Source organism: Triticum urartu, chromosome 7 (assembly GCF_003073215.2).
Source record: "Triticum urartu cultivar G1812 chromosome 7, Tu2.1, whole genome shotgun sequence".
NCBI classification, from domain to species: domain Eukaryota; kingdom Viridiplantae; phylum Streptophyta; class Magnoliopsida; order Poales; family Poaceae; genus Triticum; species Triticum urartu.
The window spans coordinates 212,090,010-212,160,001 of record NC_053028.1 but is presented as its reverse complement, the minus strand read 5'-3'; the positions used below and the strand labels follow the sequence as shown (position 1 = coordinate 212,160,001).

The 69,992-nt window shown below is 44.2% G+C and overlaps 1 protein-coding gene, 1 non-coding gene and 1 pseudogene across 2 annotated transcripts; 1 reads left to right on the top strand and 2 right to left on the bottom strand.

The window, feature by feature from the left end:
- Positions 1-23,753: 23,753 nt before the first annotated feature.
- On the bottom strand, positions 23,754-23,827 carry TRNAI-AAU. The gene has a single exon. It is a non-coding gene; the product is annotated as a tRNA-Ile (tRNA).
- Positions 23,828-24,038: 211 nt separating this feature from the next.
- On the bottom strand, positions 24,039-27,270 carry LOC125522185 (BTB/POZ domain-containing protein At1g55760-like). Its single transcript, XM_048687274.1, has 4 exons — positions 26,798-27,270; positions 25,919-26,076; positions 25,471-25,586; positions 24,039-24,921 (listed from the first exon to the last, which is right to left on the bottom strand). Exons 1-4 carry the CDS (start codon positions 26,914-26,916, stop codon positions 24,319-24,321), a joined length of 996 nt encoding a protein of 331 aa, XP_048543231.1. The 5' UTR covers positions 26,917-27,270; the 3' UTR covers positions 24,039-24,318.
- A 39,417-nt stretch (positions 27,271-66,687) lies between these two features.
- The window catches only part of LOC125525784, a 6,781-nt pseudogene continuing 3,476 nt past the window's right edge, over positions 66,688-69,992 (top strand).

Genomic DNA, 69,992 nt, shown 5'->3' with positions numbered 1-69,992 from the left:
TCCTAACTCACCAACCATGCATCACATCTAAAAACATTATATATGTAACTTGCTTAGATTTTCGTCTAGTTTCATAATATGCCACTTTCATGCATGTTAAAAATGTTTAAAAGGCTGTTTGTGTAATTTTGCTCATATGCCATGTGAAAATGCTTTATTTCATAACTAAATAACCGTAGGTCCAAATTTAATAAACTTTATATGGAAATGGGGTAGAAAAATGCATAGATTAACATGGTAGCACTACTTTGCATGTTTAACAACTCTAAAATATGGTTTAGGGCATAATAGTACCAAATCTAAAATTTGCATGTGGGGGTTTGCATGTGGGGGTTTACCGGAATTGTTGTTTGATGTTTCCGGCCTCATTTAAACTTGCCTAGATAGGTAGTTTTATTATGCTTCACCTCTTGCCATGTTTACCAACATTTAATATTGTTGAGTACATAAACGGGGGAGAACTAAATAAGTCATGTGGTGTTTCATCAATATGCAACTCATTGCATATTGAGCTCCACTTAACTTGTAGTATTGCTTGTGCACTTTGCATGCCTCTTTAAACCGGACATGCATCATACTTGGTTGTGCATAATGCCATGTTTATGTGATGGTTGTTTACTATGTTGCTTGCTTCTTTCCGGGTTGCTTCTCTCGTTAGCTTCGGTTTCATTCCGGAGTTGTGAGGATCCGTTCGACTACGTTGGTTCGTCTTCTTCTTGGACTCGTTCTTCTTCCTTGCGGGTCTCAGGCAAGATGACCATACCCTCGAAATCACTTCTATCTTTTCTTGCTATTTGTTCGCTCTATCGCTATGTCGCGCTACCCACCACTTTTTTATCATGCCTCCCATATTGCCATGTCAAGCCTCTAACCCACCTTCCTAGCAAACCGTTGTTTGGCTATGTTACCGCTTTGCTCAACCCCTCTTATAGCATTGCTAGTTGCAGGTGAAGCTGAAGTTTGTTCCATGTTGGAACATGGTTATGTTGGGACATCACAATATCTCTTATTTTAATTAATGCATCTATATACTTGGTAAAGGGTGGAAGCTCGGCCTTATGCCTGGTATTTTGTTCCTCTCTTGCCGCCCTAATTTCCGTCATACCGGTGTTATGTTCCTTGATTTTGCGTTCCTTACACGGTTGGGTGTTATAGGAACCCCTTGATAGTTCGCTTTGAATAAAACTCCTCCAGCAAGGCCCAACCTTGGTTTTACATTTGCCTAACAACCTAAGCCTTTTTTCCTTGGGTTTCCGGAGCCCGAGGGTCATCTTTATTTTAACCCCCCCCCCCCAGGCCAGTGCTCCTTTGAGTGTTGGTCCAACCTGTCAACCGCCGGTGGCCACCAGGGGCAACTCTGGGCTGGCCTACATGAAGTTTGGACAATCCGGTGTGCCCTGAGAACGAGATATGTGCAGCTCCTATCGGGATTTGTCGGCACATTCGGGCGGCTTTGCTGGTCTTGTTTTACCATTGTCAAAATGTCTTGTAACCGGGATTCTGAGACAGATCCGGTCTTTTTGGGAGAAGGAATATCCTTCGTTGACCGTGAGAGCTTGTGATGGGCTAAGTTGGGACTCCCTTGCAGGGTATAAACTTTCGAAAGCCGTTCCCGCGGTTATGTGGTAGATGGGAATTTGTTAATGTCTGGTTGTAGAGAACTTGACACTTGACTTAATCTAAAATGCATCAACCGCGTGTGTAGCCGCGATGGTCTCTTTCCGGCGGAGTCCGGGAAGTGAACACGGTTCTTGTGTTATGCTTGAACGTAAGTAGTTTCAGGATCACTTCTTGATCACTTCTAGTTTCACGACCGTGCGTTGCTTCTCTTCTCGTTCTTATTTGCGTATGTTAGCCACCATATATACTTAGTGCTTGCTGCATCTCCACCTCATTACCTTATCCTACCCATAAGCTTAAATAGTCTTGATCTCGTGGGTGTGAGATTGCCGAGTCCTCGTGACTCACGGATACTTCCAAACAGTTGCAGGTGCCGATGATACCAGTGCAGGTGACGCAACCGAGCTCAAGTGGGAGCTCGATGAAGATCTTGATCATTGTTTTTTGTGTTTTCCGGTTGATCAGTAGTGGAGCCCAGTTGGGACGATCGGGGATCTAGCATTTGGGTTGTTTTCCTTTATTTTGGTTCCATAGTCGGACCTTTGAGTGTATTTGGATGATGTATGAATTATTTATGTATTGTGTGAAGTGATGATTGTAAGCCAACTCTTTATCCCTTTTTTATTCAGTACATGGGATTGTGTGAAGATTACCCCACTTGCGACTAAACCACCATGCAATTATGCCTCTAAGTCATGCCTCGACACGTGGGAGATATAGCCGCTTCGTGGGTGTTACAGAACATGTGTGCCCCCATGTTTGGTTTTGATAATTGATGACAATCTCAATTGACTAATAGTTGCCATGAGTTATATTCGTAGGATTTGTCCATAAGAATTTCTTGAAATCCATTTGTTGGTTTCAAGGAGTTTTTGTGTTGACCAAGATGTTGTTCAAGGAATTATCCAAAGATTGGTCATAGAGAAGACATGATACAGGGTTTATCAAGACTAAGTCAAAGTGTGATTCAAGTTGATCAACACATAAAGCGTACAAGATGTACCGAGAGGGATCAAGTGATCTCATGGTATGGTAAGCATTGTCCATTACGCTCTGTGTACTAACCCATGGTCTACGTGAGAGTTCTATGTGGGGTTAGGTATGTTTCCATGGGTTTGCATCAAGAGCAAGATCTCATACAACCCATGGAGGATGACATCAAGTGGTGATCATCATCAAGGTTGCGATGTGCAAGTTCAAGTAGTGTATCGCGAAGAGATCACGTTCTTGAAGCTTGCCGTCAATTGTGGTGACAATGGACTTGTGAAGATGCGCCGAAGAGTGGATCGTCCATAGTGGAGTATGGGGAGCAATCAAGTAGTCTTCATTGAGCCAACGCAATCAAGAAAGGTGGTCCAACTTGAGGAAGTCAAGATCTTCACCATCTAGTTGAAGTGGGCTTTGTGCAAAGCAAATGAGTGCCCTTGATAGGTTTTCTATGTTACCGCTCGCATGGTGGTAGTTGGGAGATCAGGTTATAGGATCGATCGTCGTACTATCAAGGGGGGCTCTCAAGTTATTAGCTTGTCCGTGTTGTTCGTAGAGAGCTCAAACCATTGCATTCTTGCATCATCTTTCTTGGTTCTTGTTTGGTGTTTCTCTTTGTGAGTTTTAGAGCTTATGGTCATCTTCATGACAAGCTCGAATTCATCGAAAACGGAGTTTGTATGCATCTTCTGTGATGTTTTTGATGTTGGAGTTTTTGACGATTCTTCATTCATAGAGGTTTCACATCTCTATATCTTAGGCATACTCCATATGCCTCTTCTTACTATAACCGTGATTCCTGAAGGCGAGCAGTATTGCCGCTTGTAAGCGGCAGTACCGCGGCCCAGTGCCGCGCGTAGTACCGCTGCTTTTAGGGATGTGATTTTTCGTGTCGGGTTGCGCGGCAGTGGAACGGTAGTACTGCTTGAAAGCGGTAGTACTGCCCGTGCACTACCGGCCCACTTCCGCTCCCCTCCAGGACCCTGCGTGCTCCCAGCGGTTGTAGAGCGATAGTGGGTGTGCGGCACTACCGCCTGTAAGTGGTAATATGCTCTGCCTCACCCCACCTGTCCTGCTCTGCCTCATTCGTGCCTGAGCTGCAACCCCAGCGGCAGTACCATTGGGGGAGTAGTAGTACCGCTCCGGCAGTACTACTGGCTAATGGTCTCGCACCATTGCACTACCGCTCCCCTGAATCTCATCTCTTGAGCTCGTGTTCTTTCCCCATTGTTGACCTTTTTCGAGCTTGCTATCTCTCAATTCCTCCAATGATTCTTGCTAATTCTTGAGGAAAAAGAGAGAGGATATCTAGATCTATGTTTTCACCAATCACTTTCTCCTATATGCGAGGGGAACCCCTTGCATCTAGATCTTGGAGTTCTTGATGTTCTCCTTCTTGTTCTTCCTCTCATTTTTCTTCATAGCTTTCGTTGCTTTGGTGGGATTTGAGAGTGAGGGACTTGGGCACTCTGTGTGCTCTTGTCATTGCATTAGTTTGAGTTCTCCACGGTGATATGTGAAAGTGAAGTTTGAGAAGCTTTTTACTCTTGGGTGCTTGGTACCCTAGAGCTTGTTCCTCTTGGGTGCTTGGGCGCCCTAGACGGTTGGTGGTGCTTCAGAGCTCAAGCATTGTGGTGTAAAGCTTCAGGCAAGCATCGGATCTCCAATTAGGTTGTGGAGATCGCCCCAAGCAATTTGTACGGGTTCCGGTGACCGCCCCCAAGGGTTGCCAAAGTGTATGGCTTCGGTGACCACCCCCAATGGTTGCCATTTGTACGGGTTCGGTGATCGCCCTCAAGGGTCCCTTAGTGGAATCACGACGTCTTGCATTGTGCGAGGGCACAAGGGGATTACGGCGGCCCTAGTGGCTTCTTGGGGAGCATTGTGCCTCCACACTGCCCCAAATAGAGATTAGCATCCGCAAGGGTGTGAACTTCAGGATACATCGTCGTCTCTGTGTGCCTCGGTTATCTCTTACCCGAGCCCTTTACTTATGCACTTTACTTTGTGATAGCCATAGTGTTTTATGTTATATATCTTGCTATCACATAGTTGTTTATCTTGCTTAGCATAAATTGTTGGTGCACATAGGTGAGCCTAGTTGTTTTAGGTTTTATGTTTGACAAATCAAACACTAGTTTTATTCCGCATTTGTCAAGGCTAAATCATAATTATTTTAAAGCGCCTACTCACACCCTTCTTCTAGGCGACTTCCACGATCTTTCACTGAGTTCACAGTATAGTTCTTTCATGTAACCTTGAACGTGGTATAATTCATGGCACCCACACTTTCCACCTTTTTACCATGACTTCTCTAGTTGAAAATATACCACGGTTAGTTGAAACAGTACTAGGAGCATGTCTGCTTCAAACTCCGACATCTACCAGACTTTTCATTATAAATTGTGGCAGGCATAAAACATGACAAAGAAATTGGTCGCAACGGGTTTAGCGGAGCTTAGGAAACTTTTCGATAATAGTGAGTCAATGGCTTATTTGGTCCAAAGGTAGGAGATAACTCTGGTTTTTTTACTCCGCATATAAGATTTGTCTAAAGTTTGATTAACTTCATAGAAAAAATATACCCTATCCATTTCAAAATATAGTGATTCCTCTATTCTCATGCTTCAACTTTGACTATAAATTTAACCAACGAGACCGACTGTGGCGGGAGCAAAAGTTATACCAGTGAATTCGTATTCAAAAGAAGTTTTTAATTATATAATCTATTCTCCCGCCGCAGTCGGTCTCGTTGGTTAAATTTATGGTCAAAGTTGGACCTCGGGAAGCGCGGGCTAAATTTTGGAATGGAGGGAGTATCAACATTCACAATATAAAATCATCATCGTTAGATGCATCATGAATTTAATTTTTATATTGTATAACTTTAAAACTGTAGATGTTGATATTTTTTACTATAAATATGGTTAAAATTTATAGAACTCTGACTCCAGACAAATCTTATATGCGGAGTGAAAAGGACTAGAGAGATTACTAGAAACCATATCAAATATACTTTTTTGTAAATCATTAAGTCCAATCACATGGTTTTTTCCTTAATTTTATCTCACGACAACTATGGCATGCACTGTTTTGACAGTTGTTTTTCCCACAAAAAACTATAGCATGCACCCAGTATTTTGGAAAAAAATACTTGAGTTTTGTAGTGGCGCAATCCAGAATCTTCAATTATGCATTCATTAGATTTTACTTAACAAAGGATTCGGCATGTTCATGATATTCAATTCCTACTCTCTTTATTCTAATCCCGCGTGTTTTTACATCATGTAAATCATACATCACAAGAACGTCAAAAGTGGGAGAGTGGACTGCCATGACCGTTGTAAAATTAGCAGGAGGTAGCTATGAACCAAATATGACTAAAATGATGCTAATTGATTGTTCTTGTGAATGGAATTACCCATTGGGTCTAGAGTCCCATTGCACCTGAACTGGATTTCTATTAAAGAGTTGAAAATTTCCGAAACTTTTTTTGACGAACATGACTTAGACTAATACTTGTGTGAAAAATTTGATGAAGAAATGATTTATGTGGCATTTTGGGCGATGAAAAAGAAAATCGGTACTACCTCCGTCCCAATATATAAGATGTTTTTGCAATTCAAATTTGAGCTCTTTTTTTGAGCAAAAATTGCATGCCCTCCTTCAAGCTGGGTTTGGCTTTTTTAATGATCATTGCGAAGTGTTACTTCAAACTATCTATGCAGTGTCCCAAATTTTTGTGCTGCTGATCAAATATGATCCCATTATTGTGTGTCCATATACTCCAACATCTAGCTAGGAGACATTCCTTGAAGCATGACAAATTCAGTCTCTGTTTTGCCTCCATTAGCATATCTATGCAACTCATATCAGTGTTCCATTCTATCCCCATGGATATCCAAAAATCCTGACTAAAATCACAAGAGAAAAACAGATGGATTTAATCCTCATTGGGCTCTTGTTCACAGAGAACACATCTGGAATTCTCACTAAAAAAATCTTCCTGGTCAGAAGATCTCTGGTGTTTAATCTGTCTTGGATTAAAAGTCAGAAGAAGAATTTTATGCTGATTTCCAAATCCATTTGAAGGACTTGCGTGCATATGGTAGATTCCTACAAATTTCAAGATAAATTCGTTTGGTGGAATACTTGTTGTTAGGCCAATAGAAGTTCCATGTATCATTTGTTATGTTCCTGGTTATTAACTGCTGAGAGTTTCTAGCAGTTGAATGCTTTGCTGGACATCAATTGAGGACATAGGCAGGTGAAACATCTCATATATATCATTATCAGCATGTTGTATTGCTTGTGCCACAGAAATGTTTTGATCTTTGGCAAAAGAGAATAAACTGAGGATATTTGGTGATAAGTGGCACATCTTGCCTTTTTTGAAAAGAAAGATAACCCCCGGCATCTGCATCAATTGATGCATGTAGCCATATATTAAATAAAAACATAACAGGTCTTAAGGTCCAAAGAGACTCATAAACTGAGCAGTAGTAGAAAGAAAAAGGCACATCTTGCCATTTATCCTGCCACACTAGTATATAAAAACGTCTAATATTTTGAGACTATAAAAACATCTAGCCATTTGAACTATAAAAAACATTTTATATTTTGAGTTGAATTTAAGAAAAATACTATGAGAGTCATTCCTTCACTAAACTGTCACACAGGTATTACACTAGGTCATGTTTTGTTACACAAAAGTTTTTAAGAAAAATGACTCTTAATTAAAAAAATTAGAAAAATGATTTTACAAATCGGGTGCATTGACCATGTTCCAAAGATCCGCGTCGAATTACTTTTTTTTCCTTCCAATTACTAATTAACTAGATTGTACAGCATAGAGCAACGGCTTCAAACCCTAAGAGGGATAATCGGAATTGAATTTGGCATGAGCGATGTGATGCTGAAAGTAACAAAGTGCGGCGACGGTCATGATTAATTTAGGTTATCTCCGATGCTAAAAATCAGATGATGTGAGAGCAAGGAAAGAACTTCCATGCCTGCCCAAGCGTGAAAACTCACTCGCACGCGGTTGCTGACACGGGTGAGTAAACGTCACTCGGGTTTTTCCTTTCTGACCGCGGTTAATCGTCACTCTATGACGAGCTGAGCTTCAGAGCTCGCAAAGTCTCACGCAAAAATCAAAGACAGGGTTGTATGGCGGATCACGCAAAGGGATCCGGGTGATGGACCGACGGCGCGTGAGATCAAAACGGACACCGCAAGGTCAATCATGGGCGTGATCTGGGCGAGAGCGACGCGCGCCGCACGGACGGAGCACGGAGCCACAGAGGGCACAAGTGGTCGGCCCGGGGGAGATGAACCGTGAACGGGCGGCGGCGTCCTCCATGCGTGCACTTGCATAGCTGGACGGTGCGGTCGCCAAACCCCTGCGGCCTCGTTCGGCGTGAACTGAAGGCCGACTCGCGCAGGCCAGCCGCCCGAGAAAACGTCCGGCACGCATCATAAGGGCAGCTTGGACGTGGGTTACCAAATTGCCCTTAAATGTTTGGATCAAACAGTTTAAACACTTTTTGTCATTCAAACGGGAGTCATCAAATGTCCACAGACTCAACCTTGGACCCCTCACCACAAACTTATATTTTACTCTCCCTCCTTTTTGCAAAACCATGCTTCAGCTCCTCTAAGCATATTAATTTTTTCTTAAATCAAATTCATAAACTTTGACTAAGTATATACTCCCTCCGTTCCAAATTACTTGTCGAGTAATTTGGAACGGAGGGAATAGAAAAATAGTACTCACCAAGACTTGTGGCTAGTCATTTTGTTTTGTGTTTGGGGATTCATCTGATCATTCTATCTGCGTGCCAAATCATCGATAACTCTCAATCTCCTGTTTTCTTCCCGTTGACAAAAATACATGCACAAGCACATTTTACTAGGAACTTTTTTCCTTGTTCTTGTAATCGGGAAAGGCAGACAGTGAGTTCCAGCATCATCTCCGCACTGAGCCGTGAAACTCGGCCGTGGCCCGATGCCGCCACCCCCTTCACGCAACTGTGGTGTCCAGATCGGATGTTGGGTGCATCCGTCCCCTCACGCCTCGCCGCCCTGATGAAGCAAGAGCGGGCTCGGTCCCTGCCAAAGCCGCACACTTGCCTCAAGTACTATCTCGGTGGCGACAGATCACGTGATGTGTCGTCCTCGTCATCAACGGGCTCGAAATGCCTTACCGAGGCAGAAGTGCGCCAGGCGGAGTGTTTGGCGTTGTTCACCAAGACACGGGTGCCGCTGCCCTGGATCCTTGCGGAGGCTTGGCCCCTTGATTGGTCCAAGACCACCATGGGGAAGGACGCCCGCCACCGGCGCCAGTTGAACGATCATCTCCTCCGTGCCAGGTTGGCCAAGTCCCAGCGCGAGATTCACCTCCAAGCCGACGAGAGGCGGTACAAGGTAGAGGAGACAGTCGAGTATATGCACCACGAGTGTGACACAATGGCCGGGGACGGATGTCGAGGCCGTTGGAGCGCCTTCCTTCACTGGCGCGGCGTTGACGACGCTGTCGTTGGCCTCAAAGGCCATGCCTAGGAGATGATCGTGACTTAGGTTTAGGTTAATTTGAAGTACTTCGGTTGAAACTTGTTAAGTGTCATTAAATTTGCATGTAATATTTAAACTATTTTAAATTTTGTTTGTAATTCACATTTGAACTATTTCAAATGTGGGGGCATTTGAGGGAGATGGTTGGATGTGAAGGAAATATGCCCTAGAGGCAATAATAAAGTTGTTATTTATATTTCCTTATATCATGATAAATGTTTATTATTCATGCTAGAATTGTATTAACCGGAAATTTAGTACATGTGTGAATACATAGACAAACAGAGTGTCCCTAGTATGTCTCTACTTGACTAGCTCGTTAATCAAAGATGGTTAAGTTTCCTAGCCATGGACATGTGTTGTCATTTGATGAACGGGATCACATCATTAGCCGAATGTGTGCAGATCACAGAGGTGCCGTACTTTCGGTAGTAGGATCGGTCGGATCGTGAAGACGTACGACTACATCAACCGTGTTGTCATAACGCTTCCGCTTACGGTCTACGAGGGTACGTGGACAACACTCTTCCCCTCTCGTTGCTATGCATCACCATGATAGATCTTGCGTGTGCGTAGAAAATTTTTGAAATTACAGCGTTCCCCAACAGTGGCATCCGAGCCAAGTTTATGCGTAGATGTTGTATGCACGAGTAGAACACAAAGGAGTTGTGGGCGTGGGTATATACATATTGTTTGCCGTCACTAGTTGATTCTTGATTCGGCGGTATTGTTGGATGAAGCGGTCCAGACCGACATTACGCGTACGCTTACGCGAGACTGGTTCTACCGACGTGCTTCGCACGCAGGTGGCTGGTGGGTGTCAGTTGCTTCAACTTTAGTTGAATTTTTTCTGAAGATCAAAAAGCAATCACTATACCGCATTGTGGTTTTTGATGCGTAGGTAAGAACGGTTCTTGCTCAGGCCATAGCAGCCACATAAAACTTGCAACTACAAAGTAGAGGGCGTCTAACTTGTTTTTGCAGGGCATATTGTGATGTGATATGGTCAAGACATGATGAGATATAAATTGTTGCATGAGATGATCATGTTTTGTTAAAATTATCGGCAACTAGCAAGAGCCTTATGGTTATCTTTTTATTGCATAAGATGCAAACACAATATAATTACTTTACTTTATCGCTATGCGATAGCAATAGTTGCAAAAGCAATAGATGGTGAGACGACCATGTGACGACACGTTGATAAAGATCAAGATGATGGAGATCATGATGTCAAGCCGATGACAATGGTGATCATGACGGTGCTTTGGAGATGGAGATCAAAGGCACAAGATGATGATGGCCATATCATATCACTTATATTTAATTGCATGTGATGTTTATCCTTTATGCATCTTATTTTGCTTAGTTCGGCAGTAGCATTATAAGATGATCTCTCACTAAATTTCAAGGTACAAGTGTTCTCCCTGAGTATGCACCGTTGCGACAGTTCTTCGTGTTGAGACACCACGTGATGATCGGGTGTGATAAGCTCTACGTTCACATACAACGGGTGCAAGCCAGTTTTGCACATGTAGAATACTCGGGTTAAACTTGACGAGCCTAGCATATGCAGATATGGCCTCAGAACACTGAGACCGAAAGGTCGAGCGTGAATTATATAGTAGATATGATCAACATAGTGATGTTCACCATTGAAAACTACTCCATCTCACGTGATGATCGGACATGGTTTAGTTGATATGGATCACGTGATCACTTAGATGATTAGAGGGATGTCTATCTAAGTGGGAGTTCTTAAGTAATATGATTAATTGAACTAAAATTTATTATGAACTTAGTCCTAATTGTATTTGCATATCTATGTTGTAAATCAATTGCTCGCGTATAGCTTCCCCGTTTTATTTATGATATGTTCCTAGAGAAAACTATGTTGAAAGATGTTAGTAGCAATGATGCGGACTAGATTCGTGATCTGAGAATTATTCTCATTGCTGCACAGAAGAATTATATCCTTGATGCACCGCTAGGGGACGGACCTATTGCAGGAGCAGATGCATACGCTATGAACGTTTGGCAAGCTCGGTATGATGACTACTTGATAGTTTAGTGCATCATGTTTTACGGCCTAGAATCGGGACTTCAAAAACATTTTGAACGCCACGGAGCATATAAGATGTTCCAATAGCTAAAATTGGTATTTTAGACTCGTGCCCGAATCGAGAGGTATGAGACCTCTGACAAGTACTCCCTCCGTCTGGAAATACTTGTCATTAAAATGAATAAAGGGGGGTGTATCTAGATGTATTTTAGTTCTATATACATCCCTTTTGTCCATTTTGATTACAAGTATTTTCGGACGGAGGGAGTACTTTGCCTACAAGATGGAGGAGAATAGCTCAGCTAGTGAGCATGTGCTCAGAATGTCTGAGTACTACAATCACTTGAATCAAGTGGGAGTTAATCTTTCAGATAAGATAGTGATTGACATAGTTCTCTAGTCACTATCACCAAGTTACTAGAACTTCGAGATGAACTATAATATGCAAGGGATAACGGAAACGATTCCCAAGCTCTTCGCGATGCTGAAATCGGTGAAGGTAGAAATCAAGAAAAGTATCAAGTGTTGATGGTTGACAAGACCACTAGTTTCAAGTAAAAGGGCAAGGAAAAGAAAGGGAACTTCAAGAATAATGGCAAGCAAGTTTCCACTCCCATGAAGAAGCCCAAGCCTGAAACCGAGTGCTTCTACTACAAAGGAAATGGTCACTAGAAGTGGAACTGCCCTAAATACTTGGCGGATAAGAAGGATGGCAAAGTGAACAAAGGTATATTTGATATACATGTTATTGATGTGTACTTTACTAATGTTTATAACAACCCCTCAGTATTTGATACTGGTTCAGTTGCTAAGAGTAGTAGCTTGAAACGGGAGTTGCAAAATAAACAAAGACTAGTTAAGGGCCAAGTGATTATGTGAGTTGGAAGTGATTCCAACGTTGATAAGATCACCATCGCACACTCCCTTTACCTTCGGGATTAGTGTTGAACCTAAAATAAATGTTATTTGGTGTTTGTGTTGAGCATAAATATGATTGGATCATGTTTATTACAATACGGTTATTCATTTAAGTCAAAGAATAATTGTTATTCTATTTACATGAATAAAACCTTCTATGGTCATACACTCAATATAAATGGTTTATTGAATCTCGATCGTAGTGATACACATATTCATAATATTGAAGCCAAAAAATGCAAAAGTTAATAATGATAGTGCAACTTATATGTGACACTGCCGTTTAGGTCATATTGGTGTAAATCACATGAAAAAACTCCATGCTGATGGACTTTTGGAATCACTTGATTCTTGCGAACCATGCCTCATGGGCAAGATGACTAAGACTCCGTTCTCCGGAACAATGGAGCGAGCGACTGACTTATTGGAAATAATACATACTGATGTATGCGATCCGATAAGTGTTGAGACTCGTGATGGGCATCGTTATTTTCTGACCTTCATAGATGATTTGAGCAGATATGGGTATACCTACTTAATGAAACATAAATCTGAAACATTTGAAAAGTTTAAAGAATTTTAGTGCGAAGTGGAAAATCATCGTAACAAGAAAATAAAGTTTCTACGATCTGATCGCGGAGGCGAATATTTGAGTTACGAGTTTGGTCTTCATTTGAAACAATGTGGAATAGTTTCGCAACTCACGCCACCTAGAACACCACAGCATAATGGTGTGTCCGAACATTGTAATCGTACTTTATTGGATATGGTGCGATCTATGATGTCTCTTACCGATTTACCACTATCGTTTTGGGGTTATGCATTAGAGACAGCTGCATTCACGTTAAGTAGGACACCATCTAAATCCGTTGAGATGACACCGTATGAACTATGGTTTGGCAAGAAACCAAAGCTGTCGTTTCTTAAAGTTTGAGGTTGCGACACTTATGTGAAAAAATTTCAAAGTGATAAGCTCGAACCCAAATCGGAGTAGTGCGTCTTCATAGGATACCCAAAAGAAACTGTTGGGTACACCTTCTGTCACAGATCCGAAGGCAAGATATTTTGTTGCTAAGAATGGATCCTTTCTAAAGGAGTTTATCTCGAAAGAAGTGAGTGGGAGGAAAGTAGAACTTGATGAGGTAATTGTACCTTCTCCCGAATTGGAAAGTAGTTCATCACAGAAATCAGTTCCAGTGATTCCTACACCAATTAGTGAGGAAGCTAATGATGATGATCATGAAACTTCAGATCAAGTTACTACCGAACCTCGTAGGTCAACCAAAGTACGGTCCGCACCAAAGTGGTACGGTAATCCTGTTCTAGAAGTCATGTTACTAGACCATGATGAACCTACGAACTATGAGGAAGCGATGATGAGCCCAGATTCCGCAAAATGGCTTGAGGCCATGAAATCTGAGATGGGATCCATGTATGAGAACAAAGTATTGACTTTGATTGACTTGCCCGATGATCGGCGAGTCATTGAGAATAAATGAATCTTCAAGAGGAAGACGGACGCTGATAGTAGTGTTACTATCTACAAAGCTCGAATTGTCGCAAAAGGTTTTCGACAAGTTTAAGGTGTCGACTACGATGAGATTTTCTCACTCGTATCGATGCTTAAAAGTATGTCTGAATCATGTTAGCCATTGTCGCATTTTATGAAATCTGGAAAATGGATATCAAAACTACATTCCTTAATGGATTTATTAAAGAAGAGTTGTATATGATGCAAGCAGAAGGGTTTGTCAATCCTAAAGGTGCTAACAAAGTGTGCAAGCTCCAGCAATTCATTTATGGACTGGTGCAAGCATCTCGAAGTTGGAATATACGCTTTCATGAGTTGATCAAAGCATATAGTTTTATACAGACTTTTGGAGAAGCCTGTATTTACAAAAAAAGTGAGTGGGAGCTCTATAGCATTTCTGATATTATATGTGGATGACATATTGTTGATCGGAAATAATACTAAATTTCTGGATTGCATAAAAGGATAATTGAATAAGAATTTTTCAATGAAAGACCTCGGTGAAGCTACTTACATATTGAGCATTGAGATCTATAGAGATAGATCAAGACGCTTGATATATTTTCAATGAGTACATACCTTGATAAGATTTTGAAGTAGTTCAAAATGGAACAGTCAAAGAAGGAGTTCTTGCATGTGTTGCAAGGTGTGAAGTTGAGTAAAAACTCAAAACTCGACCACGGCAGAAAATAGAAAGAGAATGAAAAGTCATTCCCTATGCCTCGGTCATAGGTTCTATAAAGTATGCTATGCTGTGTACCAGACCTATTGTGTATCTCACCATAAGTTTGGCAAGAGGGTACAATAATGATCCAGGAGTGGATCACTAGACAGCGGTCAAAGATATCCTTAGTGGAATAAGCAAATGTTTCTCGGTTATGGAGGTGACAAAGAGTTCGACGTAAACAGTTACGTCGATCCAAGCTTTGACACCGATCTGGATGACTCTAAGTCTCGATCTAGATACATATTGAAAGTGGGAGCAATTAGCTAGAGTAGCTCCGTGCAAAGCATTGTAGATATAGAAAATTTGCAAAATACATACGGCTCTGAATGTGGCAGACCCGTTGACTAAATTTCTCTCACAAGCAAAACATGATCACTCTTTGGGTGTTAATCACATAGCGATGTGAACTAGATTATTGACTCTAGTAAACCCTTTGGGTTTTAGTCACATGGAGATGTGAACTAATCACATAAAGATGTGAACTATTGGTGTTAAATCACATGACGATGTGAACTAGATTATTGACTCTAGTGCAAGTGGGAGACTGAAGGAAATATGCCCTAGAGGCAATAATAAAGTTGTTATTTATATTTCCTTATATCATGATAAATGTTTATTATTCATGCTAGAATTGTATTAACCGGAAACTTAGTACATGTGTGAATACATAGACAAATAGAGTGTCCCAAGTATGCCTCTACTTGACTAGCTCGTTAATCAAAGATGGTTAAGTTTATTAGCCATGGACATGTGTTGTCATTTGATGAATGGGATCACATCATTAGAGAATGATGTGATGGACAAGACCCATCCATTAGCTTAGCATAATGATCCTTTAGTTTTATTGCTACTGCTTTCTTCATGACTTATACATGTTCCTCTGATTATGAGATTATGCAACTCCTGAATACCGGAGGAACACCTTGTGTGCTATCAAACGTCACAACATAACTGGGTGATTATAAAGATGCTTTACAGGTGTCTCCGATGATGTTTGTTGAGTTGGCATAGATCGAGATTAGTATTTGTCACTCCGTCTATCGGAGAGGTATCTCTGGGCCCTCTCGGTAATGTACATCAATATGATCCTTGTAAGCAATGTGACTAATGAGTTAGTTGTGGGATGATACATTATGGAACGAGTAAAGAGACTTGCCGGTAACGAGATTGAACTAGGTATGATGATACCGACGATCGAATCTCGGGCAAGTAACATACCTATAACAAAGGGAACTACGTATATTGTTATGCGGTTTCACCGATAAAGATCTTCGTAGAATATGTAGGAACCAATATGAGCATCCAGGTTCCGTTGTTGGTTATTGACCGGAGATGAGTCCCGTTCATGTTTACATAATTCTCGAACCCTTAGGGTCCGCACGCTTAACGTTCGATGACGCTTGGTATTATAAATTATGTGATTTGATGTACCGAAGGTTGTTCGGAGTCCCGGATGAGATCACGGACATGACTAGGAGTCTCGAAATGGTCGAGACGTAAAGATCGATATATTGAAAGGTTATATTCGGACATCGGAAAGGTTCCGAGTGATTCGGGTATTTTTTGAAGTACCGGGGAGTTACGGAAATTCACTGGGAGAAGTAATGGGCCTTATTGGGCTTTAGTGGAGAGAGGGGAGAAGGGCCAAGAGGTGGCGCACGCCTCCCCCCTGCGCAAACCGAATTGGAAAAGGGTTGGGGGCACAACCCCCCCTTTCCTTCTCTCTCCCCCTCTCTTTCCTTCTCTCATACTCCGAATAGGAAAGATGAGGGGAATCCTACTTGGACTAGGCAGTCCTAGTAGGATTCCCCACACCTGGCGCGCCCCTTAGGGCCGGCCACCTCTTCCCTCCCCTCCTTTATATATGTGTCCAGGGGGCACTCCATAGACACACAAGTTGATCATTGATCCCTTAGCCGTGTGCGGTGCCCCCCTCCACCATAATCCACCTCGGTCACATCGTCGTAGTGCTTAGGCAAAGCCCTGCGCCGGTAGCTTCATCATCACCGTCATCACGCTGTCGTGCTAACGAAGCTCTCCGACGTACGACTACATCAACCGCCTTGTCATAACGCTTCCGCTTACGGTCTACGAGGGTACGTGGCAACACTCTTCCCCTCTCGTTACTATGCATCACCATGATAGATCTTGCATGTGCGTAGGAAAATTTTAAAATTAATGTGTTCCCCAACAGGATGACCCATGCCAAATATTCACAAACACATATGGACGTATGCGTAAATATTTGGGGTCGTCAAAAGAGATTTACACAAGACCGATTTTTTTACATGAGGTGAAAATTTGAACATATAGCTCTACCAGCATACTCAATTTGAATTTCAATCCAGAGGCATCTATGTGGCTGATTATGACCTCAAGTAGTGTTGAAAGGAATATTATATACCTAAGGCCTTGTTTGGTACTAGGGTTTTTAAGGGGATTGGTGAGGATAATCCCCATAGGGATTGGGTGAAACCCCAACCTTCACCCAATCCCTTCAAATCCCCTTTTATCCCTAATAGACTAGAAACGTGTCGAATACACTAGAACCAAATGATGTTCTCAGATATGTGGGAATTTAGGGGTTTGACCGGGATAATCCACACCAATTCCTAAAATACACTAGTACCAAACAAGGCCTGAGAAAGTTATTCGCACTATCTTATTTATCTCAACATGCAAGCATACCACCCCACCATACAATTATGAATGAGATATGAACAACCTCAAAATACAATCATGCATGAAAAAAAATCACCGCAACATTCAATCATGCATGGGAAAATATTTTCCATCAATAAATATTTTACAACTGTACACAATCAAATAGTACAAGTCATATATATGTTTAATTTTGCTTCTCATGTTGTCTACCTAAATTTTCATCAACCAACTCTCCCAGCAACGCATGGGTGATCGAAAGGCAAGAATGTGAAAAGAAAGGGTGGACAATCGAGTGGGCTATTTCACCATGACCGATGGACCAAACTTTACTCTTACACCCCTCCTACTTGTCCAACACATACGGGTTTTCGGGCGAGGATATGTTAGCTTCTAGCGAGGTTGTAGCGACATGGTAATGGCTAATGGTCCGGCCCAGTAGTGTTGTTCGTTCAATTTGTTTTTCGTATGTACACTCGTTTTGTTTTCCTTTTTGTACTTTTTCGTATTTTCAAAATATAACCTAAAATACATATATTTTTGAAAAAAATTGACTTGAGTTTTGAAAAAATTGTTTTTGCAATGTTAAAAAAAGTTGGTGCTAAAATGTTGATAGCATTTGATAAAAAAGGTTTCAACATGTATTCATTTTTTCCTTCAAAAACATGTGTTCAAAGAAGTGATAATTGTGAACTAACTTGTGATTGGATGGTTAGGACAGTGGTATCCACTGCCCACCAAAGTTCAAGTCCAAGACTTGACATTGATGCTCGCGTTTTCTTGGATTATTCTAGGCCTTCTGGCGATGTGCATTCAGTGGGAGGAGACGTCCCTGTCGACTACGAAGGCGTCTATGATGACTTCGTCAATCTCAAGATGATCTGCCGGCTCAGTACCTCGGAGGTGCTCATAAAGATAGGGGTGTGTGTGTGTTCATAGGAATAAGTGTGTGTGCGTGTATGAGCATATGTACTGTGTAAAAAAACAAGTATCAATCATATATTTAAAAATGTTAGATGTATATAAAATAGTTTTTTCAGATTTATACAAAAGAATACAGTGTGTAAGAAAAAATTGCACATCAAAAATGTATTTGATAAAAATGTTGATCATAGTATTTGAAAAAATGTTATTCGTTTGTTTGAAAATTGTTAAACGCCTACGAATAAATATTTTTGACGTATTTGAAAAAGTAGACATGAAAATATATATTTGAGAATAACATTAATCATGTACTACCTCCGTTCTGGTTTATTGGGGCACAGCATATTTTAGGTCATTGAGCAGCTATAAACTAACAAAATATAAATTATATGACACAAAAAGTTTATTCCTGAATTTGTGTTTGAAAGGGTTTTTGCATAGTATATATTGTGTGACATATACTTTATATTTTATTATCTAAATATTGGATAAACTTTATCCCAAAATAGGAGGGGGTTAACAAACCAAGACGGATGTAGTATTTAACCCAGTGTAAATAGCCTAGAAATATTAACACAGTGTAAAAAATGTTAGTGTATTTTAAAATAGGGGGCTGTCTTCTGGATCAAAATAAATGTTTCAACTTTTATTTGAAAAATATTTAACACGTATTCAAAAAATATTCAAAAACATGTGTTTGGAAAAATGTTAATCATGTATTTGAAATCTTTAACATGCATCAAAAAAAAAGTTTCAGGTGCATATGAAAAATGTACAATGTGTATGAAAAAGCAGACATCAGAACATATAATTGGAAACTTTTTAATCACGTATTTGAAGAATACGTTAAACATATATAAAAATATATTAACATGTATACAAAAAATGTACAATATGATAAAAATGTAAATATAAAAATAATATTTGAAATAATGTTAACATGTGTTTGAAAAATATTTTACGCTGATAAAAATGTTACTTATGTATAAAAAAATATACAATGTGTAAGAAAAAGTAGACATCAAAACATACATTTGAAGAAAAATAAACTAAATGATACGAAAAAGGAAAATTAAAATGAAATGGAAAAAATAAAATCAAAAATCAAAAACCAAAAAACCAAAGGAACCAAATCTGACGAGAAGCGAAAAGAAGGTATACAGAAAGATATTCAAAAGAAAAAGTCCATGAAAGCCGATGAAAATCATAAAAGAAGAACACACACACACAAAACCCGGACTAGTCCAACCAGTGTGCAACAATGGGGGCGATCTCGGTTGTTCTTCGAGATGGATGGGGAAATTTCATCGCCTGCCAACGCAAATTTATTCCTTTCGCTACTAATGCAATCACCACTGAAGCTCTGGCAATGAGAGATGGTCTTTTATTTCTTAATTCTTTTGGCTTTAATCAGATAGAGGCGGAGTCCGACTCTCTACAAGTTATTAACTTCTGCATTGGTCATACATAGACCTGGCCATGGGCAGCCCGACCCAACCTTGTCCACGGGCCGGGCTCGGGCCGATTTCAAGCCCGGCGGCCTGGCCGGGCATGGCATGGGCCGTCGTATTCGCGCATTAACAAAGAGGCCCGGCCAGGGACCGAGGCCCGACGGGATTTTTGCGTGATAGATCGGGCTCGGGGCCAATGTTTAGGCCCAATGGCCGGGTTGGACTGGGCTCGGGCCTGGGTTTTTTGCATCGGGCTTTGGTAGGCCCGGCCTGGCCCGACAAATGGCCTAGTATAGTCATACATGATGGTGGGACAAAGCAGCAAGAGTGTCTGCGGAGTGTGTGAATATAGTCTCTTTAATTGGAAAAGTTGTCTTTAAACATTGCTTACGTTCTTATAATGTGCTAGCAAATTTTAGTTTATTTAATAATTATGTCTTAAATTGGTTAGACGAGCCTCGTAAGGAGCTCGTGGACAATATAAACATTATTTATAATCAATAAAGCTAGCCATGATGACTTTTAAAAAAATAAAATAGAAAACCAATCTACAACGACGAGGCAAATTTGACAAATTTAACCTGTGGACGAAATCAAATCACAGAATGAACTGCTCGTGAAACTATTTCACGCGGCTGACCTTTTTGTGTGACGCCCGACACGAAGGCGTCACACTACATTGTGCAACGTCTCACATACAGGCGCTATAAGCCCGGCCAACGTTGCACCCCAAACTGCCTAAAAATTGCTAAGTCATTGTGCAGAGCCTACGAGCTAGGCGTTGCACTGTATAGTGTGGCGCCTAGCTCTCAGGCGCTGCACTAGTGGTTGCACTATAAAATGAAGCAACCACTAGTGCAACGCCTAGAAGCATGCAGTGTGGCGCCAAGCTCTCAGGCGCTGCACACTGACTTCTCGGATCACATGGGTGCGACGCTGGTCAAGCGTGTAGCGCTTATCTGCGAGGCGTTGCATAGTGTAGTGTGACGCCTTCGTGTCGGGCATTACACAAAAAGATCAACCGCGTGAAATAGTTTTACGGACAGTTTATTCTGTGATTTGATTTCGTTCATAGGTTAAATTTGTCAATTTTGCCCAACGACGACACCGCGAGCGAACGAGCGCAACGACTTACCAACCGATCGAGAGAGCTAAACGCACTAATGGGCTGGCATATACGTGCGGACGTCACAGCTAAGGCGTCATAAGAATCGGTACGAGCGATATATAGGTCTAGTGTGCGAATGCTATGTGTCCCTGAAATCATCAATTAAGGGCGTATTCCTTGTAAATGTCATTCCCATCTCCTAAGTTGCGACAAATAGTGCCCTGTATGTTGATAGGATTTTTATACAAAACATGAATTTTTCACTTGTCGCAACATGGAAGTCTTCACTTTTTCGTAAATTCATTTGTTCAAAATGTTCTATCTCTTAAACCATGTGTCTAATTTCCGAACCGTTTTCACCCTTAGATTTCTCGCGTCGAGTTTTCAAAACATGGCCTCATGTTGATAGGTCTTGACGAACTTTTTTTACACAAAAAAACCATATAAAAACCCAAGCCGAAAGCATGTTTTTTCAGTTTTTTCCTTTTTCGAAGAGGTAAACTATGCCTTTCGCAGGAGCAAATCTGTGCCTCCACGAGAAGTAAATCCACACCTCTCACGGAAGCAAAAAAAAACATATTTTTCTTGCACTTCTCGCTGAAGCAAACCTATGCCTCCACGAGAAGTAAATCCGTGCTTCTCGCGTAAGAAAAAGAAAAGTGTTTCTTCACATAAAAAATCAAATCCTTGGGTCTGAAACCTAGGGAAAACCTAGCAAAACCGAAATGCCAAAACAAATAAAAAAAACAGCTAAATCCTGAAAAAAAACATACAAAAAACTAAACAAGCAAAATCCCGAGAAAGCACCCAGCACGCGACATGTGGCGGCGGCTATGACGCACTCTCAGCGCACCGGAAGTGACCCGTGAGGGGCTCCCGCAAGGGTATCCGCAGGTGTCGCTAAATCTTTCATGCAGAGTGCACGTGTGTGGGCCTGCCCAGTAGCGTGTTACTCGTTTCATTCGTTCTTCGGTCTGATGTGTTCGTTCATATTTTTCCTCTTCCTTTTGTTTTTGTTTGTTTTCTTATTTCTTTGTTGGATATCTTTGGTTTTCTTTTTTTCGTTGTTATACTACGTTTCTTTTCTCTTTGATTTTTTGTTTCTTTCACGATTTTCATTGTTATTTTTATTTTTATTCTTTTTCTCTTCGATTCTTTGTTTCTTTCTTGGTTTTCAACAGGATTTTTTCTATTTCATTTGGCTATTTATCAGTTTTTACTGTTTTCCATTCCTTTTTTAACTTGCTTCTATGGTTTCTTTTTTGGTTTAATTTGTTTCTTTTTCAGTTTTCATTGTTTTTTTCGTTTTGCTTTGTTTCTTTTGGTTTTGTCATTCTACATTTTTCGCCTACGTCAAGAACATGTTTCTAATAGATGTTTAACAATTTTCTAATATAAGTTTAACATTTTCAATAATTGGTCAACATTTTATCTATACACATTATCAACATTTTTCAAATGCTTGATTAAAACTTTTCGGATAGAAGATTGATTAAATACATGGTCAAAAAATTTATATACACATTTTAATATTTTCAAATTCTTGATTAAAAAAATTCCAATACAATATTTCATTTTATTAATGCATGGTCATCCTTTTCTATGTAAACATTTAACATTTTTTTCAAATGCTTGTTTAACATTTTTCACATACTTGTTTAACATTTTTCTCAAATGCTTGTTTAACATTTTTTGCATACTTGTTTAACTTTTTTTCAAATACTTGATTAATATTTACTAAATACATGATGCACTTAATTCACACACATTGTATATATTTATTATACATGAGAAAAATTTTCTTTATACACATTTAATCCTTGGTTAGCATTTTTAATGCATGGAAAAAAATTGGAATGGACATTTTTAAAAAGTTTCAAATGCTTGAATAACTTTTTTTAAATAAAAGATTAACATTTTTTAATACATGGTCAACATTTTTTGTGCACATTTTAACATTTTTAAATGCTTAATTAACATTTTTTATATAAGTTTGACATTTTTTGAATGCAAAGTCAACATTTTTTCTATACACATTTAACATTTTTCGAATACTTGATTAATTTTTTTTAAATGATTGATTAACATTTTTAAATACATGATCAACTTGTTTCACACACATGTTTAACATTTTTAATAATAGATGTTTAACAATTTTCTAATATAAGTTTAACATTTTTAATAATTGGTCAACATTTTATCTATACACATTTTTCAACATTTTTCAAATGCTTGATTAAAACTTTTCAAATGCTTGTATTTTTTTATGCATGATAAACATTTTTTATACACATCTATCATTATTTAAATGTCTGTTTATTTTTTTAAATATTATATATAAAGTGTTTTTTGTAATATATTTATTTAGTATATAAGGAAGTATAAATGAAAGTAGAAAAAAGAAACAAAAAACAAAAGCAAAAGCAAAAAAGCTGAAAAAATGAAAAAATGAAAATGAAACAAAACGAGGTCGTGGTGTCCCGCGCGCCTATGCCGACCCATTTAGGAAAGCACCTAATGCGAGAGCACGCGCGGCCCGCTCTAGTGAGGGTTTTCTTTGTATCAAACTATAAATAAGAACGGGGAGGCATGTATCTCTCGGATAGCCAAGTCTCGGCATGCTAGAAATCTTTTGTTGTAGCATCCTGTAGGTGCAGCCGAAGTGCCTCAAGATGTAGGAGTAGTTTTTTTTTTTCATGATGCATATGTTAGGCATTGAAAAAAACTGAAGTCTGTATGAAACTTGGTTTGTATGTTGTGACTACATTTTCGTAATGAAAATGGGAGCCGTGTGGCCCTTCTGATCGAAAAAAAGGATCCCAAAGGTTTGTATTACACAAGATGATAAGGTACATGCCTCCATAAAACTAGATCCAAAGGAAAACATAAATACAGTCTAATCCCCAAAATAAGCAAGGAACCCAATTTGTAAAAGAGAATTACAGTCAGCCCGACGAGATCCCCACACATAAACAGAGCTGCTTCCCATGAGGCGCCAAACCATCAGTAAGTCTTAATCTCCTGTTTTCTCGCCGTCGACAAAAATACATGTGTAAGAGACATTTTACCAACAAGTTTTTGCCTCGTTCATGTAACTGGGAAAGGAAGTAGTAGCATACATGCCCAAAATAAATGCGTAACAACGAAGAACAATCATGCACCTATTGCCTGAAATGATTTGAAAAAAATAGTGGCCCATACAGGTCTCGAACCTGTGACCTTCGCGTTATTAGCACGACGCTCTAACCAGCTGAGCTAATAGGCCTTTGATGTACGTTTGCTATTTAGGTCTTACATATTCAAGTCTTCAGAGCACCTGTTTTCAAATAAAAAAAAATCTTCACAACACTTCAAATCAGGTACAGAACTCTGTTGTGAGTTATTATGCCATCATGCTGGACCCTTACCACTTACCATCAAAAGATTTACGTGCTAACTCGCGTTAGTCTCAACTGAACCAAAGAAGCACGAAGAGGGAGGCAGCTCACATTCGGCTTCACAAAATAACTGTCATTTTGCAGACTTACAGTGAGTGTACAGGATCACCAAGACGCGCTACATCTACATGAATTGGATTACCATATGATATATGAACAAAATCCAATCGAGGTGTACACGTTAAATTTTACTATATCGCCAGCAAACAATGGCTTGCACGCGCTATTTACAAGCTGCACCAGCAAGAATCCAGCAAACAATGCACCACCAATGGAACACCACCACCACCACCCAGAGACGCAGAGGCGCCCCATACGCTCACCGGCCGCTCCACGCCGCAAGAACGCCCTGAAACACCTCAGCCACCAGGTCCCTGTCCGCCGTCTGAAGGAACGCGCTGAACTCCTCCTGCATCTCGTACACCTTCCTGAAGTCGACCAGGAACCTGAGGCAGCTGTCCTTGAGCCTCTGCAGCCGGTACAGGTGGCCCGTCTGTAGCCGTTCGATCACGTTCCGGGCGTCGATGTCCTCCAGCAGGCTCTCGACGCACGCCTCCTTGAGGTCGGCGATGTCGTACTTGTCGGCGGCGCCGAGGAGGGCCAGCCGGTGCGCGAGGAACTCCTCGCTGCGCAGGTTGCCGTAGATGTAGTTGAGGAAGCCCCGGCACGCGTCGAGGGACATGTCGGAGATGTCCACCGTGGAGAGCTCCTTCTCCCTGAGGTCGTGCGAGAACATGCTCCGAAAGACGGGCGAGCGGGCGGCCAGGATCGCCCGGTGCGCCCTGATGCTGCCATCGTCGGCGTTGATCGTGATGTCGCAGAGGATGCCTTCTTGCAGCATCCTTGCAAGGGATGACAGCGCGGTGTTGTCTGAAGACTGCTTGATTTGGCGTGAGGCCCAGATCGAGGCAGGTTCACCTCCCTGGAATGCAGAATTACATAGCAATAAGTTAACTGTAAGTCTATCTTGCAAATAAAAAAAGTGTTAACTGTAAGTTTGAACCGGAATTTACAGTGTTTATTTAAAATGATTAGACTTTTTTGTTCTCAAAGACGTTGTTCTTATATTATCGTTTTTTATCCGGATCGAGCAATTACTGACAAGTGGCAACAGATGCCTGATTTAGGTTTCTGTTGTGCTTGCGAGCTTTGCACGTCTCTGATCAAACAACATGTTTATGTGACGTCACACAATCAGGGGGTTTTCAATTCAACGGTAGAAAGCAACTATAGACACCTCACACAAAACAAACTGTAGATGTTTCTATATTGGTGTGCATCAGTCCAAATGTCATGTTAATATAGTGTGCAGCTGTCTAAAATCAGATTGGCTTCTAGGTGAGTCAAGAATGTCACTCCACATGTCCTAATTGGCTAATTGTTTTCTTTTCGTTTTGACAGCCCACACCTCCTAATTGTTGTTGTACCAAACATTGACAAAAACAAAGGTAGATGGTGAAACAGTGCTTACAGATGAATCTGCAACTTTGAGGTCCAGAAACTCTATCTCAATCACAAATCTTCCTGTAAAACTACTATCAATCGTCCACACAAACCCTTCGTGTTTCAGAGGCTTGTCCAGGATACCTGTGTTCATGCAAATTAGCTGATGGTTAGATAACCCATGCTTTGTGCACTTGCTGATATGCATGGAGGACTCAACATGGTATTTTGGAATAACAATAAAGCCTAGAATTTCAGATCGGCATGTATGCCCCGATCATGTAATGTACAGTAACTTAAATCTGTATACTGCTTTTGCATGACACTTGATCTCTACACAAATTAACTCGTATCCGTATGAACTGATAACTCATCACTTACATACTAGATATTGAAAAATTACCACTTACATATTAAATGTGAAAATATATCAATATCTTTCATACAGTACATAGTAAGGAGTAAAAGACAATTACCTGGATGCTCTATGATCTTCTGATCTGGAGGAAAGGATATCAGAAGTTTCGTGACAAACGAGGCTATCGGTGCGGGGGCTGTGTTCTTGGCAGAATTTGACAACTCTGCAAAGAGCTTAACGCAAGTTTGCTTGTTGTTTCTCTCCACAGACAGGTACCTTCACAATTGCAGAATCAGATACTTAAGTTAGTTTATGATGAATCATGTGGTGGACCCTCATAACTATCTTGTACCCCATCCTTTATGATTTTAGAACTTATGTTTAAACCGAAAATTTTATCCTGATGAGATTTGAAGAAGTAAACGTACAATTCAATTCAAGATTTTTCTTGGCAATAGTAGAAAAGAAAGAGCTGAAAGCGAGTGTTGGAGAAAGTGAAAACTTTTGTCTAGAAAATCTCCTTTGTTCCACGTCTCTCTTGATAATACAACAAATATGGTTAAGAAAACATGTCGACTAGATATTATCGCTGACCAAAGATTCCAAATCCAACTTAAATTCAGTTCAATAATACGGAGTACTTTACAGAAGAAAGAAAACCTTCACTGCTACTGCCAAATTCTGGACCATTTCTCAGAATCAAACCAACAAGATTTTTAACAGAAACAGCCTATTGATCCCCTTTGCACTGGTAGACAGAATCAAACCACAACTGAAAACCTGAGACTGATCACAAGAAAACCCATGACTGAACTCATAAACCAACACTAAGAACCTCGGCCGCAACAAGGATCGCACAGCAGGATACACTCTGCTTTGCTGGACAAGTATGTCAATCAAGAAACCAAACAGGTAGCGAGCAACAATTTTGCAGAGGGGCGGATGGGATGGGAGGGGAGGGGAGGGGAGGGGCTGGGCGGGCACGGGGGGCACGGACCAGTTCCAGAGGCCGACGCGGAAGGAGTCGGACTTGCGGTAGGTGTAGCAGGGGAGGGCGTCGACGCGCCATTGCGCGAGCCGCGGCGCCGCCTCGACCCGGGACCCCGCGGCGCTCATCGCACCCCACGACGACGCCACCGCCGCCACCACCTCATCGACGCAGCCCAGCAGCCCCAGCGCCCCCTTCCCCAGGCTCCCTCCTCCCGGCCCTCCTCCTCATGTACTGCCGCCAACCCGCGCGCGCACGGCCAGACCCCGAACGCCCACCCACCACTCAGCACGACGACATGGCGGGGTAGATCAGTACGACGACGACTCACGGTCACAGCGGCATGCAGGAAGCGTGCGCGCGGCGAGGGAGTCGCGGAGGGCTAGTTCTCCGTCCCGGTTCTTGGGGAGCGGCGCGCGCGGAAGGAGGTGGGGTGGGGTGGGGTGGGGGTGGGGGTGGAGTGGCGGCTATATGGTGGTGGGATGGGGATGGGATGGCAGAGGACATGGGAGTGGGACTGTGGGAGGGAGGGAGGGTGCCGTTGCTGTTGCTGTTGCGGGGGAGGAAGAAGAGGAGGATTAATTTGGCACGCAAATGGGAGACTTTCTTCCACGCCAGTGGAGGACGGATGGTGAATGCTCCGGCTTATTAATTACTTTTATCCAGCCGATTTATTAGATTACTCCCTGCCTCCACTCCACCTCAACCACCGCTCAGTTCCCTTCCTTTCACTCAATTTCCCCCAGAAAAACATTTTCGACGACGAATTCTTCCCATGGCATGGGTTCTTCACGGAGTCTCAATTACTGGCCGCAAATGCGCGGTTAATCAGTGGGGATCATTGGCCATATCATACTAATGGTTCATATCGCTTCTGCCGACTGGCTACTGTCCTTGTCCAGGCATGGACCCAGGATTTTGCGCTCCATATCTCCGCTCTCTTGCTCTCGTCGCTAGCGAGCAAACATTTTGGCTTTTACGGCAGCGAGTGCTTTCTTTTGACTACTCTAAACTAAACAACCCGTCAAATCGGAAGAACACTCGCCGAATTCGCTGCGACAAGTGGGGGGTTAGGCAACGAATCAGGGCCGTAATTATTGTCGCCGAGATACGCATGCACGCAAAGAATCTCGGTGCGTGAATAAAATAATTTGTTTTTTAGAGAGAGAGGGGGGAGGAGAAGTTTGGGGTGGAGTGTTGCTTGGAGATCCCGAGTGGACAAGGAAAGTATCTGCGTGATTCGGCGTGGGCCCGCGCCGGTTGCCCCCCGGATTCTTTCTCTCTCACACACAAGCAACCCGGTTGTTCGGAATCTTTGATTCTCTCAGACTGCTCCCAGTGTGACAGATAGCTTATGTGGCCTGTAGGAGTACGTACAATTTTACTTTTCTTTCTTACTGTTCTATGGTCGCCGTTCCTTTATTACTGGAGTGGAGAAATTAATTTGGTAAGATCAACCACGAAACTAAACAAGGGTATGACAGGATAACAACGCGCGCTATAAAGTGAATTTAGAGTAGGGTTGATCAAAATATCCCTATCTTTGCACGCGTGCGAAGCAACATGTATATGACGTTGTGTTCATATGTTTAATGAGTGATGATGTGATCGTTGCGGGCGTCAGATGGTTTACTGCTACAACTAAACAATGATGCAACGATGAGAATGAAGGTTAACATTAGGCACGGGAGAAATAGTGGAAGCCCCTCAGGGCATGTACAATGGCGGCATATGGATATATATGCCTCATGATAAAAAATAATTTGAGGCATCTATATTTATTTTTTCTCCCCAATGCAAGTTATCATTAGTGTGTCTTATTAAAAAATAGAAAATAAAGACTCTAGTACACATGCATCTCTACTTTTACTCCAACCTTTTTAGTTTTTGTCACCGGACCACATTTTTTCTCTTCAAGCACCCACCTCCTGAAGAGGATCCCGCTTTCCTATCCGAACCTACTTTACATCATATCCGATCCTACATGACATGCGAGGCATCACCTTGAGACTATGCATTATACATGCCCTCAACGGAGAGAACGCTCTCACACACAAAGACCCAACGGAATGAGGCAAAAGTTTGATCGTCAAGCTGTGCATTTTGGGATGGATGGTCATCGTAAAGAGCCAATGAGAATGCACCCAACATATGGGTGCTACCTGCGTCAGGATACGCACTTCGTACTCGTCGACGCTAATTCGGAAGCCAACGGATTCGCAAAACCTGCCAACAGAGCTGCTTCACTTCTGTACGCTGCGTTCCTGGAATCAAACACACGGTGGCGCAGTGGTATGACTTCCACACTTCAATTCGTTCTTGGATTAAACCACAGATACTACCTTCCATTTGCTCCTACACGCTAGCCGTGTGATGTGATCCAGCAAGTGACACTTCTCAGTATTCAATGACGAAAGTGACTGCTACGCATAAAACTCTCTGACAAGTTCTTGACGTGGTGTATCTGGATTACTGTATGTTTGTTTGAAAAATAGATTTTTTTTGCAGGATGTTTAGTATAGATTGCAAAGCATTAGAGCCCCATAACCTAGGATCGAAAAAGAAAAGTATCCAAGCTACATACACGCAATTTGACCGGTTATGCTTGGGAGCTACCTAGCCTTGATCCAAAAAATCATCGGGGGTTAGTGGCTATCATTTGTTTGCTCGGCTGCTGGCGTGTAAGATTGTTGCGTTAAAATACGGGCAAGTTGGTGAGTGCAGCCGCAGATACGGGTCAGAGGTTGCAACTAATTTTTGCCATGGCAGTGACCGGCTCGCCAATTAATCTGCGTCTATTTTGCCTTGTTCACAGTACACGTTTGTACTACTACTTGACTGCGTTGTCGTGTGCAGAAGGTTCCACACGTACGTATCTGCTCTGCGACTGCCGGCGGCCGTGGGATCGATTGGACGAGCTTCAGGTCGTCTACGTGTTAGAGCATCTCCAGCCGTTCAACTCTGGGTTTGAAATAGCGCGTCTCGGGACAGGGGCGGAGCCAGCGTAATGGCGTTGGGTTCAGTTGAACCCAACGACTTTTCCTAGCCGGGTATATGTATACGTATATGTACTTGCATGAACCTAGTAGAAAATAAGGCTTCAACCCATCAAATTTACAATGCAACGCAAGAAGCCCAAAAGCCCGTAAAGTGAACTCCATCCGTGACAGCCTGCCAGGCAAGTTCGTGGCTTCGTGACTCTTCTAGGTATTCCTATTTTCCTGTAGACATGTACGCGTACACAGGCAGCCGCCAGCACCACGACCTTTCGCCGTTCGCTTTGTGGACTCTCTCCCAATCTCCTCAGCCGGCGACGAGCCCCACCGACAAGGGTAGGTCTGGGCGGCAATGGCGACGAGCCCCGCCGACAAGGGTGGGTCTGGGCGGCAACCTTGCCGCCTAATATAAACCAAAAATTCAAGATACTGAGTTGCATCATCAGATCTCCTCTCCGTTAAACATGGTGTAGTTTTCTAATTGCTATTCCCCGTATTTTGATTGATCTAGGCCATAAGATAGTATTTTTCAGATATAAACTGATCACTAGATTGAGGTCATCCATTAGAGGTAGGCAAAGTGCACCAAATACGACTCCAAGTAGTCTTGTGAGGCATTCTATACAAAGAGGAATTAATTAAGACAAGTTGCCTTATGATCTGATTTATAGGAAAAAAATTGAGTACACGAGAAATTCTAAGGAACTAGATGAGATATATTTATAACTATATAAGGGGCTTCAAATGTTACCGCTTAATTTGGATTACCCACAAAGAGAAATTGGAGATACTAAACTTAGATTTAGTCCAAACTAATGATGCGGACAAATAAGATATTACTTTTCCTCTGGGCTATCAACTTCTAAAGCTAGTAATAATACTGTTTGTTGTCACAACATCTGTGGATGGATGCTTTTCAGCTACGAATGTTGGGAAGAAAAAAATTGCACAATAAAATTGATGATTGGCTCATCAGTGATTGTTTAATTTGCTATGCGGAGAAAGATATGTTTTCTGCCACTAGTAATGATTTGGTGTTTGATCCTTTTAAGTAGATGAAAATCGAAAGCGGACACTCTAAAATTTAAGTGACTTTACAACTTCTTTCGCATGATGATACTTGTTTTTAAACTTCTCAAACTAACTTATCATTTTTTAATGTTTTTAGGAAGATGAGAAGCTACAACCAGGGCTGCAAAGTATTTTTGGTATTACTCTATTTTTAATATGTAAGGAACTCAATTTATAATTTCATCCAACAGGTATGTCTTGCACTTCAGCTTTCAATGTAACCCAATTTGTGATAAGTAATAGCATGTGTGTGTTATTTTTAGTGCTATACTCTTGCTTAAACTTGTGTAAAATTAGACTTTACACTTAAATATAGCATACCAAATCTTTATAATGAGTTTATGAGTGAACCCAATGACAAAAAATTCTGGCTCCGCCCCTGTCTCGGGATAAACCGGCGATAAAATCGACATGGAGGCGATAGGTTTTCCAGCCGCCGCCCCAGGTCGCCCCAGACGTCTTTTTTTAGATCATACTCGGCCAAATACGACACAGAATTAGGCGAAATTTAGGCATTCCATTGTTTTTTACATATTAAAAACATAATTTAAAAACAAAATAAAAACGACGACTACTACTACGCCGCCGTCGCCCGCCGCGCCGCCTACACGTCGAAGAGCTTGCCGAAGGCGCTGTAGTCGCCGCCACCACCCTCCTCCTCCTCCTTCACGCCGTCGTTGTCCTTGCTACACCCCTGTTGCTGGGTCGTCTTGGGGGACAGGTTTGGTTGGTGGCGGTGCCTCGTCGTCGCTATCCTCGAGGACTATGACGCCGCCCTCTCCGTGGCCGTCTCCTCAAGGGCGCGACGCTGGCGCTCCATCTCCAGCCGGACGTAGTCCTCTCGCGCCCACTTGAGGGCGGTCTCGTCGTCGGCGGCCATGTCCTCGTGCTCCTTCTTCACGATGATGAGCCCCGGCTCCGTCTTCGACTTGACGAGGCGGGGGAGGGAGCAGAGGGCCACGACCGCCCTCGTTGATGATGAGGGCGCCGCCACGGGTGCGCCGCCCGAGCGGCGTCTTCACGGGCTCGGCCTTGACGTTGGCGAGCGCCGACGAACCAGAGGAGCGGGACGAGGAGGAAGAGGACTCGCCCGCCATGTGCCTCGGGACCGGGGCCAGGGTCGCCGGGTACTCGAGCGGCGGCTTGTTGCGGAGCATACGCCCAGGGGAGCCCCACCATAGGCGGCGCCCGTCGGTGTTGTGGCGCCCCCTCAACGGCGTGTTGTTGGTGGAGGCGAGTTGCTTCTCGTGGCGGCGTTGAAAGTACGCCGCCCAGTACGCGTGGTTGCTGGCGGCATACTCCGGGAGGCCCCGCACCTCCTCCGGCAGGAGGCCCGAATGCGCGCGATCTTGGCGTGGAAGTGGTCGGCGGTGGTCGGCTGCGGGGGGACAGGAACGCCTTCGACGCTGAGCCTCCCAGTCGTGCAGGTGGCGGCGGCCGAAGCCATTGGCCGCCGCTCCATCACCAGGGAATCTCTCCCATCGGCTGTTGTACACGTTGTGGCTGTAGACGGGGGGAGGGGGGAAACGATATGGGGGCGTCGGCGGCGAGAGAGGGACTGCGGGCGAAGGAGAGTGCGTCCATCGGCGAGGGAGGGGACGGCTTTTATAGTCAGCGAGCGGGCGACAGACGTGTGTACGCGTGGCAGAAGGGGGCGGCTTTTATAGTCGGCGAGCGAGCGACAGACGTGTGTATGCGTGGCGAGAGGGGCGGCTTTTATAGTCGGCGAGTGAACGGCAGACGTGTGTACGCGTGACGGGAAGGGGTGGCTTTTATAGTCGGTGAGTGAGCGGCAGACGTGTGTACGTGTGGCGGGAGGGGGCGGGGTGCGCGTCGCCGCGCCAATGCTGCCGCCGGCCAGCCTTCGCATTGATTCCCCACGGGAAACCTAGACGATGAGGACGACAAACGCGAGCGGGTCGCTGACTTGACAGGCCCGCCAGGCTTTCACGTCAAAACTGTTTCCCCCGATGTCCCGGACACCCTTGATGTGCTGGGTTCGGCCTGGCCAGCGTCAAATTTGGCTTCAATTGGTGAAAAGTGAGCTTCTGAGATGTAATTGGACCGATTTTTCGACATCAAAGAAAGACCTTTAGGAGGCTTGTTGGGGCGCGGCTAGCACTTGTTGTAGTTTCTCGCCTGCTGTAACCAAACAAGTTCAGCAGAGATGCAGCACAGATTAATTTAACTACCTACACTTCGTGTCGCCGGCCGTACGTACGTAGCCATCGCCACTACAAATGGATCTTTTCCCTCCTGATTAGTACTAGATGTTCTCTCTGACTCTGAGCACATCGCTTATGACCTTATGTGGCTCGCCGGACCGTCACCGCCCCTTAATGGCGCAGGACAGATGGCCAACCCGGCCGATTACAGCGCGAGCTCCGGGAAAACGACGCGACGGTGCACGTCGCACATAATTGCACCCACCCCCGAAACCATTTTCTACCCGACGGCTCGCCCTGAGGTCCACATCACCGGTGCAATGGCAGCAGCGGGAGCGCTAAGGTCGACCAAGGGTCGTTACCGGCCGTGCGGTTCGTTCGCCCGGGCACCACACGTAGCCTGCACACGTCCATGCACTCTCGTGCCCGCTCGGGTACGGCCGCGGCGTCTGCCATGTGTGTGGAGTGCTTGCACCCTGGACGATGGGTTGGTTGCCTGTGGGCTATGATGGTTTGATCTTCGTAGGCTTGTGTCGTGTCGTCCAAGCGGCGGCTGATTGCTCCTGCTGGTGATGCCGTGATGGGGATGGGGATCGGTCGCGGAGACGTTCGTGCTGGTTGCCTGCATGAGGGTGATAATATCGTGGTCGGAGACGTTTGGTTCTGGACCGGGACATGTTAATCGGTGCCTATTGTGGCTGTTTGCATGGAGGTGTTTCCGACGCCATGACAGGCGTATGCTGACACAGGGCGGGGGATGGGGATGGATGGCCGGATACGGTTGAAGATATCGTTCTTCTTCTTCTTTTTTTTGCGAGGAAGATATCGTTCTTCGACATTGAGGATGGGCACTACGGTTCACGGGAACATGTCGTGGGTAGATCCAAACAGTGGAGTAGTAAATCATACAGATTTCAGGAGAGTCACAAATCATATATGCACGTTTTCCCCCGGTCGGTCGATCAGATGACCCAAACCACGTCCACCCTCCTCTGATCTCCTCGCCACTGCTAGATGAGCTTGACGAGGGAAACTCTCTTGGCGGATGATGGTGGCGGGGCATGATTGGCGGTTCCGATTAAGGGCATGTAGTACAATGCATAGTCTCAAGGTGATGCCTTATATATCATGTAGGATCGGATATGATGTAAAGTAAATTCAGATAGGGAAGCGGGATCCTTTTCAGGAGGCGGGTGCTTGAAGAGAAAAAGTATGATTCGGTGACAAAAGCTGAAAAGGTTGGAGTGAAAAATAGAGATGCATGTGTACTAGAGTCTTTATTTTTTATTTATTAATGATGCCCTTTAGTGATAGCTTGCATTGGAAAGAAAAAATTAATATAGACGTCTCAAATTACTTTTTGTCATGGGGCATATATATCTATATGCCACCATTGTACATGCCCTAACTCGGCTCGTCCAGGAGCTATTGCGGAAGCGGTGGCAATTGCCTCAGGTAACACATCTATTGGTGGCTTTCCTCGTTAGTACAATGATGAGCTACAGGGCGACCTTACTACGCACGAGGGATGTAGGACACGGGGTCAAATTTATTGGTTGCGGTGCATGAAGAGTTGATGAACATTCTTTGTGCAAGATCAATGCTCATCAGCAGAAGGCTGACACGGGAATGTGGAGTCTGTTGGGGAACACAATAATTTCAAAATTTCTTACGCACACACACAGGATTATGGTGATGTATAGCAATAAGAGGGAAGAGTGTGTCTACGTACCCTTATAGACCGAACGTGGAAGCGTTAGCACAACGTGGTTGATGTAGTCATACGTCTTCACGATCCAACCGATCCAAGTACCGAACGCACGGCACCTCCGAGTTCTGCACACGTTCAACTCGATGACGTTCCGTGAGCTCCGATCCAGCAAAGCTTCACAGGAGAGTTCCGTCAGCACGATGGCGTGGTGACAGTGATGATGATGCTACCGACGCAGGGCTTCGCCTAAGCACCGCTACGATATGATCAAGGTGGATTATGATAGAGGGGGGCACCGCACACGGCTAAGAGATCAATGATCAATTGTTGTGTCTCCAAGGGGTGCCCCCTCCCAGTATATAAAGAAGTGGAGGAGGGGGAGGGCCGACCCTCTCTATGGCGCACCCTAGGGGAGTCCTACTCCCACTGGGAGTAGGATTCCCCCTTTCCTAGTAGAACTAGGAGCCCTTCCAAGTAGTAGGAGAGAAGGAAAGGGAAAAGAGAAGAGAAGGAAGGAGGGGGTGCCGCCCCCCCCCCAGTCCAATTCGGACTAAGCATTGGGGGGCTGCAGCCTCTCCTCTCTCTTTCCCCTAAAGCCCAATAAGGCTCATATACTCCCGGCGAATTCCCGTAACTCTCCGGTACTTTAAAAAATACCTGAATCACTCGGAACCTTTCCGATGTCTGAATATAGCCGTCCAATATATCGATCTTTACGTCTCGACCATTTTGAGACTCCTCATCATGTCACTGATCTCATTCGGGACTCCGAACTACCTTCGGTACATCAAAACACATAAACTCGTAATACAAATCGTCACCGAACGTTAAGCGTGCGGACCCTACGGGTTCGAGAACTATGTAGACATGACCGAGACACGTCTCCGGTCAATAACCAATAGCGGAACCTGAATGCTCATATTGGCTCCTACATATTCTACGAAGATCTTTATCGGTCAAACCGCATAACAACATACGTTGTTCCCTTTGTCATCGGTATGTTACTTGCCCGAGATTCGATCGTCGGTATCTCAATACCTAGTTCAATCTCGTTACCGGTAAGTCTCTTTACTCGTTCCGTAATACATCATCCCGCAACTAACTCGTTAGTTACAATGCTTGCAAGGCTTATAGTGATGTGTATTACCGAGTGGGCCCAGAGATACTGTCGTGGGTCTAAGACTGACAGTAGAATGGGGTAGGTATGAGGAGGCAAGATCCTTGCTATGGAGTAGTTGTACACACGAGTCTACGAGTTCAGGCCCTTCACGAAGGAAGTAACAGCCCTACGTCTCGGTGCCCGGAGGCGGTCGACTGGATTGTGTATATGTGTGTGTTTACAAAGGAAGCGAACCCTTGTCCCAGAGGAGGGGAGTGGCTTATATAGAGTGCGCCAGGACCCCAGCTCTCCTTCGTTACACGGGATTCAATGTACATTAAGAGTGGAACGTTACTGGTAATGCTAGCAATTAAGTGATATAAATGATAATTAAGTCTATGAGTAAATGCCCGACCGTTGTTGTGTAGAGTGGCTTTAGGTCTTCTGTACGTCGAGTGGTTACTGTGACGGTCGAGTGTCATTGATTTTTCTGAGTGGAATGTCTCTGGTCGAGTGGATGATGGTACCCTTTGAATGCTTCTGGTTTTAGGGCGATGACCTTGGGGAGGGCGTCTAGGTCAGGCCTATGACCCTACCCTAGGTACATAGCTTCATCATTAGCCCCCGAATGGTTCGGGGCTTGAGTGGAGAAGGAGTTGAGAATTCCTCCGATTCAATTTTCGTGCTTCGGGAGCGTCTTATTTGCGACCAAGTGAACAATTATGATGATCCCAACTTCTTCTCAGTCGCCTTGATCCATTCTTGGTTCTGCCGAGTGAAGTTTTGTTGTAATGCTCTGAGTGCTGATATGGAAAAGATCTTCCGCCTGACAGGTTGCCCTGTTGCGCGCGGATATCGTGGGATTTTATATTTGCGTAAGTGCGCGAGACGGAGGAGTTCGCAATAATCGGATGGGATCAAGCGAGGCCACCTCGATCACTGCGCCACCTTTTTTGCCACATACCTCGCGCGTGACTATTGCAGGATTTGATTGGATCGTCTGGCCCCACAAGTCATCCACTCGGAAGCGGCCCCATATAAGGTGCCAGATCGGATTTTGTGCACAGCGCTTCTCCATTCTCCTCCTTTCTCCTATGCTTTCTCCGCCATCTCCATCTTCGCTCTTAGTGCCGCTGCTCCGTTCGAGCTTCGCCTGCGACCATGGGGAAGGAGAATACGGTGGCCTTGGAGCGTGCAAAGAAGGTGACGGCGAAGGCGAAGGGAAAGAGGTCCAACCAGGGCGGATCCTCATCGAGATCCGGCCTGCCGCGCGGCTGGATCCAGGGCGACTGAATCCAGTCTACGATCAGCCAAGACGACATCGATGATCTGGTCGAGGGGGGGCTGATCCCCCATGAATCGGCGTGGCTCTCGGAAGGAGAGACCGAACCGCATCCCCGTGATGGTGAGTGCGTTATCCTCGCAACTCATGTTGACCGTGGATTTTATCTGCCTCCCCATCCTTTTTTCCAGGGATTCTTGAACTTCTTTGGAGCATAACTTCACCATTTCAATCCCAACTCCATCGTATATCTTGCCGCCTACGTGTCCATGTGCGAGAACTTCTTAGGTTGTAGGCCACACTGGGGTCTTTTCAAGCACATTTTCACTTGCCATTCTCAGTCGGTCAAGAAGGCCAATCCGAGTGACGAGAAAACGCGCATGATTCAGATGTGCAGGGGTCTTGGGATTCAGATGAGAAATAAAAGCACTTTCCCAGCCATGATCCTTCCCGAGTCGGTCCGAGGTTGGCAGTCGACCTGGTTTTATTGCAAAGACCAGCCAACTCCAGGTCAGTCGACCGGGCTCCCTGCTTTTTCCATGGCTCGGGTCAAGAAGCCCTCCGCATTGAAAGTGATCCCAGAGGAGAGAGCGCGGGTGAAGGTGTTGGTCGAGCGGGTGGTCCAGCTCGTCCGGGACGGCGTGACCGGTATGGATCTGTTGGAGGTATTCCTCAAACAACGCATCCAGCCGCTCCAAGCTCGTGATCATCCAATGTGGATGTACTCGGGCATTGAGGATTCCACTCGGATCCACCCGGAGGAGGTCGACGAGGACACGGTGGAGAAGTGGCTGAGAGGCATCATAGGCAACAAGGATAACCCCAGGGGGTCCAGGAGGGTCGCTCCATTCGACCATTGGCGTCAGCCAGACCAGGCCTGACTCTGGATTGCCGAGTACTTTTTTGATTAATCATGTAACCGCCTGTCGATGACTGATTGTTTTTTCCTTTGCTTGTTATCTTTCAGGCTCTTATTGAGATGTATTCAATGCCCAACGGAGAGCAGGAGCAGGACTCGGAGGCGGAGGCGAGCGGAGGCGATAGCGGTGAGTGGCACTCGGACGAGGAGGAGGGTGAGGAGAGCGGCGACCCGAGTGACGAAGAAGAGGTAGACTCGCCTCCTCGCAGAGAAAAAAGGTCCAAGCACGCTCACAATCCAGAAAGCCTTCATGACATGGTGGCCGCACCGACTGGGCAGTCTTCGAAGTGTCCCCGGACGTCCTCTCCAGTGCCAACTGAGAGGACACCGAAGCAATCTAAAGTTGCACCTCCTCTAGCACCGAAACTGCCGAGGGCTGCTTCATCCAAACCTCCAAAGGCTTTGCCCAAGATCAAAATGGTCATTCCTACTATCTCTGGGTAATAATCTGACCCAATTTTTTGGTTGACTCGGTGTAACAAACGTGACCGACTGAATATTGAAATTTGCAGAGCTGCTACCTCTGGGACTTCCACCCGCCAGTATGAAGACGAGGATATGGAAGATGCAGTCACCTTCAACCCGGGTACAACTCTCGTGATCTTGTTCTTGATTATATGGTCGATTAAATTCTAGCAACTCATCTAGGGTCGACTGATTTCTTTGCAGCCCCTCCCAATGTCATTGAACTTCTAGATGATGATGAGGACGTGCCGCCGAGGCCCAGGAAGAAGAAGGCAACAACTGGCAAGACATCCCAGTCGGAGCCGGCGACGGAGCCGGTAGTTCAACAGCTCGAAGATGCGAGTAAGGTTTCTGTAACCTTTGTTGACCCCGTGTCGAGTGCGCGCCCCGCATCGTCGACTGCCCCAGTGCTTGCTTCAACCATCCAACTTCATGCCACAGATCTCCAAGCCGCTGCGTCTGGACCGTCTGTCCCCTTCTTTGCCACTCATCATGTTCCAGAAAGCCAGTCGGACGTCGCTGCGGAGGCCATTCGTCAGGCTGACATAATGATGGAGCGGGTGAAGGTGGTGCACGAAAGCAGTCAGGCTGCTTATGACGCCAGCGCGGCTCTTCGAGCCAATGTCCAGGTAAGTTGACTTCCGGCTGAACTTGTTCTATTAGGATATGCTACCCGAATATTTTCCTTCGCGCAATCTCTCATTGTCTTGCACTTCCAGACTGTACACCCAGTGGGTGTTTTGTCATCTTTATCATTTTCACTCTTCCACTCGGCCTGGTCGAGTGGGATCTGAACCAGTGGGAGCACGCTAAGTGCACCCACTGGGTGTAGTCCCCGAGACCGCAGTCTACTGCTGGTAGTCGGTTGGGGTCTGAGCACTACTTTCTCTTTTTTACTCGGTCTGGGCAGACCAGCCGAGTGGAACCCGAACCGGTGGAGGCACACTAAGTGCACCCACTGGGTGTAGTCCCCGAGACCGCGGTCGACTGCTGGCAGTCGGTTGGGGTCTGAGTACTTCTTTTTTTCCTCTATTTTTTACTCGGTCTGGGAGGACCAGCCGAGTGGAACCTGAACCAGTGGGGGCACGCTAAGTGCACCCACTAGGTGTAGTCCCCGAGACCGCGGTCGACTGCTGGCAGTTGGTTGGGGTCTGAGTAGTCTTGAAGTTTTATTCACTCGGAAGTAAATAATCATTGATCATGTCTTTTACTCACTGTAGAAATCTTGTACGCTTATCTCCAAGTTCGCCGAATTTGAGGAAAAGCAAAGACAACTCAACGTTGACCTGGAGCTAGCTCAACAGAACTTAAAGAAGGCGCAAGATGAAGTCGCTGGTGCGGAAGGTAACGGCCTGTCGAATGCTTATCTTGACCATCCTTCAAGTTATCCCTTCGTTCTTCTGTTTGATCTAAATGTGTATTTTGCAGAGAAAATGAGGCTGGCCCTGGAGAAGAAGGACTTGGACCTTGCAACTGCGTAGAAGGATGCTCAGGAGAAGACTGCCCTTGCTGACCAGAAACTGGCTTCGGTCGGAGCGCTAGAGGAGGAAATCAACAAGTTGAAGTCGTCTCTCACTGAATCCAACCGAGAGGCGACTTGTCTAAAAAAAGATAAAGTGGCTCTGAACGATCAGCTGGAAAGCATGACTCGTAGGAGGAACGATTTGGAGGCTTATCTGAAAGCCCTCGCCAAGAAACTCTTTCTTATGCTCGAAGGTACTCCTTTTTACCCAACTGTTTTACTATTTGCAAGTTAGTCCTGACCAGTCGACTCATTAACTCCTTGACTCTGCAGAATTCTGTCAAAACTTTGAAGAGGAGACTGGACGGGTCGAGACGGGCTTGGATCCTATCCTTTCTCTAGTCGGCGACGAGGCTGCCATGAATGTGCTTCGATTGGAATCCCGTGTCGCCAGTGTTACCAGTTATCTTGCTCGTCTAAAGGTGGCGGTGTCGTGCATTGACTCATCGCTCTGGCCAAGGGCAACGCTTCAGAATGATCTCGAGTCTCTAATGACTCGGCTCAATGAGGTCCCTGGTCGAGTGTAGGAATGGAAGAAGTCCTCTGCCCGATGCAGCGCTGACGTGGCTCTGTCGCTGGTTAGGGTCCACTGCAAAGAAGCTCGAGAAGAGAAGCTGGCGGCGATCAAGGTCACCAACACCAAAAGGCACGACTTCCAATCCTTCATGGAGACTTTCATTGCTGCTGCCACTCGGATCGCGGACGGGATCGATTTGGACGAGTTCATCGAGCCTGCAAGCCCTCCTCCTGCTGAGTGAACGAACTTGATACGTAAACTTTCTTTAAATTTGCCTCAGAATGCCGAGTGATTTTTGTAACCGTTAAACTCCTTCAGGCTTGATGCCCGAGTACTTTTATCTCCGTCCTGAAACTTTTGAGGTTTTATCCCATCTTGGTTTATCTTCTGCATGTGCTTGCGTCCGCCTTCGAGTGGAGCTTATTCTTCACTCGGAATATTTCTTGAAATGCAGATCTGAGGGAGATACCTCATTCGACCTGCGCCTCTCCATCCTTGCGGATAGGGATGGAGCGCACGTTGTGCTTGTGGCACAGCTCCGAGGAGAGAGTTGCAGTCGACCTGCACCTCGTCGTCCTTGCGGATAGGGATGGAGCACGCGTTGTACTTGTGGCGTGGCTCCGAGGTGAAGGTTGCATTCGACCTGCACATCGTCATCCTTGCGGATAGGGATGGAGCGCACGTTGTACTTGTGGCGTAGCTCCGAGGTGAACGTTGCATTCGACCTGCACCTCGTCATCCTTGCAGATAGGGATGGAGCGCACTTTGTACTTGTGACGCAGCTAAGCCCCCGAGTGTGAGGTTTGCTCATCACTCGGTAGGATTTCTAATACTTAGGCGAGTACTAGACTGTAGCTAATCCCCCGAGCGTGAGGTTTGCTCATCACTCGGTAGGATTTTTAATACTTAGGCAAGTATTGGACTGTATCTAAGCCCCCGAGTGTGAGGTTTGCTCATCACTCGGTAGGATTTTTAATACCTAGGTGAGTACTAGACTGCAGCTAAGCCTCCAAGTGTGGGGTTTGCTCATCACTCGGTAGGATTTTTAAAACTTAGGCGAGTACTGGACTGTAGCTATGATGTCTACTACACAACCTTCTTCTTGTAGACGTTGTTGGGCCTCCAAGTGCAGAGGTTTGTAGGACAGTAGCAAATTTCCCTCAAATGGATGACCTAAGGTTTATCAATCCGTAGGAGGAGTAGGATGAAGATGGTCTTTCTCGAGCAACCCTGCAACCAAATAACAAAGAGTCTCTTGTGTCCCCAACACACCCAATACAATGGCAAATTGTATAGGTGCACTAGTTCGGCGAAGAGATGGTGATACAAGTGCAATATGGATGGTAGATAATAGTTTTCGTAATCTGAAATAATAAAAACAGCAATGTAGCAAGTGATAAAAGTGAGCGTAAACGGTATTGCAATGATAGGAAATAAGGCCTAGGGTTCATACTTTCGCTAGTGTAAGTTCCCTTAACAATACTAACATAATTGGATCACATAACTATCCCTCAACATGCAACAAAGAGTCACTCCAAAGTCACTAATAGCGGAGAACGAACGAAGAGATTATGGTAGGGTACGAAACCACCTCAAAGTTATTCTTTCCAATCAATCCGTTGGTCTATTCCTACAAGTGTCACAAACAGCCCTAGAGTTCGTACTAGAATAACACCTTAAGACACAAATCAACCAAAACCCTAATGTCACCTAGATACTCCAATGTCACCTCAAGTATCCGTGGGTATGATTATACGATATGCGTCACACAATCTCAGATTCATCTATTCAACCAACACAAAGGACCTCAAGAGTGCCCCAAAGTTTCTACCGGAGAATCACGACGAAAACGTGTGCCAACCCCTATGCATAGGTTCATGGGCGGAACCCGCAAGTTGGTCACCAAAACATACATCAAGTGAATCACGTGATATCCCATTGTCACCACAGATATCCACGGCAAGACATACATCAAGTGTTCTCAAATCTTTAAAGACTCAACCCGATAAGATTACTTCAAAGGGGAAACTCAATTCATCACAAGAGAGTAGAGGGGGAGGAGAAACATAAGATCCAACTATAATAGCAAAGCTCGCGATACATCAAGATCGTATCATCTCAAGAACACGAGAGAGAGAGATCAAACACATAGCTACTGGTACATACCCTCAGCCCCGAGGGTGAACTACTCCCTCCTCGTCATGGAGAGCACCGGGATGATGAAGATGGCCACCGGTGAGGGTTCCCCCCTCCGACAGGGTGCCGGAACAGGGTCCTGATTGACTTTGGTGGCTACGGAGGCTACTAGCGGCGGAACTCCCGACCTATGTTGCGTTCTGGAAGTTTTAGGTCACGTGGGTATATATGGGTGTAGGGAGGACGTCGGAGGAGCCACGGGGGTCCCACGAGACAAGGGGCGCGCCCTCCATCTTCGTGAGCACCTCGTGTCTCCCCTGACGTGGGGTCCAAGTTCATCAGGTGTGTTTCCTTCCAAAAATAACTTCTCCAGTTGATTTTGTTCTGTTTCGACTCCGTGTGATATTCCTTTTCTTCAAAACACTAAAATAGGCATAAAACAACAAATCTGGGCTGGGCCTCCGGTTAATAGGTTAGTCCCAAAAGTAATATAAAAGTGGATAATAAAGCCCAATATTTCCCAAAACAGTAGATAATATAGCATGGAGCAATCAAAAATTATAGATACGTTGGAGACGTATCAAGCATCCTCAAGCTTAATTCCTGCTCGTCCTCGAGTAGGTAAATGATAAAAAGGAATTTTTGATGCGGAGTGCTACTTGGCATAATTTCATTGTAATTCTTCTTACTCGTGATATGAATATTCAGATTCATAAGATTCAAGACAAAAGTTCATATTGACATAAAAATAATAATACTTCAAGCATACTAATAAAGCAATCATGTCTTCTCAAAATAACATGGCCAAAGAAAGTTATCCCTACAAAATCATATAGTATGGCTATGCTCCATCTTCACCACACAAAATATTTAAATCATGCACAACCCCGATGACAAGCCAAGCGATTGTTTCATACTTTTGATGTTCTCAAACTTTTTCAATCTTCATGCAATACATGAGCGTGAGCCATGGATATAGCACTATAGGTGGAATAGAATGGTGGTTGTGGGGAAGACAAAAAGGGAGAAGATAGTCTCACATCAACTAGGCGTATCAACGGGCTATGGAGATGCCCATCAATAGATATCAATGTGAGTGAGTAGGGATTGCCATGCAACGGATGCACTAGAGCTATAAATGTATGAAAGCTCAACAAAAGAAACTAGTGGGCGTGCATCCAACTTGCTTGCTCACGAAGACCTAGGGCATTTTGAGGAAGCCCATCATTGGAATATACAAGCCAAGTTCTATAACGTAAAATTCCCACTAGTATATGAAAGTGACAACATATGAGACTCTCTATATGAAGAACATGGTGCTACTTTGAAGCACAATATATGAGACTTGCTATATCATGGTGCTACTTTGAAGCACTAGTGTGGAAAAAAGGATAGTAGCATTGCCCCTTTTTATTTTTTTTTATTTTTATTTGGCCTTTCTTTTTTTATGGCCTTTCTCTTTTTTCTTTATTTGGCCTTTTTTTGGGACAATGCTCTATTGAATGATGATCATCACACTTCTATTTACTTACAACTCAAGAATTACAACTCGATACTTAGAACAAGATATGACTCTATATGAATGCCTCCGGCGGTGTACCGGGATGTGCAATGATGCATGAGTGATATGTATGAAAGAATTATGAACGGTGGCTTTGCCACAAATACAATGTCAACTACATGATCATGCTAAGCAATATGACAATGATGAAGCGTGTCATAATAAACGGAATGGTGAAAAGTTGCATGGCAATATATCTCAGAATGGCTATGGAAATGCCATAATAGGTAGGTATGGTGGCTGTTTTGAGGAAGGTATATGGTGGGTTTATGGTACCGGCGAAAGTTGCGCGGTACTAGAGAGGCTAGCAAAGGTGGAAGGGTGAGAGTACGTATAATCCATGGACTCAACATTAGTCATAAAGAACTCACATACTTATTGCAAAAATCTATTAGTTATCGAAACAAAGTACTACGTGCATGCTCCTAGGGGGATATATTGGTAGGAAAAGACCATTGCTTGTCCCCGACCGCCACTCATAAGGAAGACAATCAATAAATAAATCATGCTCCGACTTCGTCACATAACGGTTCACCATACGTGCATGCTACGGGAATCACAAGCTTCAACACAAGTCTTTCTTAAATTCACAACTACTCAACTAGCATGGCTCTAATATTACCATCCTCATATCTCAAAACAATCATCAAGTATCAAACTTCTCTTAGTATTCAACACACTCATAAGAGAATTTTATTATTCTTGAATACCTAGCATATTAGAATTTTAAGCAAATTACCATGCTATTTAAGACTCTCAAAATAATATAATTGAAGCATGAGAGTTCATCTATTTCTTCAAAATAAAACTACCACCATGCTCTAAAAGGATATAAGCGAAGCACTAGAGCAACAACAAACTACTCCGAAAGATATAAGTGAAGATCAATGAGTAGTCAAATAATTCTGCAACTATGTGAATACTCTCTAACATTTAATAATTTCAGATCTTGGTACTCTATTCAAACAGCAAGCAAATCCTAACAAAATAAATTGACGCTCCAAGCAAAACACATATCATGTGGCGAATAAAAATATAGCTCCAAGTAAAGTTACCGATGAACGAAGACGAAAGAGGGGATGCCTTCCGGGGAATCCCCAAGCTTAGACTCTTGCCACTCCTTATTCCATAGTCCATCGAATCCTTACCCAAAACTTGAAAACTTCACAACACAAAACTTAACAGAAAACTAGTAAGCTCCGTTAGTATAAGAAAATAAATCACCACTTCAAGGTACTGTAATGAACCCATTCTTTATTTATATTGATGTTAAATCTACTGTATTCCAACTTCTCTATGGTTTATAAACTATTTTACTAGCCATAGATTCGTCAAAATAAGTAAATAACACATCAAAAACAGAATCTGTCAAAAACAGAACAGTCTGTAGTAATCTGGATCAAACCTATACTACTGGAACTCATAAAATTCTCAAATAAATTTCTGGACCTGAGTAATTTATCTATTAATCATCTGCAAAAAGAATTAACTAAATATCACTCTCCAAATAAAAATGGAAGCAATTCTCGTGAGCGCTAAAGTTTCTCTTTTTTACAGCATGATCATCAAGACTTCCCCCAAGTCTCCCCAAAGGTTCTACTTGGCACAAACACTAATTTACATACATTATAACTGAGCATTTTTCCTGCCCTCTCAGACCATTACCATTTTTAGCCGTTGGATCATCACTCTTAGGCTTCGTAGGCCGTCCGATCTGCTCTTAATTGCACGCAAATCGCGAGTTCAGGCTTCCTGACAAGCGCTAACCTTCTTGGGCCGCTACTCTCGTCGCTTTTTTCGAATTCTCAAGTAACATCGGCCTAATGGGCCTTTACAAGCCTCCCTTACGGGCCTATAACAGTCCCCTACGTGGGGCTTTCCCTTCAAAAAAAACTCCCACGACCCTGTGTCACGACTGACGACCGATGCCGGAGAGAGGATCCATGGCGACCGCGCCTAGGTTCAGGGCGGGTGTGCCTCGCATGGGGCCGAGGCACCCGATGAGGTTGTCTTCCTGGCGATTCCACGATGCGGTGCCCGAGCCAGCGGATCGTCCGCTGTCGATTCGACTCCGTCGATTCAATAATTGAATCACGGTTACAAGAGGCCATTAATGGCAATGGATGTGAGAGGCCGGCAGATAATTGCAGGTCAGTTACATTGTCAATTCATGCTCGTCCCTTTACTCTCGCGTCCATATAATCTCCACTGTCTATCTTCTCCTTGCCCATTCCCCTCCTCAGTTCCGCAACAGCTATGGTTGACGCCCAGGTTGCTGATTCGTCTTCCCTCTTTAGCGAATGGTCTCTCCTTCCTACTTCCATCCTACCCCCAATTCTGCATCGAGTTAAAGGTTTTTATTTATTTATTTATGCTGTTCTTTGTGCTTTCAAATAAACGTAGGTTCTCTGATCTCGACCGATTGGATCTCGGTTCCACGGTTGGTTGATTCTGGTGCATTGAAAGGTGAGGCACTGCTTTCACCATTAATGATTTCTTGCATGAGAATAATACATGCTCAAACGCGGCATCTTCCAATTGTTCAAAGTGCTAATAGTTACAACCTGAGATTACTTGCTCGGGTCCTTCCTTCACAAAGTACAGAGATGACTTCAGAGTAACCATGTTCTTTTCAGCTTTTCTATTCTACATAAACAACTTGAGGACGGTATGGATCAGGGTCTTCTGTTTGAAGGTATTTTCCTTTACATGTTTGAGTTTTGAAGCCCTATTTGGGCATGCCTCACTTTCTGGGAATGCAATGGTGAAGCTATGGTATTTTTCTAAGTGTAGTTATAGTGTGAGATTATTTGTTTGGGTTCCAAATTCTTGCACAAAGTGCAGAGTTGGCTTAGATTAACCATGTTCTTTTCAGCTTTTCTGTTCTAAATAAACGACGTGAGGACAGAGAGGATCAATTCATATTTGTCCTGCTTTTGAAGTCCCTCTGTATTGGGGCATGCCTTGCTTTCTAGGAATGCAAAGGTGAAGGTATGATACTTTTTCTTAATTTTTATTTGGTGACTGTATTTTGATTGCTTGTAGCGAGTGATTTTCAATATTTAATTACTCATCAGAACTGAAGTATAAGCCATGTGTTCAAAACGAGGGAATGGAAAAGCCATAGAGCAAAGCAGTTGTTAATGGTATTTATGTTGGCAAATAACGAAGTCTTAGCATCATGCATATAATATGTAGCCAGGATAGTCATTTGTCTTACCTAGCTACCTCTCCCTTATTTTTTTAACATTTATCGGGCCTTGGATATTCTAAATGTGTCATGTATTTCCTTTTTCATTCTTCAATAGACTGTGAAGTGGGATCCGTAATTGAATTCTTCTTGTACCCACATAGGATCTTCCATCTATACTCTCCTTTATCATATTTGTTTCATGTTAGATGGCCATGGAACGGGTTATCAATTCAGTTATCCAGAAAGAATCTAATTCAATTTGAGGGAATGCTTTCAGTTTGAGTGATTTGTTGTCTGTGAGTATAATGCTCCAACGCCCAAATCTTCCAATTGTTGAGAGTGTTAATGGTCAAATTGTGAGATTATTTTCATATGGAAGCACTAAATAGACAGTTGTTCATGCACTAAGTTTCTACATTATTTGTGTCCCTCACTTCATGCCCTGCTCCAGTATTGTTTGACAAAGTGCAGGGTGTGCTAAGTAGCCATGTTATTTTCGTTAATCCAGTTACAGTGCTATATACGTCAAGCTCTCAAATTCATATATGGCACACTAGAAAATGCAAAAGGTAACTATTATGTCTGTTACTTAGTAACCTCTACTTCCATTTCTGATCTATCAAGGCACATTTAATAGCAAAACAATCTATATATTTCATTCAGCAATCTTGACTCGTGATCATGCAAGTGTCGTTCAGCAAAAGACTGCAGTTAATATATTGATCTAAAAAGGAGATGACGTTGAGCAAAAGTTAAAGCTTCAAACAAAAAGACGTGCTTTATAGTGATGAAATTTAGGAGATTTATTTTCTTGTTTCTTGAATGAAACGGAATTTGTAAGCCAAATATTTTAATGCTATTATGTGAAAATATGAAATCATCAAGTTTTAGTTTTTATCCCTTTTAAGTTGTTCCTATATGTTGGAATATGTTTTCTAACCAACGTAATTCCAGTTGACTGAAGAAAACAAACCTTTTTTTGTAGGTAGAACACTTGTATTACGCAATCACAACAGTATACAATCAACAGGATTCAGCTCAATGTCACCTGGGGGATCAGAGCACAATCAACTTATATTTATACTTTCTAAGCAAGCAGAGTTTGCCAGAAAGTTGCTAACTTTATTTTGGGAGCGCCTAACATGAGTAATACTAATTATACGAAGACTCAAGAGGTGCTTTATTTCTTTCACCAAAGAGGAATACACCGATCTATCCATGTCGCTGGTTTGAATCATATTTGTAACGTAAGAGAGACCACTTCAATCACCATGGGAAGGTCACTCCTCTGAAGGCCAATGATATGTTAGCCCTGCCTACAAGCAAATAATTATGATTCTAAATCATCCTGATAGGAGAAAACCTCTATGCAAGAGGAAAAAATAATAGGTCCATTGTCATCTCATAACACCATGCCAGCTCCAGCTCTTCCATCTGACAATAGCGATCCATCAGCATTAATTTTCACCCAACCCGAAGGGGGGCAGATCGACAACCAGCCTAACTCTATATAAAGTAGGATATGTTATGATTGTCCAACAGTTGTGTTGTATATTGGGATTAATTAAATATGCTTTGCTTTATGCTATTAATTAGGATGTAAGTCATACCATGTGGCATCCTGCTATGAGCAAGGCATTTTAATTCCAATTGTTCATTTATACGGTTTAAATATGTCTACCTTTTGTTTTCGAGATGGCCTTGAGCAAGATGGGCACTTTATGCATATCACCCACGAAATATTAGGTGACTATACAAACATGATGTGCATAAAGTTTATACATATTTAACTTAAATGTTTCATGTAAGAAAATTCCTACCATTCTATAGAAAAAATAGACGGGCGCTGCAACGCGCGCCATCATGGTCTAGTTAAAAGCATAAAACCACATCTAAACAGGGGCTAGATGAATTATTTATTACTAAACAGGAACAAAAAGCAAGGAACACAAATAAAGTTGGGTTGCCTCCCAACAAACGCTATCTTTTAACGCCCCTAGCTAGGCATGATGATTTCAATGATGCTCACAGAAAGGATAAGAATTGAAACATAAAGAGAGCATCATGAAGAATATGACTAGCACATTTCAGTCTAACATGCTTCCTATGCATAGGGATTTTGTGAGCAAACAACTTGTAGGAACAAGGATCAACTTGCATAGGAAGGTAAAGCAAGCAAAACTTCAAAATTTTAAGCACATAGAGAGGAAACTTGATATTATTGCAATTCCTACAAGCATATGTTCCTCCCTGATAATAATTTTCAGTAGCATCATGAATGAATTCAACAATATAACCAGCACCTAAAGCATTCTTTTCATGATCTACAAGCATAGAAAATTTACTACACTCCACATAAGCAAATTTCTTCTCATGAATAATAGTGGGAGCAAACTCAACAAAATAACTATCATGTGATTGAAAATAAAGATCAAGATGACAAGTTTCATGGTTATTATTATTCTTTAAAGCATACATGTAATCACAATAATCATCATAGATATGAGGCATGCTTTCATCATAGTAAATTTGCTCATCCAAGCTTGGGGGACAAAAAATATCATCTTCATCAAACATAGCTTCCCCAAGCTTGTGGCTTTGCATATCATTAGCATCATGCATATTCAAGGAATTCATACTAACAACATTGCAATCATGCTCATCATTCAAATATTTAGTGCCAAACATTTTATAGATTCCTTCTTCTAGCACTTGAGCACAATTATCCTTTCCATCATACTCACGAAAGATATTAAAAAGGTGAAGCGTATGAGACAAACTCAATTCCATTTTTTTGTAATTTTCTTTTATAAACTAAACTAGTGATAAAACAAGAAACTAAAAGACTTGATTGCAAGATCTAAAGATATACCTTCAAGCGCTAACCTCCCCGGCAACAGCGTCAGAAAAAGAGCTTGATGTCTACTACACAACCTTCTTCTTGTAGACGTTGTTGGGCCTCCAAGTGCAGAGGTTTGTAGGACAGTAGCAAATTTCCCTCAAGTGGATGACCTAAGGTTTATCAATCCGTAGGAGGCGTAGGATGAAGATGGTCTCTCTCGAGCAACCCTGCAACCAAATAACAAAGAGTCTCTTGTATCCCCAACACACCCAATACAATGGTAAATTGTATAGGTGCACTATTTCGGCGAAGAGATGGTGATACAAGTGCAATGTGGATGGTAGATAATAGTTTTTTGTAATCTGAAATAATAAAAACAGCAAGGTAGCAAGTGATAAAAGTGAGCGTAAACGGTATTGCAATGATAGGAAATAAGGCCTAGGGTTCATACTTTCGCTAGTGTAAGTTCCCTTAACAATACTAACATAATTGGATCACATAACTATCCCTCAACATGCAACAAAGAGTCACTCCAAAGTCACTAATAGCGGAGAACGAACGAAGAGATTATGGTAGGGTACGAAACCACCTCAAAGTTATTCTTTCCAATCAATCTGTTGGGCTATTCCTATAAGTGTCACAAACAGCCCTAGAGTTCGTACTAGAATAACACTTTAAGACACAAATCAACCAAAACCCTAATGTCACCTTGATACTCCAATGTCACCTCAAGTATCCGTGGGTATGATTATACGATATGCGTCACACAATCTCAGATTCATCTATTCAACCAACACAAAGGACCTCAAGAGTGCCCCAAAGTTTCTACCGGAGAATCACGATGAAAACATGTGCCAACCCCTATGCATAGGTTCATGGGCGGAACCCGCAAGTTGGTCACCAAAACATACATCAAGTGAATCACGTGATATCCCATTATCACCACAGATATCCACGGTAAGACATACATCAAGTGTTCTCAAATCTTTAAAGACTCAATCCGATAAGATTACTTCAAAGGGGAAACTCAATTCATCACAAGAGAGTAGAGGGGGAGGAGAAACATAAGATCCAACTATAATAGCAAAGCTCGCGATACATCAAGATCGTATCATCTTAAGAACACGAGAGAGAGAGAGAGATCAAACACATAGCTACTGGTACATACCCTCAGCCCCGAGGGAGAACTACTCCCTCCTCATCATGGAGAGCACCGGGATGATGAAGATGGCCACCGGTGAGGGTTCCCCCTCCGGCAGGGTGCCGGAACAGGGTCCCGATTGACTTTTGGTGGCTACGGAGGCTACTGGCAGCGGAACTCCCGATCTATGTTGCGTTCTGGAAGTTTTAGGTCATGTGGGTATATATGGGTGCAGGGAGGACGTCGGAGGAGCCACGGGGGTCCCACGAGACAGGGGGCGCGCCCTAGGGGGGCGCCCCCCACCCTCGTGAGCACCTAGTGTCTCCCCTGACGTGGGGTCCAAGTTCATCAGGTGTGTTTCCTTCCAAAAATAACTTCTCCAGTTGATTTCGTTCCGTTTCGACTCCGTCTGATATTCCTTTTCTTCAAAACACTGAAATAGGCATAAAACAGCAAATCTGGGCTGGGCCTCCGGTTAATAGGTTAGTCCCAAAAGTAATATAAAGTGGATAATAAAGCCCAATATTGCCCAAAACAGTAGATAATATAGCATGGAGCAATCAAAAATTATAGATACGTTGGAGACGTATCAAGCTAAGCCCCCGAGTGTGAGGTTTGCTCATGACTCGGTAGGATTTTTACAACTTAGGTGAGTACTGGACTGCAGCTAAGCCTCCGAGTGTGAGGTTTGCTCATCACTCGGGAGGATTTTTAATACTTAGGCGAGTACTGGACTGCAACTAAGCCCCCGAGTGAGAGACTTACTCACCACTCGGTAGCATTTTCAATACTTAAGCGAGTACTGGACTGCAGCTAAGCCCCCGAGTGAGAGACTTGCTCACCGCTCAGTAGGATTTTTAATACTTAGGCGAGTACTGGACTGCAACTAAGCCCCCGAGTGAGAGACTTGCTCACCCCTCAGTAGGATTTTCAATACTTAGGCAAGTACTAGACTGCAGCTAAGCCCCCGAGTGAGAGACTTGCTCACTGCTCAGTAGGATTTTTAATACTTAGGCGAGTACTGGACTGCAGCTAAGCCTCCGAGTGAGAGACTTGCTCACCGCTCGGTAGGATTTTTAATACTTAGGCGAGTACTAGACTGCAGCTAAGCCTCCGAGTGAGAGACTTGCTCGCCACTCAGTAGGATTTTTAATACTTAGACAAGTACTGGACTGCAGCTAAGCCTCCGAGTGAGAGACTTTCTCACCGCTCGGTAGGATTTTTAATACTTAGGCGAGTACTGGACTGCAGCTAAGCCCCCGAGTGAGAGACTTGCTCACCACTCGGTAGGATTTTCAATACTTAGGCGAGTACTAGACTGCAGCTAAGCCCCCGAGTGAGAGACTTGCTCACCGCTCGGTAGGATTTTTAATACTTAGGTGAGTACTGGACTGCAGCTAAGCCTCCAAGTGAGAGACTTGCTCACCGCTCGATAGGATTTTTAATACTTAGGCGAGTACTGGACTGCAGCTAAGCCTCCGAGTGAGAGACTTGCTCGCCACTCGGTAGGGTTTTTAATACTTAGGCGGGTATTGGACTGCAGCTAAGCCTCCGAGTGAGAGACTTGCTCGCCACTCGGTAGTATTTTTTTTAAACTTAGGCGAACGGATTCGCAGCTAAGCCTCTGAGTGGGAGGCTTACTCACCACTCGATAGGATTTTTTTTAAACTTAGGCGAACGGATTCGCAGCTAAGCCACCCACTGGGGGATTTTAGACACAAACGTAAGTAATCGACAATCATTTTAGAAGACTGTAAAACTCTTGTCTTTGATAAACAAACTACAAATGTGCTTCTTATTACATCTCAACAGACTGAGTGCTTAAGTATAAAAGGGGCGGAGTAGCTCCGCATTCCAAGCGCGCGGCTCTTCTTTCTTGTGCTTGACGTTATAGAGGTGGTACGCTCTGTTGTGGAGCACTCTGGTGACAACGAAGGGGCCTTCCTAGGAAGGCGCAAGCTTATGTGGTTTCTGCTGATCCACTCGAAGAACCAAGTCTCCCTCTTGAAATGCTCGACCCCTTACGTTTCTGGCGTGGAATCAACGCAGATCTTGCTGATAAATGGTCGATCGGATCAAGGCCATCTCCCTTTCTTCCTCCAGGAGATCAACTGTATCTTGTCGTGCCTGTTCTGCTTCTTCTTCTGAGAAAAGCTTGACTCAGGGCGCATTGTGGAGCAAGTCACTCGGAAGTACAACTTCGGCTCCATAAACCAAGAAAAAGGGAATTCTGCCAGTTGACCGATTGTAAGTTGTCCTCAGTCCCCACAATACCGATGGAAGTTCATCGACCCAGGCTCCTGCTGCGTGTTTGAGATCATGCATCAGTCGGAGTTTCAGTCCTTTGAGAATCAATCCATTTGCTGTTTCAGCTTGCCCATTCGACTGGGGGTGGGCCACTGAAGCATAGTCGACTCGAGTACCTTGAGAAGCACAGAAAGTCCTAGACTCATCAGAATCGAAGTTTGACCCGTTGTCAGTGATGATGCTATGCGAAACACCATATCTGAATGTTAACTCTCTAATGAAGCTGACAGCAGTGCTGGCTTCAAGGTTCTTGATAGGCTTGGCTTCAATCCATTTGGTGAACTTGTCGACTGCTACAAGCACATGAGTGAATCCGCTCCTACCAGTCCTCAAAGGTCCAACCATATCCAATCCCCAAACAGCAAAAGGCCAGATGAGTGGAATGGTCTTCAGGGCCGACACAGGCTTGTGAGACATGTTGGAGTAAAACTAGCAACCTTCACATTTGTCGACTATTTCTTTTGCCATCTCATTTACTCGTGGCCAGTAAAATCCCGCTCGGTATGCTTTGGCCACAATGGTCCGAGAGGACGCATGGTGACCATAGGTCCCCGAGTGGATGTCATTGAGGATCACTCGACCCTCTTCAGGTGTTATGCATTTCTGGCAGACTCCAGTCGCACTTTCTCTGAACAATTGTCCTCTTATCACCATAAAGGCTTTGGATCTGCGAACGATCTGTTGAGCCTCTTCTTCGTCCTCTGGGAGTTCTTTTCTAAGAATGTACGCGATATATGGTACTGTCCAATCGGGAGTGATGACCAAAACCTCCATGATCAAATCGACCACGGTTGGGACCTCAATTTCAGTCGGATCAGTGGCACTCTTTGGTTGCGGGGGCTCTTCAGTGAAAGGATCTTCTTGAACTGAAGGTGTATGAATATGTTCCAGGAACACATTGCTAGGAATGGCTTCCCTCTTGGAACCTATCTTTGCTAGATCATCAACTGCTTGATTTTTCAGTCGGGGTATGTGATGGAGCTCCAACCCCTCAAACCTCTTTTCTAACTTTCTCACTACATTGCAATAACCAGTCATAGCTGGGCTTCTGACGTCCCACTCCTTTATCACCTGATTGACCACTAAATCCGAGTTGCCATAGACCATGAGGCGACGGATGCCGAGTGAAATGGCCATACGCAACCCGTAAAGAAGTGCCTCATATTCGGCTTTGTTGTTGGAAGAGTCAAAGTGAATCTGGAGAACATAGCTGAGTTTGTCACCACGGGGGGATACCAACACCACCCCAACACCGGATTCATTCAGCATCTTGGAGCCACCGAAGAACATGGTCCAATGCTCTGAGTGAATTTGGGCCGGAAGTTGCTGTTCGATCCACTTGGTGAGGAAATCTGCAATTGCTTGGGACTTGATAGCTTTCTTTGCCTCAAACTTGATGTCCAGGGGAAGGAGTTCAATCGCCCACTTCGCCACTCGACCAGTTGCATCTCTGTTGTTCAGAATCTCTGATAATGGAGCGTCGCTGACGACTGTAATGAAATGATCAGAGAAATAGTGTGCAACCTTCTTTGTGGTCCTGTAAATCCCATAAACAAGCTTCTGATAATGCGGATATCTTTGCTTCAATGGAGTCAGAACTTCAGAAACGTAATATACTGGGCGCTGAACTTTATAGGCTTTTCCTTCTTCTTCCCGCTCGACCGTGAGTACTATACTGACAACTTGTCCAGTGGCTGCAATATAAAGCAGTAAAGGCTCTTTGCTGATTGGTGCAGCAAGCACTGGCTGGGTGGAAAGTAGGGCTTTGAACTCTGCAAATGCTGCATCATCTTCGGGAGTCCACTCGAACTTATCAGACTTCTTCATCAGTCGGTAAAGAGGCAATGCCTTTTCACCGAGGCGAGAAATGGATCGACTCAAGGCGGCCAAACAACTAGTAAGCTTCTAGACATCGTGCACACACATAGGGCATTTCATCCGAAGTATAGCACCAACTTTCTCTGGGTTAGCATCGATCCCTCGTTCAGAAATGAGGAAACCAAGTAACTTTCCGCCAAGGACTCCGAACATGCACTTTGATGGATTAAGCTTGATATCATATCTTCTAATGTTGGCAAAGGTTTCAGCAAGGTCAGCCAGCAGGTCGGAACCCTTACATGACTTGACCATAATGTCATCCATGTATGCTTCCACATTCCGACTAATTTGAGTGAGCAGACACTTCTGGATCATCCTCATGAATGTGGCTCCGGCGTTCTTCAGGCCGAATGGCATGGTGACATAAAAGAAGCATCCGAATGGAGTGATGAAAGCCGTTTTCATCTCATCAGGTCCATACAGTCGGATCTGATGGTACCCGGAATAGGCATCCAAAAAAACAAACACTCACACCCTGCAGTTGAGTCGACGATTTGGTCGATGCGGGGGAGAGGAAAATGATCTTTCGGGCAGGCCCGATTGATACGCTTGAAGTCGATGCACATGCGAAGTGAATCGTCCTTGTTGGGGACAATGACAACATTGGCAAGCCACTCGGAGTGGTAGATTTCTCGAATGAACTCAGCTGCCAGGAGCCAAGCCACTTCCTCACCAATTGCTTTTCTCTTCTGGACGGCGGACCGTCGGAGATGTTCCTTGACATGTTTCACTTTCGGGTCGACTCCCAAACGATGCTCAACCAGTTCCCTGGGTACACCCAGCATGTCAAAAGGTTTCCATGCAAAGATTTCCCAGTTCTCACGGAGGAACTGGATGAGCACTTCTTCCTATTTGTCGTCGAGTGTCGTTGAAATATGAGTCGGAGCAGCATTGGAATCGGTCGGGTGAATATGAATCGGTTTCGTTTCTCTAGATGACTGAAATGCAGAGTCTGTGGCAGGCTTCTTAGCTCGCAGCAAATCACTCGGATCTGCATTTTTCTGGTACTCTTGCAATTCTACTACTGCCATTTGTGCATCGGCAATTTTTGAGCCCTTCTGGAAGCACTCTTCTGCCTTCTGCCGATTGCCAGTGATAGTGATCACCCCTCTGGGACCAGACATCTTCAATTTGAGATACACGTAACATGGTCGAGCCATAAAACATGCATAAGCGGGCCTTCCCAGAATAGCATGGTAAGCGCTCTTGAAGTCCACCACTTCAAATGTCAACTTCTCCTTGCGGTAATTCTTGGAATCACCAAAAAACACATCAAGGGCGATCTGGCCGAGTGACTGGGCCTTCTTGCCAGGTGTAACTCCATGAAAACTCATATTGCTTTCGCTAAGCTTGGACATCGGAATGCCCATCCCTTTCAGAGTTTCAGCATAAAGGATATTTAGACCACTGCCACCATCCATCAGTACCTTAGTCAGTCGAGTGCCTTCAACAACAGGGTCGACTACCAGCGCTTGCCTCCCAGGGGTGGCTATATGTGCTGGATGATCCGAATGGTCGAATGTGATGGCAGTCTGGGACCACTTTAGATAACTGCGTGTTGCCGGAGCAACCATGGTCACCTCTCTGTTAATAACTTTCAATCGACTTTTGCTCTCAACATCAGCAAAAATCATCAGAGTGGAATTGACATTGGAAAAACCATCATCATCTTCTTCCCTTTCCTCACCCTTGTCCGACTCCTTTTCCTTCTACTTGGGTTGTTTCTCTCGGAACTGCTGGATCAAGAGACGACACTGTCGAGTGGTGTGCTTAGGGTAAATGAGATTCCCCTCTTCATCTTTTTTGGTATGAATGTGGCATGGTAAATCCAACACATCATTACCTTCTTGATCTTTAACTTTCTTGGGAGTCCAGGGCCCTTTGGGCTTCCCCTTGAATTTTCCTTGGGCCACAACTAAAGCTTCACCAGGAGCAGTTGGTGAGGCCTTGCGCTTCTGTTTCCGAATGGAATTCCCTCCTCTGGTTTCTTGGGCGACTGTTTTGTGCTTGCCACTCTGGAGTCAGTCTTCCTCTTCACCATTGGCATACTTGATGGCAATCTCCATCATTCGACTTAGGGACATATCTCCTGTCCGACCGAACTTCAGATTCAACTCTCTGTACTTAACACCTTCCTTGAAGGCACAAACTACTTGGTGATCCGGCACATTCTCCACTGTATGGTGCAATGTGATCCACCTCTGGATATAATCTCTCAAGGTTTCATTCGGCTTCTGCACACAGGATTGCAGCTCTGTCAACCCCGCCGGCCTTTTGCATGTACCTTCAAAGGTTCTAACAAACACTCGGGCAAGTTCTTCCCAACTATATATGCTGCCAGGTGCTAACTGATTCAACCATGCTCTGGCTGAGCCCTCCAACATCAAAGGAAGGTGCTTCATGGCCACTTCATCATTGTCGCCACCGATCTGCACAGCCACTCGGTAGTCCTCAAGCCAAGTGTCAGGCTTGGACTCGCCAGTGAACTTGCTGACTCCAGTCGCCAACCTGAAGTTGGGAGGAATCACTGCTGCTCTGATGGCTCTGCTGAAACACTCGGGACCTGAAACATGCACCCTGCTTCCAGTCAGATAATCTCTATCATGGCCCTCTCTGTGTGCCCTGTTCCTGTCAACCAGACCTTGAATGAGAATAGATCTCGCATCAAAGCCTGTCTCTCTGGGGTCGACTGGAATTCTTCGTTCGCCGCTATGGGGGCGCCTGTCCTCTTCCCGCCGATGCACGTATGACCCACTCCTTAGAGGAGGTGTGGGCAATCGACGATGGTCATCGTGGTCGAGTCGATGATCATACTGCTCACAGTTCCTGTACTGATCCTGCCGGTGCCCACGTCCCTCACGCCGCGGAGGCGATCTTGGGCTGTGAGCAGATTGGACAGTGTCTGCCACCACAGATCTGATATGAATCCTATTCCGCGACTGAGATACTGTTGTATTTTGCTCTCTTGCTGCCCGAAGTAAAGCCCGGATCTGCATCAAACTTCGACCAGCTTCCAACTGGGAAGGCTGAATCGACTCCGCTATTCGGGCTGCAGCTGTGAGATTCTGGATCGGAGTTTGATATACCTGAGTCGGAGGCGGAAAAAGTTGTCGTCGACTGGACTCAGGAATCCGCTGCCGAGCACGCTCATCGAGTGTGCGCTGGAGGTTCTCCAGTCGAGTGCGCTCAGCCAAGTTGGCCAGGCGCACCTTCTCCAAGGCCCGGGCCTCGGGGGTTTCTCCAACGATAGGAGTGTGAAGTGCATCCATATTGCGGCGGCGAAGATCTTCCCTCTGTTGCGAAGAGAGGGGTTCGGGGCGGTACTCCTCGTGGACGCGCGACGGATCACCGATGCCATCGCCACCGTCGTCGCGAGGGAAGCCAGGAGGACTGCATGGTCCATTGACCATCAAGACTTCCGCCGCGGGGTCACTGTTGTCGCACTCGGATGCAGTCTCGACGGAGCCAGTCGATAGGTCGAACAGGCCGTAGAGAGTTTCATCGGGCTCGATCGCCGCGATTTGTGGGGTGGCCGATTGGCGGGCCACCGCGTGCCTCACCCACCGCTGAAGTCGTGACCGACCGGACCGCTTGTGCCGGTGAGTAGCGGGGAGCGAGGACGCCGTAGGAGCTGACTGATATTGAGTTGACGGCTGTCGAAGAAGGACGCCACGGACGCACGCGCGTAAGTGCGTCGCCCCGCGGACGGGGAGCACGTCGACATCGAGTGGAGCCTCGTGGAGCCAAGCGGAGCCGTCGGCGATGAAGACGAGCGCGCCAAGACGGATCTCATGGCCCTCAGCCAATCCTTCGCCAGAAACCATGATGATGGGAATCAGAAAAATCACAACTTCTCCAATAAACCGCTAATACACCTGCCCCACGGCGGGCGCCAACTATCGTGGGTCTAAGACTGACAGTAGAATGGGGGGGGGGTAGGTATGAGGAGGCAAGATCCTATCTATGGAGTAGTTGTACACATGAGTTTATGAGTTCAGGCCCTTCACGGAGGAAGTAACAGCCCTACGTCTCGGTGCCCGGAGGCGGTCGACTGGATTGTGTATATGTGTTTGTTTACAAAGGAAGCGAACCCTTGTCCCAGAGGAGGGGAGTGGCTTATATAGAGTGCGCTAGGACCCCAGCTCTCCTCCGTTACACATGATTCAATGTACATTAAGAGTGGAACGTTACTGGTAGCGCTAGCAATTAAGTGATATAAATGATAATTAATTCTATGAGTAAACGTCCGACCGTTGTTGTGTAGAGTGGCTTTAGGTCTTCTGTACGTCGAGTGGTTACTGTGACGGTCGAGTGTCATTGATTTTTCCGAGTGGAATGTCTCTGGTCGAGTGGATGATGGTACCCTTTGAATGCTTCTGGTTTTAGGGCGATGACCTTGGGGAGGGCGTCTAGGTCAGGCCTATGACCCTACCCTAGGTACATAGCTTCATCAGATACCTCTCCGACGATCGGAGTGACAAATCCTAATCTTGAAATACGCCAGCTCAACAAGTACCTTCGGAGACACCTATAGAGCACCTTTATAATCACCCAGTTACATCGTGACGTTTGGTAGCACACAAAGTGTTCCTCCAGTAAACGGGAGTTGCATAATCTCATAGTCATAGGAACATGTACAAGTCATGAAGAAAGCAATAGCAACATACTAAATGATCAAGTGCTAAGCTAACGGAATGGGTCAAGTCAATCACATCATTCTCCTAATGATGTGATCCCGTTAATCAAATGATAACTCATGTCTATGGTTAGGAAACTTAACCATCTTTGACTAACGAGCTAGTCAAGTAGAGGCATACTACTGACACTATGTTTGTCTATGTATTCACACATGTATTATGGTTCCGGTTAATACAATTCTAGCATGAATAATAAACATTTATCATGAAATAAGGAAATAAATAATAATTTTATTATTGTCTCTAGGGCATATTTCCTTCAGTCTCCCACTTGCACTAGAGTCAATAATCTAGTTCACATCGCCATGTGATTTAGCACCAATAGTTCACATCACCATGTGATTAACACCCATAGTTCACATCGTCATGTGACCAACACCCAAAGGGTTTACTAGAGTCAATAATCTAGTTCACATCGCTATGTGATTAACACCCAAAGAGTACTAAGGTGTGATCATGTTTTGCTTGTGAGAGAAGTTTAGTCTACGTGTCTGCCACATTCAGATCCGTATGTATTTTGCAAATTTCTATGTCAACAATGCTCTGCACGGAGCTACTCTAGCTAATTGCTCCCACTTTCAAAATGTATCCAGATTGAGACTTAGAGTCATCTGGATCAGTGTCAAAATCTGCATCGACGTAACCCTTTACGACGAACCTTTTGTCACCTCCATAATCGAGAAACATATCCTTATTCCACTAAGGATAATTTTGACTGCTGTCCAGTGGTCTACTCCTAGATCACTATTTTACTCCCTTGCTAAACTCAGTGTAGGGTGTACATAGATCTGGTACACATCATGGCATACTTTATAGAAACTATGGCTGAGGCATAGGGAATGACTTTCATTCTCTTTCTATCTTCTGTCGTGGCCGGGCTTTGAGTCTTACTCAATTTCACACCTTGTAATATAGGTAAGAACTCTTTCTTTGACTGTTCCATTTTGAACTACTTCAAAATCTTGTCAAGGTATGTACTCATTGAAAAAACTTATCAAGCGTCTTGACCTATCTCTATAGATCTTTGATGCTCAATATGTAAGTAGCTTCACCGAAGTCTTTATTTGAAAAACTTCTTTCAAATACTCCTTTATGCTTTATAGAAAATTCTACATTATTTTCGATCAACAATATGTCATCCACATATATTTATCAGAAATGCTGTAGTGCTCCCCCTCACTTTCTTGTAAATATAGGCTTCACCACAAGTCTGTATAAAACTATATGCTTTGATCAACTCATCAAAGCGTATATTCCAACTCCAAGATGCTTGCACTAGTCCATAAATGGATCGCTGGAGCTTGTACATTTTATTAGCACCTTTAGGATCGACAAAACCTTCTGGTTGCATCATATACAACTATTCTTTGAGAAATCCACTAAGGAATGTAGTTTTGACATCCATTTGCCAGATTTCATAAAATGTGGCAATTTGCTAACATGATTCGGACGGACTTAAGCATCGCTATGGGTGAGAAGGTCTCATCGTAGTCAACTCCTTAAACTTGTCGAAAACCTTTCGCAACAAGTCGAGCTTTGTAGATAGTAACATTACCATCAGTGTCTGTCTTCTTCTTGAAGATCCATTTATTCTCGATGACTTGCCGATCATCGGGCAAGTCAATCAAAGTCCACACTTTGTTCTCATACATGGATCCCATCTCAGATTTCATGGCCTCAAGCCATTTTGTGGAATCTGGGCTCATCATCGCTTCCTCATAGTTCGTAGGTTCGTCATGGTCTAGCTACATGACCTCCAGAATAGGATTACCGTACCACTCTAGTGTGGATCTTACTCTGGTTGACCTACGAGGTTCGGTAGTACCTTGACCTGAAGTTTCATGATCATCATCATTAGCTTCCTCACTAATTGGTATATGTGTCACAGGAACCGGTTTCTGTGACGAACTACTTTCCAATAAGGGAGCAGGTACAGTTACCTCATCAAGTTCTACTTTCCTCCCACTCACTTCTTTCGAGAGAAACTCCTTCTCTAGAAAGGATCCATTCTCAGCAACAAATATCTTGCCTTCGGATATGTGATAGAAGGTGTACCCAACAGTTACTTTTGGGTATCCTATGAAGACGTACTTCTCCGACTTGGGTTTGAGCTCATCAAGATGAAACTTTTTCACATAAGCATCGCAACCCCAAACTTTAAGAAACGACAGCTTAGGTTTCTTGCTAAACCACAGTTCATACGGTGTCGTCTCAACGGATTTAATGGTGCCCTTTTTAATGTGAATGCAGCTGTCTCTAATGCATAACCCAAAAATGATAGTGGTAAATCGGTAAGAGACATCATAGATTGCACTATATCAAATAAAGTACGGTTATGACGTTTGGACACACCATTACGCTGTGGTGTTCCAGGTGGCATGAGTTTGTGAAACTATTCCACATTGTTTTAATTGAAGACCAAACTCGTAACCCAAATATTCACCTCTGCGATCTGATCGTGGAAACTTTATTTTATTGTTACGATGATTTTCCACTTCACTCTGAAATTCTTTGAACTTTTCAAATGTTTTAGACTTATGTTTCTTCAAGTAGATATACCCATATCTGCTAAAATCATCTGTGAAGGTCAGAAAATAACGACACCCAGCGCGAGCCTCAACACTCATCGGACCTCATACATTAGTATGTATTATATCCAATAAGTCAGTTGCTCGCTCCATTGTTCTGGAGAACGGAGTCTTAGTCATCTTTGCCCATGAGGCATGGTTCGCAAGCATCAACAGATTCATAATCAAGTGATTCCAAAAGCCCATCAGTATGGATTTTCTTCATGTGCTTTACACCAATATGACCTAAACGGTAGTGCATAAATAAGTTGCACTATCATTATTAACTTTGCATCTTTTGGCTTCAATATTATGAATATGTGTATCACTACGATCGAGATTCAACAAACCATTTTCCTTGGGTGTATAACCATAGAAGGTTTTATTCATGTAAACAGAATAACAATTATTCTCTAACTTAAATGAATAATCGTATTGCAATAAACATGATCAAATCATATTCATGCTCAACGTAAACACCAAATAACACTTATTTAGGTTCAACACTAATCCCGAAAGTATAGGGAGTGTGCGATGATGATCATATCATTCTTGGAACTACTTCCAACAGACATCGTTACTTCACCCTTAACTAGTCTCCGTTCATTCTGCAACTCCCGTTTCAAGTTACTACTCTTAGCAACTGAACTAGTATCAAATACTGAGGGGTTGCTATAAACACTAGTAAAGTACATGATGTCTACTACACAACCTTCTTCTTGTATACGTTGTTGGGCCTCCAAGTGCAGAGGTTTGTAGGACAGTAGCAAATTTCCCTCAAGTGGATGACCTAAGGTTTATCAATCCGTAGGAGGCGTAGGATGAAGATGGTCTCTCTCAAGCAACCCTGCAACCAAATAACAAAGAGTCTCTTGTGTCCCCAACACACCCAATACAATGGTAAATTGTATAGGTGAACTAGTTCGGCGAAGAGATGGTGATACAAGTGGTATATGGATAGTAGATAAAGGTTTTTGTAATCTGAAATTATAAAAACAGCAAGGTAACAAGTGATAAAAGTGAACGTAAACGGTATTGCAATGCTAGGAAACAAGGCCTAGGGTTCATACTTTCGCTAGTGTAAGTTCCCTCAATAATACTAACATAATTGGATCACATAACTATCCCTCAACATGCAATAAAGAGTCACTCCAAAGTCACTAATAGCGGAGAACAAACGAAGAGATTATGGTAGGGTACGAAACCACCTCAAAGTTATTCTTTCCAATCAATCTGTTGGGCTATTCCTATAAGTGTCACAAACAGCCCTAGAGTTCGTACTAGAATCACACCTTAAGACACAAATCAACCAAAACCCTAATGTCACCTAGATACTCCAATGTCACCTCAAGTATCCGTGGGTATGATTATACGATATGCGTCACACAATCTCAGATTCATCTATTCAACCAACACAAAGGACCTCAAAGAGTGCCCCAAAGTTCTACCGGAGAATCACGACGAAAACGTGTGCCAACCCCTATGCATAGGTTCCCAATGTCACAAAACCCGCAAGTTGGTCACCAAGACACACAACAAGTGGCACATGGTATCCCATTGTCACCACAGATATCCACGGCAAGACATACATCAAGTGTTCTCAAGTCTTTAAAGACTCAATCCGATAAGATTACTTCAAAGGGGAAACTCAATTCATTACAAGAGAGAAGAGGGGGAGGATAAACATAAGGTCCAACTATAATAGCAAAGCTCGTGATACATCAAGATCGTATCATCTTAAGAACACGAGAGAGAGAGAGAGAGATCAAACACATAACTACTGGTACATACCCTCAGCCCCGAGGGAGAACTACTCCCTCCTCATCATGGAGAGCACCGAGATGATGAAGATGGCCACCGGTGAGGGTTCCCCCTCCGGCAGGGTGCCGGAACAGGGTCTCGATTGACTTTTGGTGGCTACGGAGGCTACTGGCGGCGGAACTCCCGATCTATGTTGCGTTCTGGAAATTTTAGGTCACGTGGGTATATATGGGTGCAGGGAGGACGTCGGAGGAGCCACGGGGGGCCCACGAGACAGGGGGGCAGGGCGCGCCCCCACCCTTTTGGGCAGCTCCCGTATCTTCTGACGTGGGGTCCAAGTCCATCAGGTGTGTTTCCTTCCAAAAATAACTTCTCCAGTTGATTTCGTTTCGTTTCGACTCCGTCTGATATTCCTTTTCTTTAAAACACTGAAATAGGCATAAAACAACAAATCTGGGTTGGGCCTCCGGTTAATAGGTTAGTCCCAAAAATAATATAAAAGTGGATAATAAAGCCCAATATTGCCCAAAACAGTAGATAATATAGCATGGAGCAATAAAAAACTATAGATATGTTGGAGACGTATCAGTACACATCAATAACATGTATATCCAATATACCTTTGTTCACTTTGCCATCCTTCTTATCCGCCAAATACTTGGGGTAGTTCCGCTTCTAATGACTTGTCCCTTTGCAGTAAAAGCACTTAGTCTCAGGGCTTAGGTCCAGACTTGGGCTTCTTCACTTGAGCAGCAACTTGCTTGTCGTTCTTCTTGAAGTTCCCCTTCTTCCCTTTGCCCTTTTATTGAAACTAGTGGTCTTGTTAACCATCAACACTTGATGCTTTTCTTGATTTCTACCTTCTTCGATTTCAGCATCACGAAGAGCTTGGAAATCGTTTCCGTTATCCCTTGCATATTATAGTTCATCATGAAGTTCTAGCAACTTGGTGATAGTGACTAGAGAACTCTGTCAATCACTATCTTATTTGGAAGATTAACTCCCACTTGATTCAAGTGATTGTAGTACTCAGACATTCTGAGCACATGCTCACTAGCTGAGCTATTCTCCTCCATCTTGTAGGCAAAGTACTTGTCAGAGGTCTCATACCTCTTAACACGGGCATGAGTCTGAAATACCAATTTTATCTCTTGGAACATAGCATATGCTCCATGGCGTTCAAAACATTTTTGAAGTCCCGGTTCTAAGCCGTAAAACATGGTGCACTAAACTATTAAGTAGTCATCATACCGAGCTTTGTCAAATGTTCATAACGTATGCATCTGCTCCTGCAATAGGTCCGTCACCTAATGGTGCATCAAGAACATAATTCTTATGTGCAGCAATGAGGATAATCCTCAGATCACGGAGCTAGTCCGCATCATTGCTACTAACATCTTTCAACATAGTTTTCTCTAGGAACATATCAAAATAAACAGAGAGCTACATCGCGAGCCATTGATTTACAACATAGTTATGCAAATACTACCAGGACTAAGTTCATGATAAATTAAAGTTCAATTAATCATATTACTTAAGAACTCCCACTTAGATAGACATCCCTCTAGTCATCTAAATGATCACGTGATCCAAATCAACTAAACCATGTTCGATCATCACGTGAGATGGAGTAGTTTTCAATGGTGAACATCACTATGTTGATCATATCTACTTTATGATTCACACTCGACCTTTTGGTCTCCAGTGTTCCGAGGCCATATCTGCATATGCTAGGCTCGTCAAGTTTAACCCGAGTATTCTGCGTGTGTAAAACTGTCTTACACACGTTGTAGATGAACGTTGAGCTTATCCTCCGGTAAACGGGAGTTGCATAATCTCATAGTCATAGGAACATGTATAAGTCATGAAGAAAGCAATAGCAACATACTAAACGATCAAGTGCTAAGCTAACGGAATGGGTCAAGTCAATCACATCATTCTCCTAATGACGTGATCCCGTTAATCAAATGACAACTCATGTCTATGGTTAGGAAACTTAACCATCTTTGATTAACGAGCTAGTCAAGTAGAGGCATACTAGTGACACTATGTTTGTCTATGTATTCACACATGTATTATGTTTCCGGTTAATACAATCCTAGCATGAATAATAAACATTTATCATGAAATAAGGAAATAAATAATGACTTTATTATTGCCTCTAGGGCATATTTCCTTCAGAGCCATGGCGGCGACCTTCGAAGATGGTTCTGATGGCATGATGGGCTATGAGACTGACTAGGCATACAACGGATCTTGCGCCCAGAACTCAGCTCTCAAGCTAGCAGTTAGCGATGCATATCTGGGTGAAGACGACCTTGTCTTTCGTTTGGTAGACGGGGGCAGATGTGAGCAACGCCCTGGAGCCATGGGCGTCATCTCCTTGACGATGTTTTGAGGGTATATAATCGTCCTTCTTGGAAACCTCGGATTCTCCCGAGCATCAAATGATGGCGATGCTTGATCATCGTGCATGCCCCTTGGGTCATCGTTCTTGAAGATGATACTAGTTTGTGCTTATTCAAGGTGGTGCTCGACTGTCTGGTTCTCAGTTTAGCCAAGTTGTGGAATGGACGGATGATTTTCTCAGAACCCGGGTTAGCTAGTATATAATCCTCACTAGTTCATCGCCTTTCCATATAACAACGTTTCTCCATCCTTTAGGGGGTGTTGCCGAGTGACAGCCAAATGACCACGCTCAAGGCGTTACAACCTCGCTCAAGGTGAAAAGCTAGAGACCTCTTCTATTTTGGTTTAACCTCAATATTTATGATGCCGAACTCCATGCCCAGTTTTTCCATGGTTCTCCTCCCTTTTTATCTTAGTGTACCTCTTTGAATTTCTCTTTTTCTCTTGTCTGAAACCAATACTCATTGTAACATTGTAACAAGAGCATCTACAGGCGGACTTGGCAAATCTGGCCCGTCAAACGCCCGCGTACACGCCCGGGTGCGTCCACGGGCACTAACCGGGCACCCTCAAAAAATGAAGTCCAAAGCCGGACACCTCAATTACTATATCTCAAATCCATACAAACTCATGCAACTACGTTGACGCATATGCATCGTCCGGCTACTCCATCACACTATACTAAACACGCCACCAAACTACCAAAATCTGGCATGTTTGGCTATGGTGGCATTCATCCACGGCCGCTCTTCCCCTTCTCGGCGCCCTTGTTGTCCTTCTTGCGGAAGGACTGGTCGAAGATGCAATACGGATTGAGCCGGATCTGCTCGTCGCCCGAGCTGTCCTCATTCGGTGGTAGTTCGGCCATGGCACAGACCATTTGATTCTGCTCTCGGGCTAGGGCGCGCGCGTTCTTCCGCTGCGGTTTCTTCACAATGCAGGTGCGGATGACTTCCTCCTCTGCGGCCGCCCGCGCCGCCGCATTAGTCGCCACCATTTTCCACCATGACACGGCCCTCGACGGCCCTTATCCTCTCCTTCCCACGGCGGGACGCTCTTTCCCGGTGGGACTCATAGTCTGCCGGAATGGTGATGGGGAAAGGAGAGGTGTTCCGGCCGGTACCGTAAGGATCCAGCACCAGAGGACCCGAGCGCCCGGTGAGCCGGCACTATGGCGACGCGGCTGATTTGGAGTCACCGACTAGAAGAGGCCCACTGACAAGACGTGCACATGCATCCTTGATGGTGGTCTTTGTCTGGACGGCTTGTTGGCAGTGGTGAAGCCACGTTATGGCTATGGGGTTAGCTGACCCCATAGGTTTTTTTGTCATCCCTTGACCCCTTGCTATTAGTAGCTCCTCTAACCTCACAAATTTCGAAGGCTAACCCACAGGCTTGGGCGTTGCTTGTTGGAATGTTTGTTAGTAGCTAGGTCGGCAGATGATACCATGTACATTCATATTTGAAGAGAGATTTTTGGGTGGATCGTAATAATTTCTTTTTGGATTTTCCCTAGTTATTTTATTAAATAGTCCCGCTCTTCTTTATTAATGGAGGTGGGTTTTTAGACTTGGGTTAACAAAAAGAGGTTTTACAAAAAGAAGAACCCAACACTCATCGTGCTAGCACCTATTCTCCAAGATCCATTGCTTAAGTTTTTTTTGCTGAAACTGTCCATTGCTTAATCTCTGCCCTTCTAGAACGTGTCAGGCCTAGCTGGAAAGGGTTCTTCTGGTGATGGTGCTCAAAATGGCCGTCCGCACATGACAACATACGGTTAGGAAAGTAGTGAATGTTTAAACCGCCAGTTTTGTGTCCATTTTCACGCGATATGCTCACAAGGTTCGGTGAAGATGACGGTTACTTTGTTTAGTAGGACGGACCTTCCTCTTGTAATCAAATATATGACATGAAAATTGTCATTTTGCACATAGAAAGCCATAGGGTGCCTTATCTGGACACATTGTCGATAAGATGGACATATGCACACCAGAAACCAGCTAAAAACGCGCCCCCATGCTTCTCCCTGTCGCCCCAGTTTTACTGCATCTCCGTCCATCTCTCCTCACGGAGCACCACCGTGACACCTATCCTACTTTTCCGAGCACATGGGTCTGGCAGCTGGGCCCGCCCTCGTAACTTACCGCGGCCCAGATCGAGCCCACGGATTCCAGAAGTAGAAGGAACGAACGAACGTTTCGGTTGCCCGTTTCGTCTGTCCGCCCCGCCGCTCGATTTGTGCGCTGAGCTTGCCTGCAACGCCCCGCCCACGGGTTGGTTGCTTCCCCACGACGGATTTCCCCTCACGCAATGTGGGTTGTTTGATCTCGGCCGGAGGCCTGTTTAATCCCTTACTATATCTCCTCTCCGCTGCTCTATCTTATCCCGGCAACAACCGCCCTGATAGATGAGACCAGGTCTCATGGTTAGCAGGTGAGACCCGTCCTGATAGATGACACGTGACATTCACAAATAACAAAGCATCTAATCTCTCTCCCCCCTGATTTTAGATGAGAGATGAAGGATGCTTTGAGATTTGTGAATGCCACGTGTCATTCATCAGGATGGGTCTCGCGTGAGATCTGGTCTCATGTAATTCTTTTCCCGGTTGTTGGTAGCGTAGCGTCTCTCCTCCGCATTTCTCTCGGCTGCTCTCGGCGAGGGTTTTTCTCTGCCGTTTCCAGGTTAAACCCTACCCCTTTTTCCTTCCAAGATTTGCTCGCTCTTCTCCGCAGATTGCTGATTCTGTTCGGACCAGGACACCACAGCAAGAACGCCGCGCCGGGAGGGAAAGACCGCTTCGAAAGTTCGGCGACGATTACCACACCCTGGAGCAGGTCAGCCAGATCGACCGGTGATTTCTTCTTCCTGTTAATGCTTGCTCCGCGGTTCTTGCTATGCTTCCTGGTACGGCGGTACACGCGTGCCTCGTGGCCGTGGGCCGTTTTGATTGGCTGGAAATAGT

Excerpts from the sequence above, each read along its gene's own strand:
- LOC125522185 (XM_048687274.1), bottom strand. The coding sequence starts at position 26,916 with ATGAGCGCCGCGGGGTCCCGGGTCGAGGCGGCGCCGCGGCTCGCGCAA. Across the intron at positions 25,587-25,918 it reads GAAGATCATAGAGCATCCAG|GTATCCTGGACAAGCCTCTG; the intron begins GTAATTGTCTTT and ends GCATGAACACAG. Across the intron at positions 24,922-25,470 it reads TCAAAGTTGCAGATTCATCT|GGAGGTGAACCTGCCTCGAT; the intron begins GTAAGCACTGTT and ends TCTGCATTCCAG.